The sequence below is a fragment of the Protopterus annectens genome, chromosome 16.part0, assembly GCF_019279795.1.
Source record: "Protopterus annectens isolate FY-2018-M chromosome 16.part0, PAN1.0, whole genome shotgun sequence".
NCBI classification, from domain to species: domain Eukaryota; kingdom Metazoa; phylum Chordata; order Ceratodontiformes; family Protopteridae; genus Protopterus; species Protopterus annectens.
The window spans coordinates 162,027,253-162,099,341 of record NC_056750.1 but is presented as its reverse complement, the minus strand read 5'-3'; the positions used below and the strand labels follow the sequence as shown (position 1 = coordinate 162,099,341).

General features: G+C 41.4%; 1 protein-coding gene across 3 annotated transcripts; it reads right to left on the bottom strand.

Annotated features, from left to right (window-relative positions):
• Positions 1 to 39,404: 39,404 nt before the first annotated feature.
• On the bottom strand, positions 39,405 to 58,727 carry LOC122790421 (histone H2B-like). Of its 3 annotated transcripts, none has more exons than XM_044057944.1 (3): positions 58,572 to 58,727; positions 57,243 to 57,358; positions 39,405 to 39,846 (listed from the first exon to the last, which is right to left on the bottom strand). In XM_044057944.1, exons 2-3 carry the CDS (start codon positions 57,348 to 57,350, stop codon positions 39,610 to 39,612), a joined length of 345 nt encoding a protein of 114 aa, XP_043913879.1. In that variant the 5' UTR covers positions 57,351 to 57,358; positions 58,572 to 58,727; the 3' UTR covers positions 39,405 to 39,609. The 3 variants fall into 3 exon arrangements, with proteins under 3 accessions (XP_043913879.1, XP_043913880.1, XP_043913881.1); XM_044057945.1 differs by having other exon boundaries at positions 58,628 to 58,725; XM_044057946.1 differs by lacking the exon at positions 58,572 to 58,727 and adding an exon at positions 57,948 to 57,966.
• Positions 58,728 to 72,089: the final 13,362 nt, after the last annotated feature.

The window sequence follows — 72,089 nt, the reverse complement described above, 5'->3', positions numbered from 1 at the left end:
TGACTGCTATATTTTATTTTGAATAAATTATTCAAAATGTTTTGCTAATATACAGCAATGTATCTCTAATGTAAACTGTGTGTCATGAACTCCTGTCCAATATAATAAATGTAAAGTACTTGTAAACTAATTGTAAATTACCTTTTCTGTGCGCTTCTGGTCACTTGTACATTTTGCTTGCCAGCTTTGTGCAGTAGAGGAATAAAGTCTTGACTGTATTACAATAACTCAAGACTGACTAGGAATTTGGACATTGGAGGAGCCAATAATTGAAGAAGCTTGGAGTGAGGGGCTGATGTCAACTTACTTGTCCCGGAGCTAGAGCAGTCCAATGCAATAATGACATCTGTCTGAACAGTAGGGGAATCACATGCAGTTTTATGGCTTGGGGAGGGAGTCTTTGTTGACAGTTTGAGCTGAATTTGTCAGCCATCAGATTTGTTATATCACTTTGCCCAGGGAAGGTGGTACCATTGACCATCACTTTGGTACAGTGCTGTATGCTGATTTTGAGGTTTTGAACATATGGTTGTTTTTAGCCTGTGAGGCTATCTTGTCCTTGTGATTGGCCTTGTTGAACTTAATTAGTTCTCCTACTTTCCTGTTTAGATTAGAGCTCTTACCATTATGGGAGTTGCTCTTCTGATTTTACCCATAACTTTTTTCCTTTTGTTATATATCCTTTCAAGGTTAGGATTCCACAAATGTGGTTTGTTTTGGATTTACTTCTAGTAGTTAGTGTAGCATCTATACAGACATTCATTGGGTTGTATAGGGTCTCTGTAAGCAATTCCACATAGGCTGTTGTGAAATCAAGGTTAGAAGGAGCATTGGATTTTGAAATAATTATCACTTAATAGGATGAAGTTTGCTTTGGAATAACTCCTAACTGTTACAGGGTTTGCTGGGACTACCAAGTTAATTTTTATTTTGATGAAGACAGCTTTGTGGTCACTAGTGATAATGTAACACTGGGGGTGTGTGCAGTGTTCTTCTATAGTGTTGAATACCAGGTGAAGTATGTTTGAACCTCTGGTGGGTGAGCGCATTATTTGGTCAAGGTTATTTTTGTTAATAAAGTCCAGGAATCATTGTGCCTGCAAGTCTGAGGCAGTTTGAAGCAGTGTATGTTTCCCAGGATACAGGTGGGTAGTTAAAATCTCCCATAATTCCTCCCTCTCACTTGCTAACTTCTAAAAACAAAATAAAATATATTAGATATTACCCACCTACAGTGAGAATCCTACACTACCCAACTAGACTACTCATATCAGGTGACATACACCCAAATCCTGGACCAACCTCCAACACTAGCTTACTTTCGAATACCTTCTCAACCCTGGCCACTATTCCACAAAAAAAAAAAAATCTCTTTCTACTCTATTAACACCCAAAGCATCCTTAACATAGCCAATTCCATGCATGGATATCTAACCACACCCCAGATGTTATTTCATAACAAAAACCTGGCTGAAACCTCATAACCTTGACAATGATATTCTCCCCCCTGGCTGCAATATAATATGCCTAGATCATACAAAGAAAAAGGGTGGTGGAGTTGCTATTATCTACTCCAACTGCCTCACCATCACCCATCTTACGCAATCTATCCCATCCTTCTCCCCTGCTGAAATACTGACAGTCAACCTTCTTCACAACAACTATACTACTATTACCATAGCAGCAATTTACATTCCACCAGATGATAATATCTCCCTGCTGGAAAGCATTCGGTCCTCTTTCTCTCAAAACATTCCAAATAAAACTATCATTCTTGGGGACATAAATATTAATTGGTTAACCCTTAACAACCCTATCTCCTCTCATCACATGAACCCATATGGATTTACCAAACTCATCTTTCAACCAACCCATCTGAATAACTCTCACTCATCTAGTACCCTTATTGATTGGATACTCATCTCTAATCCCTCAAAATATCACAAAACTCAAATACTTCCTCATTCCGAGTGACCACTCACCCATAACAGTTTTTAGATATACTAGCCACCTCCCTAAGACACATACATACATCTCCTGACGCAATCTCTCCAACTTTAACTCTGAAACATTTAAAACCCTTATATCTAAAGTAAATTGGAACTTCCTTACTCAGCTCCCACTCATTGAAGCTGGCCAACCTATCAACAAAACTTTCCTTGATATATTAAACTCTACAGCACCAATTAGAAAAATAAGGATAAAAGCAAATATATCCCTCGGCTATCCAAAACTACTTGTATCCTTACGAAAGCCAGAGATAGAGCCTGGAAAATATGGTTACAATCTAAAGACCACCACAGGAGCAGAAATGCAGAACCAAAATAAGCATAGCACAGCTACTGGAGAATCACAACTCATTAATACCTGGATACTCAGCTGCATTCAAATGCAACTGCCATTTCATCTTACATATATCCAGGTGTACATCCAAACATATCCCTTGTGAGTATTTCACTAATTATTGTAATACTAAAAACTTAAAAACATGGTCTTTATATTCCTTTATATGTCCACTCAAGGCCTTAGTCATTTTACCATGTTTTATATCCAAAATATGTTCTCCAATTCTTCTCTTAAAAAAACGACTTGTTTTCCCTATATAGAATATAGGACAATTTTGGCACTTTGCTATATAGACCACATTTTGACTACAACAATTAAAGTGTCCATTTATAAATGCAACTCTACCATTTAAATTAAAACAATCACCTGTTTCTAAAATATGAGGACAAGACATCCACATCCTACACTTAAAATTCCGTTTAAGCCTGTTATTGTACACATTGTTCCCCTTACTACTTGTTTCTAAAATATTTTTGAAAGATCTATCCTTTCTAAATACTATTTTGTGTACCTTAGCCACCTTGTGCCCCACATTTTGATCATAATATAAAATGTCCCAATTATTCTTAATTATTTCAGAAATTTCATTAGCATCTTGATTAAATGTAGTTATAAAACCCAACCCAAAGTTATTCATTAATCTACCCTGTCTGTTGATACAAGATATTACACTAATCTCATGTCCATTTCCTAAAATGGGTTTATATACACCTTCCATTAGTTTATGTATAACTTCCTCACTTATTTTATTTAAAAAAATCTGCTGGGTATCCTCTTGTGTTGAAAAGCTGCAATATGAACTGAACCTCATCCTGAGTACAAAACTCCTAGGTGCTATCATTGGTGACCAGCTGAAATTCGACCATCACATTAATAATCGTATCAAGAAAACTCATCAGAAATTAGGACTCATGTAGAAACAATAAAATTTCTCTTCCATGAAGATAGGATCACACATGCACACGCTTGCCTTCTACCATGCTTAACATATTGCTCCCAAATTCTTATGAATCTAAACTCTTCTCTACTATCAAAGCTTGAGTCAACATACCACAATATAGCTAGATTTGCAGCTCAACAAACTTATAAATCCCACCACTGCCTATCCCTGAAACACTTAAACTGGCTAGAACTACCCCATGTACTCCTGCTCTCACAGCTCCAAACAATACACTCAGTTTTGTATCAGCCTGCCTACTGTCCAGCCATTTCTTCTCTCATCTCACACTACTCTCCTAAAATAAATCTCAGAAGTTCATCCCTTGATCCATTAGACATTTATAAACCTAAATCCAAATCAGGTCAAAACATATACAGATACCACCCTTCTATAGCTTGGAACAAGATTTCTTTAGAAATGTGAAATCTAAAGCATCCCAAACAATTTAAATTGGCCATGAAAGAACATTACAAACAACAATGGATTTGCCATTGCTCTCATCCTCCCTGATTACATCCATCTAACTGATGCACTTATTTCCATCACTCTCTACTGTCTTCTCATCCATCTACCTCTACTTCCTTTATCTTACCCCTTCCTTCTTCCTGCCTTCTATTCATCTCTACTTCCTTTATCCTACTCCTTCCTTCTTCCTACCTTCTATTCATCTCTACTTCCTTTATCCTACTCCTTCCTTCTTCCTGCCTTCTATTCATCTCTACTTCCTTTATCCTCCTCCTTCCTTCTTCCTGCCTTCTATTCATCTCTACTTCCTTTATTCTACTCCTTCCTTCTTCCTGCCTTCTATTCATCTCTACTTCCTTTATTCTACTCCTTCCTTCTTCCTGCCTTCTATTCATCTCTACTTCCTTTTCCTACTCCTTCCTTCTTCCTGCCTTCTATTCATCTCTACTTCCTTTTCCTACTCCTTCCTTCTTCCTACCTTCTATTCATCTCTACTTCCTTTTCCTACTCCTTCCTTCTTCCTGCCTTCTATTCATCTCTACTTCCTTTATCCTCCTCCTTCCTTCTTCCTGCCTTCTATTCATCTCTACTTCTATTCTCTCCCTTCCTTCTTCCTGCCTTCTATTCATCTCTACTTCCATTTCCTACTCCTTCCTTCTTCTTGCCTTCTATTCATCACTACTTCCTTTTCCTATTCCTTCCTTCTTCCTGCTTTCTATTAATCTCTACTTCCTTTTCCTACTCCTTTCTTCTTCCTATTATCCATGCACTTCCCTTTTCCTTTCCTTTGCTGAAATTAACCTCTTTTAGACATCATTACTGTTTAAGTTCTTTAAACACTTGCTTTTCTTTTCTGTTGTCTCTTTTCTTTTCACTTTTTAATGTTTAAGTAGATAGTGACTAGTCTAGAATTACCATATTTATTTTTTCTTTTTTAAATTTGAATGTATAACTTTAACTTTAGCTTTGTTAATGTTAAAATAGCTAGTGTTTACTCTTTTATAGCTGTTTGTATAACTTTTAGCTTATTTTATTGTATTATGGAGCTTTTCTCCCCGGGACTCTGCTGAAAAAGGGCTCTGTCTCAGTCAGACATTCCCAGTCAACAAATGTAAAATAAATACATAAAATAAATAATTAAGTTATTTGGCTTAATGGTGAGTGTATCCAGTAGTACTAGGCATGAGGTATGAGATTCTTGGGACATAGAGGGAGACCTATAGCTTGCTAGGATATGGTATGGGACTTTGCCTATGGTGATTTGTATGTGAACAAACTCCAGGGTACTGTCCTGTTTAACCAATCTAGAGGTATACTTGCTGTTAATGAAGACTGAGACTCCTCCACCTTTTGTCCCTGTCTGTGCAATTGATGGCTTAAATGTGTGAAGGCATTGAAGCCTTGTACTACTAGAATACTTTCTGTGGCTTTAACCCATGTCTTAGTAACAGCACAGATGTTTACATTCTTCAGAGTGTGGAGAGCTTGTAGGGTTTGGAGTTTCCTGTTTAGGTTTCTAGCATTCTGCAGTAACACCTTTAGGTTTCTTTGTGTTTTAGTTGCTATGTGGGTAGGTTTGTCTATTTGGTAATGTCTAAGAAAGGTTCTACGGGGGTGGATAAAGCTTCAGCCAATATTTAGAAGCCTAAAAGGGACAGGTGCAGACCATACTTTGCAAAGCAACATGGTTTGTTAACCACGTCCTCCCATGCTGACAAATATTTAATCGCCCTCGAAAGATCCCAGAAATTAAGCTAATTACTGAAGTCAATCATCATTTGTTTGTACTGCAGCATTGTTCTTAGTGAAGGTAAAATGCTGCCCAGTGCAAGGCACATACCTGCCCGAGACACATATTCAGAGAAATATTACAGTTGCATACGATCTTACCATAAAAGTAGATGTCCTACTTCTCACTGTTGCAGTATTTTTCACTCTTAGGATATCCTGCTGAGGATAGCCGAATGTCTGGACAGCATACCAAAGCCTTTACACCTTCCAGGTGCTGTAGGTCTGATGCAAGTCCTACATCTGTGATGTAAGGCATTTAACTGATGTACATGTGCCTAATCCTCAGAACTGAAGTGCTGCAGAAGAACCAGAGCAACCTCACATGAGACTAATAACATCCATACAGGAAGGGATGAAGGAGTAGAGAAAGATGTGAGAAAGTTCCCTTTGTCAGAAAGAGAAACACAGGAATAACAAGGGGGTAGGACGCAAGGACAGAATACTGCAACAGTGAGAAGTAGGATGTCTACCATTATGGTAAGATCTTACACAACTATACTATGTCCTTCCTTACCACTTTTGCAGTATTTACTATTGGGAGAATACAAAGTATGGGAGGAGGAGGCCACCAAAGAGCCCTCCAAAAAGCCATAAAGGATGGTTCTAGAAAAAACAGTCCTGGCCCTAGAAATAACATCCAGTTTTGCAGTGTTTGATAAAGGTATGAACAGAAGACAAAGTGGCAGCTTCTAAAATGGATCTAGTATCCAGACCCTTGAAAAAAGCACCAGAGTAGTCCAGTGCCCTGGTAGAATGAACACCAGGAAGGAAGCTGCTTCCTATGAAAAGAATAGTAAAAGAAAATGGCCCTAGAAATCCTGGAGGAAATGGTTTTATTAGACACTACCAAACCCAATTTCTTGGCATGAATAGAAGCCTAAAGCTGCTCAGATTTCCTGATATGTTTTGTCTTGTCTAAGTGATATCTAAGCTGTCTATGTCAATCCAGTGTGTGTAGAACCCTCTCACTAGAATTATTTGGAGATGGGAAGAGGAATTGACTAATTTAATGGCAAATTGTTAACCATTTTTGGCATAATGGAAGGGTTGGTATGAAGGGATACACCGTCCTTGTAAAGAAAACAAGAAAGGAGGGACTGCCATTAGTGCTTGAAATCCAGAGACCTTCCTGGAGGAAGTAAAAGCCAACAACAATACTTTCTTTCAAGTACAATTTTAAAGGGAAGAGGAAACTGTGGGTTCAAAGGAAGACTGAGTCAGTTTCTTATGAACAAAATTAAAGCCTCAAGCAGAATAAATAGATCTTCTTGAGGGCTGAATATGAACACCTTTCAGAAATAGTTTATCAAAGGAAAAAACTTCAAAGACCAATACACGTAAGGTTTAGTTAAGGCACATTTAATAACTTGCAGCAAGGAGTGCATGCATATAGTGTATGCATATCTGAACTGCTTCTTACTGAAGTTGGTGCACCTTGTTTGCTGATTCGGCTGCTGGATCTAGCTTTGTATTGTATTTGTAACTTGATTAAAGTGTAGCTATCATTCTAAGTCTTTTGGATTAAGCACTTGGGCTTCAGACCAGTTGTTTTACATTAGGAAGGTTTGTGGCAAGCACTGTGGTGGTAGCTTTCATCCTTCTAAGTTGGGAACTGCTGATTGAGAGCCCAGTGTCCAAGTGTTAGTTCTGGTTTAGGCACTTGGGCTCAGTTATTTTACATTAAGAAGGTTCGTGGTCTGCACTCTTGTGGGAGAAGAGGCTGGACTCTGCCCTTCTGAGCTGGGAATTTCTGGTTAAAGGTTTATAGTGCCTGAATGTTTGAACTGTATCTTACTGAAATTGGTACACCTTGTTTGCTCTAGCATAGACTAGATCCAGGCCTGCTGAATCTAGCTTTGTTTATATGCTTATTGTTTGTTTGCTTGTTATTTCAATTCCACCTAAGCTTCTGTGGATCACTAGTGATATCTGCATTGCTTACTGCACTTATTTCCACTTGAAAGAAAGTTACTGTTTGTCATTTTTGCATTTAGTTACTTGTAACACATTGCACTCAAGTTACCTGGCACTTGCTCATTAAAGCAATTATATAAGTCAGCACTAAAAATTAAAAGCACTACACCCTCACCCCCACTGGCCCTCAATTATTAAGGAATTCCCAATATTATTCTAGCATGTCCAAAGGTCAGTTGTCAATCTCCGCTCCGGTCCAATCTGGGAATCTTGAGGAAATGTGATAACTGTCTGCATGTACACAGACAACCCCTCTCTCCCTCCCTCCTCACACACATAACACAAATAGAGAGAGATGCATTATTACAAGCCAAACTGAGGCTGAGCTTCTCACTCCAGGACTGGCACCCAGACAGGAGGAGAAGGCACTACACACACCACAAAACCAGCCTCACATAATGCTACCACACCACTGAATCAAACACATAAACACACAAAGACATACTTGGAGGCTAAATTTACCTAAACAGCAGAGGCCTCCAAAGCAGACACCCAAACAACTGCTACCTCAAGACACCCCACAAGCAACACATAAACCACAAAAGCAGTGTGCAAAGCAGTCACAGCCCTTAAGGCCAAATACAACACCAAACATACTTGTCATAGGTGACTCCCTAGTCAGATACACTGACGTCCCACTCACCAGGCTGAACAAGGAAGGTCACAGTAAACTGCCTATCGGGCGCTAGAATCCGCCACATAACACAAGCACTCGGGTCACTCCATGGCAAGTACAAATATGACACAGTCATTGTCCATGCTAGTGTGAACGACCTGAGACGTACCTCCCTGGACTACATGAAAAGAGACATAGAGGAGCTCTCTGATTATGTAGCCCAGGCAGGTATGACCCTGACCCTGAGCAGCATCCTTCCTTCACCAAGAATGATGCCACAATATAGAGACTAGATGATCAGCTTTAACAATTGGCTGTGTCTGGTGTGTCATCAAGGGGATCCAGTGTCTGTCTGCCTGGGATGACATGCTTGACAAGCCACGCTGCGCTTGCACCTGTCACCCGGCTCTTGCCCCATATAGTGCCTTTTTAGGCAAGGCTCAAATTCTAAACCTACCACCCTAGAAAACAAAAATGGGAAGAAACTGAGGGTAATGCTGCTCAATGCCAGAAGTCTAAATCTCAAACGAGGCCCTTCTCAGTATGGAGAACATATATGTCTGTGCTGTAACTGAAACCTGGTTCAAGGCTCCTGAGAGCACCTCTGCACTATTAGGTTTTACCTCATATCATGCAAACCTGGACCACACCACAAAAGGACGTGGTGTATCCATATTCATAAAGGATACCCACACCTCCAGGTTGGTGGCAATGCACAAAGCTTCGGAAACCATCCAGGTGCAACTAACCATAGGCAAAACTGCTCTACAAATTGTAGCATGCTACAGGCCACCCTCTCAAACTCAGGAACCCCACACAGCCTTCCTGAAGACACTGGAGGGTATAAATGTATCTCCAAACACCATCATATTGGGTGACTTCAACTACCCGAATATAGACTGGGAACATTACACAAGCCCTAACTTTCTAGCCCAATGGTTCCTGGAGTTCATAAATTCAAATGCCATGGAACAGCTAGTCACTGTTCCCATGAGAGGAGAAAATATACTAAATCTCATTATCACAAACATGGGGACAAAATGCTCCACACCGGAAGTATATCCCTTATTGGTGAGATCTGATCATAAACTAATCTCACTGGAAATCCACATCCACCCCAAACAAAAAAGACCACAGTGAAGAACTTCTCTAAAGCAAATTTCACACTACTCAAGACTGGTGTGGTATCCTTCAAGGCCCCTGAGCCAGTGGAAACCACAACCCAAGCTGTGGAAGCCCTTACAAATGCCTTCTATGAACACCTCCAGGACTGCATGGAACAGGCAATCCCAAATAAAACCAAGACTCTTTCCACAAAGGGCAAACATCCAGTCTGGTGGACCCCAGCCATTAACAAACTTTACAATAAGTGGAGAAAGCTATTACATGATAGAACAAAATCCATAAAAGGGAAGTCACCCCTGATCATTATTAGTAAAAAATATGAGCACTTTTTGAGAGAAAAATTGCCATGGATTCAAAGGACAATCATAAGACCTTTTTCAGCTATGTTAGGAACCTGGGTGGAAACTCCCAGATATGCTCAGAATTAGTCCAAAATGATACAAAAATCACTGAACCCACAGACATTGCCAACATACTGGCAGACAGGTTCAGTGCAAACTTCACCCCCCTCTCCCCCCCTAAAGGAGAGATAACTATCCCAGTGGAGTGTAGCCTCCCAGACATCTCAAATGTGCAGGTGAAGCTCTCTAGCTAAAAACACAGCATCAATGGGACGATGGTGGTGTCCCGCTGTGTGCTACACTAAATGAGGAATTAAACCCGCACATAAGGCAGCTGTTTAATCTCAGCCTTACCACAGGATACAAAGGCGATGTCTCTATGGACCCTGGTAATTCACCCCATAAGCTTAACAAGTCTAGTCTGCAAAGCTATGGAGAGGATCATAATGGAGCTCATAAACAAAGATATAGGGACTTGCAGACATTGGACCCGACCCAGTTTGGCAAGGGAAGATCATGCCTTTTGAACTTGGTCGACTTCTTCAAAACCAAGTCACCAAGGCCATTGGTGAGGGAAAGGCAGTCCATACAGTCTACCTTGACCTTGCAGACACAATACCCCACTCAGGTATTGTAGAAAAACCCATATGTCACAAGATGGGTTGCAAACTGGCTTAAGGACAGAACCCACAGGGTTAGAGTTGCTGGCGCTATGTCAGACTCGGTCACAAGTGGTGTCCCACAGGGCTCGGTCCATGGGCCCCTATTGTTCGGCACCTAGTACTCAGAAGTACAGGCCAACATGGGAGGACTTTGGCTGACAAAGTTTGCAGACGACTGCAAACTGGGCGCCATAGTGGAAAGTGCATCGGACACGGATATCCTTCAGAAGGGACTCACGGAAACAGATAGCTGGTGCCAGAGCCATAGCCTGAAGTAAAATGCCAAAATGTATAGTCATACCTTCGGGAAAAACAAGGTAACCCCAAGCTACCATATAGGTGGCAATCCACTAAGCACAGAAGAGGTTATCAGGACCTGGGGACCCAGGTTGACAGTGGCCTTTCTTTGACACTCACGTTGCTAAAGTGGTTAGAAAAACCTTCTACATTGCCCACCTGATCATGAAGGGATTCACATCCACACATAGTGAGGTCATTGTTCCCCTGTACTCTTCACTTATCAAACCAATGATAGAGTACAATGCCCCATTCGGGATGCAACTCACCCGACATTTGCAGCAATTGGAGAGACCCCAAAAGTTACTCACCAAATGATAAAGGGACTCCAAAATCTGTCATATGCTGCCAGATTGAAGAAACTCCAGCTCTATTCAGTTGCATACCATCTGCTCAGAGGTGACATGTGCCTGACATACAAGGCCATGTCCAACCCGGAATTAATGGACATGCTCCACCTCAAAAAATCCAAATCCACCAAAACCACTAGAGCAAGCGACTTAAACCTTAGCACGGATATAAATAGGACATGCTGGAGGGATAGATTTATCACTCAGAGACTCCCTATGCTATGGAATAAAATCCATGTGAGGCAGAGCACCTCGCTGGCTCTGTTCAAGAGAAATCTTGAAATGTGGATGGGAGATCATAGGTTTACCCCGGGAATCATCTCTGTGTCACTGCTGGACAGAGGCACAACAAACTAATGGGCACAGTATTTTTTCCTATAAGGGGTGGTGTAAGCCACAAAAATTTGGGCTAGGCTTATAAATGCCTTAGGGCAGATAGCCTAGTATAAACCTATGAACCTATGAGACAAAAACATGCAAATACAGGATTTTGCCTAACTAACAGGAAGTATGCTATTCTTATACTGTTTTACAAGACATGGCCTTCTATAGCTGACATAATTAAACACAACTTTCAGTATTGTTCTACAGCAGATATTACTCAGATTTTCTGCTGACTTGACTAGATTTGTGAAAAACTTTTGAGAAAAACAACCTGGCCTTGGTGGGCCCTAGCCCGTTACAAACTTCTATTGTGTAGTTCTAATGCATGTGTTACATTTCAAGGTACTTTTCTAACTCAGACACAAGCAAATGCTGATTGCAGTTCATCTTTTCAAACTGTATTTGTTCTGATTATCTATAGTTTCTGCAGCTGTGTATTTTCTCACAGCACAAGCGGAATGCCTTGTCTAAGTTTCATAACAATTATACAAGTGGTATTGTTCTGTTCATTATTTTCCTGACACAAGCAGAAATCATCTGCTTCTCAGTAAATTTCCAAGGCATAAGCAAAGATTTTAGCTGCGCATGTTTCATGACAATACAAGGTCAGAAAGCTTCTGCAATTTGTACAGATTTATGCAGTGCAAAATAGAATAAATGTGTTAACCCTTTTCAAGCTCTAAATGCACTAAGCATATTACTAATACATATTTTTCTGACATAGTTTGACCTCAAAAGAAGAAGCCAGAGGTATATTTAGAGTAAGACAAGTGGATATGGCTGAGAAATGAGTGTTAACAGATGAACATGCCATACCAGAATTTAGCAACTCACACAAATAAGAAAGGACCGTAGCAATATCCACTGAAAAAAGGTCCAGACCATGTGTGAGACACCAAATAGAAAATCTCTTCCATTTAGCCAAATAAGATTTTCAGTAGTGGGTTTTCTGACCTCATACAAAGCCTAAGCACAGCCTCAGAAAATCAGTGTCTAAAAGGAGTTAAAACTCTACCACTCAAAGAGATAAAGAGTGGACAAAAGATGGTGAATGACAGATCCCTTGTTCTGTGTGAAGACATCCATCCTAAGAGGTAATTTGTGATGATTGCCCCTGGCCAGATAAAATAGAAGGGGACCAGTGTGCCTGGACCAAAAGTGAGTTATCCTAAGAGGTAATTTGTGATGACTGCCCCTGGCCAGATAAAATAGAAGGGGACCAGTGTGCCTGGACCAAAAGGGAGTTACCAGCAAGATTTTGTGTATCTCCCACATGATCTTATGCAAGACCTTTGGTAGTATAGGATGAGGGGCAAAGACATACTGAAAATATCCCTCCAAGAAAAAGACATATGACTTAGCACTATTGAATATTGCTTGTTCAGAGGGAAAGGCAAAAATATCCATTTGAGGAGTACTTCACTGACATACAATGTCCAGGAACACCTCCATGTGAAGCATCCATTCATGAGGACTTGTCCTGGACCTGCACAAAGAGTCTGCCACAAGACGGAGCACTGAGAGAATGTAAATCGGCTGAAGAATCAATTGATGGCAGATTGAAAATTCTCAAGTTTGGAGGGCTATTCTGCAAAGAAGATAAAATTTTGCACCCCTTTGTTTGTTGATGTACCACATGACTGTGGTATTCTCTGTTAAGACATTTATAGGACCCAGAACCCAAAGAGAGTGAAGGGACTGAAGAGCTAGGATGAGGGCTTTCATCACTTTGATACTGAGATATTCTGTCAGATGTCGATGGGACCAATGACCCTGAAATTTTAGGTTGTTGGAGGAAGCTCCCTGATCTTGACTGGAAACATCCATGTGTAGCTCTTGAGAAGAAGCAAGTGGAGGGAGGGGGCTTGAAAAGCCAGACCGGGATTTAATGAAATCTGATGAATCAACCAGCAGAGCTCAAGCCTGACATAAGGCAAGGACCTAATACTGCAGAGGGTGTCAGTGCTGGGACTAAATAGTCTTAAGGTACAACTGAAACTTCCTCATGAATAGTTTTAGCAAAGGGAAGCATGGAAGTGGTGAATGCCACATACCTTAAAGCTCGAAGAAATGTTCTTGTTTGAAGGGTCAAAGAAATACTCTTGGGGGGGGGGCAGGCTATCATTGGGATAGTCTGAATCCTGCAACCCAGGAATACTTTGGTCCTGAAAATTGGTCAACACTGACTTTTTTAAATTGAGCGTGAATCCTTCACTGTATAGAAGGAGCATAGTGAGTTAATATCCTGAAGCAGGAGCTGCTTAGAGGCAACTTATATCAAGAGATTATCCAAGTAAGGCAAAATTTGGATTTCCTGAAGTACACAAAATGCTTGGAGCTGTATTGAGACCAAAACGTAAAGCAGAGAATTGATAACAAGAGAAAGAAACAGGAATATAAAAACTTTCTGAAGAAACGGTGAATAGGAATGTGGAAGTAAGTGTCCTTCACATCCACAGATGGGTAATTGGAAGTTCATCCCTGGTCTGGTACCTATGTCTCTGATGGACAGAGGCAGTCAGTAAATCACCCTTTATATAAATCAAATTTGCGGATTACATTTGGGTTGCATGGCTTGGTTTATATGGCTCTAGAGGTTGTTAGCTTAGTATACACCTATGAACTTATGAACTATGCAGACATTTACCAGTAGTGTTGTTTACGGAAAAAATGCTGTAATAAATAACCAAATGAGGCTCAAATCTGGCAGAAGTTCACAACTCTGCCACAACTGTGAATGAAACTAAAACATTAAGACTAAGACATGGATCAAAATGCAAATAGCTAGTTCTTACAAGTAAATCTGCTTCTTGAAACAGAAGTGCAATATAGTTTATAAACAATGCTAAAATCTTGCAGTAAGACACAATCCTCCCACATCTGCAAATGAAGCTACAAGATTAAGGTCCCAGAACAAATGAAAAAAAAATGCAACCAGATACCTTTTTTGGTTAAAACATGGAAAAAAGTGGAAAAGCACAAAAAAGTATTACCACACAGGTCACAATAGGTGCAACTTAAATTTTTAAGCAGAATTTAAGTGAGAGTTTTTAATCTTCCTTTTTGACGAAAAGCTTGTTTCTTACACTTTGCAACTTTCTGCACCTCTCAGACTCTTGAATAGAAGACCCTGGGTGGGTAAAACTCTGTACTAAATATAACAGACTCACTAGAGAGGGATCCAATTAAATAAAGACAATGCTGGACTTCCTATGGTTAGAATTTCATAAACTTTAGTGGGGTCTAGGACAGATGAAGAGAACATGGGGGAAACAGTAACAAAGTAAACAGAAAGGCACTGGAATGCAACTTCTAGCAGGTAAATAATATGCAGAATATAAGACTCTAGCAACAAAACTGGAACAAAACCAGCTGAAAAAATACTGAAGCACAAATCCTGAAGTAGAATTAGCAATTATGCCACTACTGCAATCCCATCACAGACTAAGGCACCAAGCTATGCAGACATTTAAGAGTGACACTGTTTATGGAAAAAATGTTGTTATAAATGAGCAAACGAGGCTCAAATCTGGTAGTAGTTCATATCTCTGTCACAACTGTGAATGAAACTACAAGATTAAGGTCCAGTCAGGGGTCAAATCAAAAACAGATAGTCCTTACAAGTAATTATTCTTCTTGACACAGAAGTGCAGTATAATACATAAACAAAGCTAAAAACTTGCAGTCTTTCCACAACTGCAAATGAAGAAACAAGACTAAGTTCCCTGAACAAACTAACTAAAAAATGAAACTGATAACGTTTTAACTAAAACATGGATAAAAGCAGAAAAGTACAAAAAAGTATCACCAAACAGGTAAGTGCAACTTAAAATACATAATCACAAGTTGAATAAAAGTTTTGTTTTCCTTTTCTTCTGATGAAAGGCTTGTTTGTCATACTTCAGGGCTTTCCGCACCTTTGCGATAGTATCTCTCCATTCAACAGCATATCATTTTTGAATGTCTGGGGCTGTTACCATGTGCCCTGGTCTGAGGACAGGCTTATTCTGGAGTGAGTGAAGCCAAACCCCTCAGATACCTGGGGCAAGGGCAACCCTGATAATCTCCATTATATTGGCATCCACTAATGTTTAAGTCATAATTCATGTTTGCCTGTAGCCATTCAACTGTAGACATCCTAATGCCAACACCCAGCTGTCTAACAGTAAACTTCCTGGAGATTAACCTCTACAGGAGAGAGACAGAGAGGTGTTTTTCCTCACAGCATAATGTGGAGTGCAGAAGATAGTGAAGTAATAAGGGAATTACTTGGATTTGGCAGAGAGGCTGAAAGAGGCATGATAGCTTGCAGATTGGCAAACTTGACTGTCAAAAGGCACTTACAAAAGCAATTGCACATATTTCCTACCCTAGTACTAAATATTGCATTGTGCTAAGACTGTCTCGTGGCCCATATCATAGATGAAAAATGTGTATCATGGATTACCCCACCTATTGGGTTAACAAACATTTAGTACATAAATAATGTCAGGCTATATGACATTGACAACATATATGAGTGAAAGAAATGGTAACCACATGAAATGTCAAGACCAGCTAGAGTTAGTCCTGAATTGTCAAAAAAAAAAACAAAGTTAAAGAGATGCCCTTTCTCAGAATATTCCACTTTCTCTGAGGTATGACAATCTCTGAGTTAATAAGTTCTGAGGGTGTGAGGGTGCAGGGGACTTGCCCCATGCAAAAAAAAAAAAAATAAGTTAAAGGAGAACAGATATTTGTGAGATTCACTCTTCTCCTGGATTTTTGGTCATTTTTTTCTGCATGTCAGCAACTGGCAATTCGAGTGCTTACATTTCAGTAGGAAGCCATGACAAAGCGTAGGAACAATAGTAAATATCAAGGAAGGAATAATAAAATGCCATGATGGAAGGAAACACTTTTATTTTAATTTTAAGGTAAGTCATCTGAGTACAAACGTACATTTTCAGGAGTGCCACATGAGCAACGTCTAGTTAAGTGACTGGCTCAGTGTCATGCAGATTGCAAATGGCAAGTGAAGGAATGAAACTTGTGAATACAAAATGAAGTTCATTGGTGGGTTATACCCTTTCCCCCTGAATTAAACTGACAGAAGGGTGGTGTTTGTGTTGAAAATGGCAAATCAGGATAACCACTATCAATGGATATCTAAAATCTAAAATCGATCAAGTAAAATGGATAAGGTTGCCAAAAAAGGAGGCTAAAGAGAAGGAGGCACAAGTAGAATGTGATTAAATGGAGGACTTCAGAATTTGAGGTGCTACAGCATTGATGATGGGTAGATAGACAATGGAAGCAATATTTGTTCACTCACAGTGGACTGACCATTAACTAACCTTAAAGGAGTCCTGTGCCATCAACCTGAATATCCAGGTTAACTTCTAAACCTGGGGTTAGAATTTTAACTGTCTATACATCATGGGACTATGAATTATCTTCAATGCATCATCATCTATGGTGTCCACGTGACCTACATTTCACCACTCTCTGCCAGTCTTTGCAGGCCATGGGACTGCAGTACTAGGGCAGAGGAAAATGTTTGTGTGCACCTGGCTCAGTTACAACATATACATACTGCTGGGCAGGCCAGTCTATGCTTCCACTGGACTGTTCAGAAGCCAGCCCCTTTTCATCCTGCAGCTGTGACTTTTGTTCTGTGGCTTCACCATTTCCCTTCCAGTGGAGAGTGTGAGCTAATACTTGTGATTCACTCCCATTCCTTCATGGCTGACTCCAGCAGCACTCTCTCAAAAACTGAACTTAGAATGAATGAGGAATACTCAAGTTTCCATCCTTTTGTGCCACAGAACCACTGCAGATAGAATCTGGAAGACTTCATGTAAAGGGAGAAACAAAATAAAAAAGACACTGGTCACAGTATTAAGCAGAGGACAAGAAACAGAAAACATGGAGACAAGGGAATCACTTGTTAATAGCCCCCATGTAAGTGCCTGGTTTGCCATCATATCAAGAGGGTAGGAGAATGAGAAGATAGCAAAGAAAGGCAAATGTATGGTAACGTGGGTGTTGTTATTCAATCTCCAGCCAACTCACAATTGCTCCAACAATTGGTGCAAGGACAAGGAGACACTAACTGATAGTAGGCATGGGTCACTGATGCCAACCTACCTGTCCTGGAGTTGGACCACTCCAATGCAATGCTGACATCTCTGTGAAGTTGGAGAATGACATGCAGATTTATGGCTTGTGGTGGGAGGCCCTCTTTGGCACATACAGATGAGTGTGCACTTATAAATGGAAAGCATTTCAGAAGCTCATGATGACATGAGGCCACACATCAGCTTATGGATGATATGGTTAGGATTTTCATAGTATCTCTCCATTCAACAGCATATCATACTTGAATGTCCTGGGCTGCTACCAAGGGCCCAGCTTGATGAGAGCTCCATCTGTAAGGAATCTATGCACTCTTGTTCATAATTATAGGTAGGTACTAGGCTATCTGCCCGAAGGCATTTATAAGCCTAGCTGGAATGTGTTGACTTTCGCTGCCCCCTTAGATTAGTTCCCTGTGCCTCTGTCCAGCAGAGCCATTAAAGTGATCCCTGGGGTAAACTTTCTGTTTCCCATCCACTCATCAAGGTTTCTCTTGAAGAGGGTTAGCGAGGAGCTCTGCTTAATGTAGATTGGAATCTTGTTCCAAAGCATGGGAAATCTCTGGGAAAGGAATCTATCCCTCCAGCACGTCCTGTTTATTGTTGTGGTGAGGTTTAGATCCCTGGAGCGTGTGGCTCAAGGGGATATGGTTTTCTTTAGGTGGAGCATGTCCATCAATTCTGGGTTGGACATGGCCTTGTATGTCAGGCAGAGATCACCTACGAGTAGGCGGTATGCAACTGAGTACAGCTGGAGTTTCTTCAGTTGAGCTGCATAGGGCATCTGCTTGCGGCCAGTGATCCTCTTGGTGAGGAACTTCTGTGGTCTTTTCAGTTGTTGCAGGTGTCTTGTAAGGTACATCCCAAATGAGGCATTGTACTCTATGATGGGTCTGATGAGTGATGCATAGGGCCCAATGACCTCTTTCAATCTGGATGCAAACCCTTTTGTGATTAGGTGGGCCACATAGAAGGATTTTCTAACCACTTTGGCAATGTGATTATCAAAGGAGAGGTTACTATCTACTTGGGTCCCCAGATCCCTTATTACATCTTCCGTGCTACCACCTATGTGGTAGTTTGTGGGTACTTTGTTTTTTCCAAAGGGGATGACTATGCACTTTTTGGCATTTAACTTGAGACCATGGATTTGACACCAGGTATCTGTTTTAGTGAGAACCTTTTGGAGGATGTCTGTGTCAGCCAGAGAGTCAATTATAGCTCCTAGATTGCAGTCCTTTGCGAACTTGGTGAGACATAGTCCTCCTGTGCTTGCCTGTACCTCTGAGAAGTATATGCCAAACAAGAGGGGTCCTAGGACTTAGCCCTGGGGAATGCCACTTGTAACTAGTTTAGAGTCAAACCTAGCTCCTGCAACTCTTACCATGTGGGTTCTGTCCGTGAGACAGTTGGCAACCCATCTCATGATGTAGAGGTTTATGTTCAGGCTGGTGAGCTTGTCTATAATACCCGAGTGGGGAATGATGTCGAAGGCCGTTGCGAGGTCTAGGTAGGCTGTGTGTATCACCTTCCCCTCATCTATAGCCTTGGTAACTGTCTCAAAGAAGTCCACCAGGTTTAGGAGGCATGATCTGCACTAAACAAAGCCAAACTGGGTTGGGTCCAGTGTTTGAAGGTTTCCAATGTCTCTGTTAATGAGATCCATGATGATGCACTCCATAGCTTTGCAGACCAAGCTAGTCAGGCTTATAGGGTGATAGTTCCCGGGGTCTGTTGTGGCTCTACCTTTGTGGAGCAGAATAACCGTTGCTGTGCGCCACTCTGTGGACACGTAGAATGTGGAGAGGCTGAGTTTAAACAGTGTGTTTAGGTAAGGGGTTAGTTCTTCTTTGAGCTCATGTAGGACGGAGCCTCGGACACTGTCCAGTCCCATTGATGCTGTGTTTTTGGCTTTGGAGAGGGCTGTTTTAACCTGAGTGTCTGTGATTTCGGGGTACTACATTCTTCTGGTATAGTTATGGGTCCTTTTGTGGGTGACAGGGGGGGTGAAGTTTGCACTAAACCTGTCTGCCAGGATGTTGGCTATATCAGTTGGTTCAGTGTATTTTGTGCCATTCTGCACTAACTCCGAGCAGATCTGAGAATTGCCACTTAGATTCTTGACATAGCTAAAGAATGCCTTGTGGTTATCTTTGGAGTCCATGGCAATTTTTCTTTTGAAGCTAGCCTTGGATGATTTTTTGAGGGAATGTAGTTTCTTGCCAATACTGATCAGGGATGTCTTCCCTTCTTGGGATTTTACTCTTTTCTGTAGTACTTTTCTCCTATTGTATAGCTTGTTTATGGCAGGGGTCCACCAGACTGGTTTCCTTTTCTTGGAGGAGTGATTCTTGGTTTTGTTTGGGATAGCATGATCCATGCATTCTTGTAGGTGCCTGTAGAGTGCATTAGTAAATGATTTTGCAGCTTGGACAGCTTTATCCTTTAGCATGGGGGCTTTGAAACTTCCCATCTCAGTTTTAAGTAACGTGAAGTTTGCTTTTAAAAAGTTTTTCACGGTGGTTTCTTTGACCAGGGGTGGTGGTGGAATGTGGATACCCAGAGTGATTAGGTTATGGTCAGATCTAACCAGTGAGGGGTTGACTTCTGGTGTGGAACACTGGTCGCCCATGTTGGTGATGACCAGGTCCAATATGTTGTCATCTCTGGTGGGGGTATTAACCAGTTGATCCAGGGTGTTTGAGTTTATAAATTCTAGGAAATGTTGGGCCAGGGAGTTCGTACTTGAGTAGTTCTCCCAGTTAATGTTTGTATAATTGAAATCACCCAATATCAGGGTGTTTGGTAGGACCTTTATGTTTCCCAGTGTTTCCAGGAATGCACAGTGTGGGTCGTGGGACATGGTGGGTGATCTGTAGCAAGCTATAATTTGAATAGCAGTTTTGCCCATTGTTACTTGCAAGTGGATGATCTCTGAAGCATCGTGCTGTGCCACTAACCTGCAGGTGTGGGTATCCTTGATGAATATGGATACTCCCCCTGCTTTTGTATTTCGGTCCAGGTATTGTGGCCGAACTGTATGGTATGAGATGTAGCCTGGTAGTGCTAGGGTGCTCTCTGGAGCATTAAATTAGGTTTCTATTACTGCACATATATCGATTTTCTCCATACTGAGGAGTGCCTCGAGTGCATGCATTTTGAGGTTTAGACTTCTGGCATTGAGCAGCATTACCCTCAGTTTTTTGTTACTTGTGCTATTTACGGTGGTGGGTTTGTCTTTTGAGCCTTGCCTAAAAAAGGCACTATGGGGGTGGCAAGAGCCTTGGCCAGTATTCGAAAGCCCAAGGGTGACAGGTGCAAGCCATCTCTAGCAAAGCAGCATGGCTTGTAGAGCATGTCATCCCAGGCTGATAGACATTGGATCTCCTTTGAATGACACCAGAAGCTTTTCCAATTGTTGAAATTGATAATTTTTTCTCTATGCAGTGGTATCATTCTTGGTGAGGGCAGGATGTTGCTCAATGTCAGGGTCATACCAGCCTCAGCTACATGATCAGAGAGCTCCCCCATGTCTCTTTTCATGTAGTCCAGGGAGGTACGGCTCAGGTCATTCACACCAACATGGACAATGACAGAGTCATATTTGTACTTGTTCTGGAGTGACCTGAGTACTTGTGCTATGCGGCAAATCCTGGCACCTGACAGGCAACTAACAGTAACCTTTTCCTTGTTCAGCCTAGTGAGTGGGATGTCAGTGTGCCTGACTATAGAGTCACCTATTACAAGTGTGTTGGGTATGTTATTTTGCCTTAAGGACTGTAATTGTGTGGCACACTGGTTTTGTGAAGTATGTGTTTTATGGTTTGTGTTGGGGGTGGAGGTTGCTTGGATGTCTGCTTTGGCGGTCTCTGTTGCTTTTGCAGGTTTTTATTTAGAGCCTCAGAGTATGTTTTTGTGCATTTATGTCTGTTTTTTGCCAGTGCTGGTTTCATAGGTCTATGTGAGACTGGTGGTGTGATGCAAGTAATTCCCTTCTCCTCTTGACTGCCTGGTCCTGTCTTGGGTTGAGAGAGCTTAGCCTCCAGTTTGGCTGTATAATTGCATCTCTCGCATGTATTAGTGTTTGGTGGTAAGAGGAGAGGGTTGTCTGTGTACATGAGGTAATTGTAACATTGCCTCAAAATGCCCAGATTCACCAGTTGGACTGGAGAGTACACCTAAAACTGCCCTTTGGACATGCCTGGATAGGTACAGTGAACTGTTTTACTGATTGGCTGGTAAGGTGGAATAGAGAGCCTTGTCCTTCTCTACACTATCGGGGGGGTCTAGTACTAAGGTTTATTAGTGCTTGTTATGAGTTTTGGGCAAATGCAGGGATGAGAAGTGAATGGGTTGAGTGCTTAAGTTGAAAGTTTGTCTAGTTCCAAGGGAAAAATTGAAGAGTAGACTTTGTGGAGCCGGGAATAGTTATACCCTAGCTAACTGGTGCTGCCCGGCATGCAAAACCGCTCAAATGAAAGAGATAGAAATTAGCCCAAAATGGCCAATAAACTACTAATTACTGGGCTGAAACCACTCCTCCAGGGACATATAGGCTGCTCAAAGCTCCCCTCTCTCACAGGTGAACAGAGAAACTTCCTTCTATCCAGGTAAGGAATGGGCAAACACAGAAACTTGTAACACAGCCCTGAATTCAGCACAAACCTGAAAACTTTACTAAACTAGCTTAGAAAGGTGGGAAAACAAGTAATTTGTTTTCTTTTGGTTTCTTTTCAGAAAATAAAAGAGCTACAATAAAAAAAAACCACTCTAAATGCACAGAAATGACTATCACACTTGAGTGTGTAGCCTATAACAGCTAAACAGGTAATTTAAACACAAAAAGGACTTTGTTAAAGTTCAGGCACTAAAATAAGTGCAATATGTAGCTGAAACAAGCATTTGAAATCACAGAAACTCTAGAAAATCGACGTTTTAGGAGAAATTAGCTAAAGGCAGCAAGAAAATGCAGAAAAATTATACTTAATCTCTCCAAAGTCTCTCTTTTGTCTCTCTGCTGCTGTGGAACTCTGCAGGTCACAAGGCAGGAGCTTGCTGAGCTGTATACTAGCACAAAAACCTTGCAAATGCAGGTTTTATAGCAGGGAAACGAAAGAGATAGAAATTAGCCCAAAATGGCAAATAAACTACTAATTTCTGGGCTGATACCACTCCTCCAGGGACAGATAGGCTGCTCAAAGCTCGCTTATCATTTATCTATCACATCTCTGTAGTAGTTCAGAAAACCTACTATCTGGTTCATTTAATTTCCAAAGGCATCTCCACTAGATTTATTTATTTACAGTTTGTTTGTCAGGATAGTCCATTGGGCCACGAGGAGCCCATTTTCAATGGAGTCCTAGGGAGAAAAGCTCCAGAAAAATAAGAATGCATAGTACACATTGCACATATTCATTACAGAGTATCTCATAGGAATACAAAGTAAATATGAAAAGAAAAGATTAACAATGATAGAATATGTCAGTATAGTACATTAAACAGCAATAAAAAAATACTATTTTTGTTTACAAAAGTAGCAGCATAGGGTAACTTAAGTAATTGGTCAAATAGTTCAATAGAGTTGTGGAACTATAGGAGGCAGTGATGGAGTATTTAGTTCTAGGAGAGTAGGATGTAGTATTAGAAGGATTAGGTAGGATGGGAACAGGAGTACTTCCATTGTGAAGTTAGGTGTGAATGCAGCAAGGTTTTAAATGAGGAAAAACTGCTGGTAATGCAGATAGGAGATGGCAGAGAATTCCAGAAGCGTGCAAGACAGAAGGACATTAGGTGATTTCCAGCTGGACATATGGGTTTGTGCAATTTAATTAGTTTTTGGGAATTAGATCTTAGAAGTCATTCTGGTTCATGCATTTCAAAGGTAGTGACTATAAGGAGGGGCAAGGACAGGGGTTGTAAATGCATTTGTGTGCTTGGATGAGTTGGGTATAAGTGAGGAGGTTAGGTAGCTCAAGCCAGTTTAGTTGGTGAAGAGAATTACAATGGTGAGAAATGGCTCTGTGACCTTCCACAATTTTTGATATCTTGTTATAGCAAGAGGAAAGTTTTGTTTTGAGGGAGGATTACAGGTTGGTGAGGATAGATGCACCATATATGAGGGATGGGATGAGAAGTATTGGTAGTATGAGCCTGGTGGAATGAGAGCTATAACGATTATGTGGTATAGCATACCAAGTTTTTTGTGGGTTTTTTGATATTTACTTGTAAATGTTTGCCAAATGTTAGTTGATCATCTATGAGTACTCTTAGTAGTTTACTGTCAGACTATTTCTAGGGGAGTATTGTTTTTTGCTGGTGATTATGAATGAGTTTTTATCTAGGGAGGAGGTTTTGGAGGCAGTGAATAACATAAGTTTAGTTTTGGTTGCATTAAGAGCCAGATGGTTGTCTATCATCCACTGCTCAGTAGAGGAGAAGGCACTTTGGGTAAGCTTATTTAGAATGGAGATAGAAGGGGAGGAACAGATAATGGTAGAATCGTTGGCATATTGGATGAGGCTGGAGTTTAGAATGGCTTGATAGAAGTCATTAATGAATATATTGAATAGTAGGGAACCTAAAATAGAACCTTGGGGGACACCTGTGGGAGTATTAAGGATGGGTTAAGTGGCTTTATTCCATCTGACTGCTTGTTGTCTGGTTGTGAGGTAGCTGGAGAACCACTTGGTACAGGAAGGGGATAGGTTTAGTTTGGAAAGTTTATTAAGAAGCAGGTTGTGGGAAATACTGTCAAACACCTTGGAGAGGTCGAGGAGAAGGGTGGACACAAAATGGCCAGAATCGCGGGCTTAGCTAATTGTTTCAAGGAAGGAGAGGAGGGCAGTGGAGGTGCTATGACCAGGTCTAAATCCATGATGTGTGGGGGTAAGAAGCTGGTTATTGATGAGATAGGGTAAGAGTTGTTGGTGGATACATTTTTCAAGAAGCTTAGAAATAGGGGATAAGATAGCAATAGCGTAGAAGTTTGGAATGTCATTATTATTGCCGCCTTTATGTAGAGGAATAATAAAGGCTTTTTTCCAGAGCTGAGGGACCTGGCTTTCCGAGATAGGGAGAGCAATGGCTTCTGCAGCTACTTTTAGGAAATAGGACGGAATTTCATCAGGGGCATTGGAACCAGGTTTTAATTTTAGGAGAAGATTTTTTATGGTGGATATAGATATGAGATTGATAGAGAAGGGTGGAGTTTGGGGCAAGGGATGTTAGGGTTGGAAGGGATGGGTGCAGGCTGAGGAGGGGTTACAGAGGTGTTGGTGAAGGATGATGTGAGCTTACTTATGGACTCTATGAAGAAAGAGTTAAATAGGGTGGCTAAGTCCATGTCAGAGGCATCTGGGTTAGGGCAAGGGTTTTCTTTTCTGGGTTGAGGAGATATGAGATTCCTTTCCAAAATAGTTTGGAAATAATAATAGATCAAAAGAAGCTTCATTAACATCTCATCAGACTCATAACTAAAAACATTAGTCACTTCAAAAATTTTCCTCGAGATTTTTGCCTAGCCTTTTGAGTCTTAAAAGCTGTGAGCATCTTAGATCTCCTATTCTTTTGCAGCAAAAAATGGTGCCTCAGATACCTGGTTAAAGGCACTAAACCATCAATAGATAAAGAGGACACATTGAGTGACAGATGCATATCCCTCTTATCTGGAACAAAACTACAATTCAGAGTAGCAACCTTTCCACCTTTAAAGTAAACAGGTAATTGGATAAGTATCTTCAAATTCTCCTCTGTCTATCTTGTTATGCCTTCCTTGAGGCTGGAGAAAATTACTGAATAGGGTGTTTTGCAAGAGATGTAATGGTCTGCAGACTATTTGCCTTGTACTTATCTATGAACCTACTGGACAACAGAATAGCGGATTTTGGGATTTTTTTAGAGTTCACAAGAGCAAAATTAGGGATGTGGAAAAAAATTAGGCAGGTTTATTCTTTTGTTTGGGAGTCCTAGTTCACACCTGATGAAGTCCCCCACCCCAGACAGGTGACAGCCCATCTGCCCATTTGTTCACATTGGGTGAGAGTGAGGGAACAGGAGTGGAGATGTTATTTGTAGTGTATTGGGAGTTTTATCTAAGCCATAGGTCCTTGTGCACAACCAGTGGGTGCTTGCTTTGAAGAACGGGTAATAACATGTGGCACTGGACAGCTGCTCACTTCTGGAAGCAGTGCAAGCTAGCTGAGGCACCTGATTCTACAGAACAGAAGCACTTACACAGTTAATGGATTTCCACCATGGAAATTGATGTAATGTGCGTGCCCCTGAATATGCACCCCCAACCCAGCCATTTGACAAAGGTAAGCAAGTTCAGCCCTTTCATTCTTCTCCCTTCCTGTGGCATCTCCAGCAGGTAACGGAGATGTTAATCAAACTTGGATCATTTGGGTAGAAATTAGGGCTTTATCCTTCATAGCTGGCTAAAAAAGTAGACTTGCTGTGCCACTCAGTTAAAAAGCAAGTCTGGGAAATCTGAAAAAAGACCCCTTACAGTAGGCAAAAGAGGTAGTAGGAATTCATGGTTTAAACAAAGAATATGCCTAACAGGAAGTGGCAAGGAGAACCTATGTTTGGGAAATAAATGGTAGCTTTCAGTAAAAACTGTGAGCAAACAAACAAGATCATGACAAAGGAGATCAGGATGGCAAAGAAGGCACAGAGGGAAATGATCAAATGATAATGAATTACTAATGTTCTTTAGTTATGTGGGGGAATTTACATACCTCTAAACTGTTCAGGTTTTCCAGGAATGTCCAGATTTTTACCTGATATTTTTGTCTGTTCAAAAAAAGAAGTAGCAGGACACTGCCAAGATAAAACCAATAAAATCACCGTTTTAGTATGTTGGGACTTCAGCATAACGTATTTATTTCTTGTTTTTGATTTTTGTTTGTTCCTCATATAATTTGTGGTTTTCTGATAAAGAATGTCACTAAATAATTTCACATATTTGAGTTTCAGACTTCATATCCTTAACAAAATGTATGCAATCATAAATCCTGTAATTGTAATAACTTTTGTAAGAGCAGTATTTAAAATGTGCCCCTATTTTGGGGCTTTTGATCCCCCATTATTTTAGGTGCTGCCCAGATTTCTTGATCAAATGGGTTGGGAACTATCGGGAGAATGAGAGGGAAAGAAAATATATTACAAAACTGAAGAAAGAAGGCACTATGTACTGAGAAGCACTTACGTAAAAATTTCAAATGAGATCTTTGCCGGGCATTCAGTTGATGGGGGTGATGACAATTTGTGAACAAGACATGGCAGAAATGGTTGCAGGTCAAGAGACATATTGATACAAAAGGATATAGTGGAGAATGAGCTGTTGAAGCTGAGGAAGTATGAGGCAGAGGGACCAGACGGTTGGCCCCTGTGGGCCTATATTAGAAGCCCGAAGATCTGTTTGAGAAAATCAGAAAAGAGCGGCACATATTGCTTGAACTACGGTAATGGAACATCCAAAACCATGAAACTCGAAATGTCGAATTGTCATGGTTGGCCCATCTGCAGTATAGCTCCGTAAGGTAAGTGTGCAATAGTTACAGACTTTAGGGTTAGGGTGCAGGTTAAGGTAAGTGCATAGATAGATAAGGTATGTAAGGGTTATTGTAGGGTTAGCAGAATGGTTTTGTTAAGTGTATGTGTGTGGCTTATTTGTTTTGTTTGGGTATATGTCTGTAGGTTGTGTGCGATAGCTACGGACCTTAGGGTTAGGGTGCGGGGTTAAGGCACGTGCATAGATAGTAATGCATATAAGGTTTAGTGTAGGGTTAGAAGTAGGGTTTGGTTAGTGTATGTATGTGTTTATTTATTATGTTTGGGTACATAGTATATAGAGCATGATGGGGTTGGCCGACTATGACGATTCGAGATTGTAAATTTCACGGTTTAGGGGGTCCTGTGTATTTGCGGTTCGGGTTATATGTGTCGCTGTTGTGGTATTCACTCAAATGCATTTTCGGTTTTATAATATAGACCCGGCCCCTGTGATACTCAAGTATTGGCAGACCCACCCTGGGCATTTTCAAGTGTCGTAGGAGTTCCAAATGACTGGGGTTGTGCCATGATGATTTCATATAGGAAGTGTTGGCAGAAAGAGAAGTTACTTTATCTAGTCTTCTGGAGTCTCATCCCTGCAGGAATTCCAAGCTACATTAAAGTCGCCAAAAACTTTATTTTCTACCACCCACTCTATTATCCAATTCCATTTGTCAGCTAGAACTTTCTCATATCATGAAAATGTACTCTTCTGGTCTTGGTTCTAAAGTAATTTGATACCATTTCCCCATAATGGCTTATCTACCCATATTAAGGCTATAACAGATTCATGGATTGTTAATAGGCTAATGATCCAGAGGGGGTGGGTGGCTTTCTAAGGCCAGCCAAGTTTTCCTGAAAGAAAAATGAGAGCCTGTATCCAAGTAGGACATTGAGGATGAGGCATTTATAAGCTACCTATGTTCATAAGGGACATGGGTGCTAGGCCCAGTGTAATTTTTTTATTCCCTGTGCACTGGTCTAGGTTACACTTAAATTGGGTAATAAATGAACTCAGCTTCAAATGGATGGGAAGCTTGTTCATTTGGGGGGGGGGGGGGCAGTTTCTGGGAAACATATTTGTCTCTCCAGCATGTTCTGTTTTAAGTCACAGACAAAATTCAGGTCCCTAGATCTTGTATCTCTGGTACTGTTTGACTTACAAATATGCAGGAGATTCATAAGTGTGAGGTTTGCAGATGCCTTGTAAGCCAGAAATACATCATCCTTCAGCAATCTATAGCAGACTGGTAAAGGAAATTGACTTTAAGTTACTATGCATAAGGCAGGTCTGTTACACCTTGTATTCTTTTTGTAAGGAACCTCTGAGGTTGGTCTAATTGCTGTATATGCCTAACCAGGGACTTACTGAATTGTACTCTATGATTGGTCCGATAAGGGCAAATTACAGTGGGATAATGACCTCTTTGGGCCTACATGCTGTGTCCAGGTTATGCAACATAAAAAGATTTCTTCACCACTGAGGCCATGTTGTGGTCGAAGACAAGGCTACTGTCTATGTGCGTACCCAAACGCCTGACCACTGGGTCAACTCTTAGTTGCATAAAATCAACATGGTAATTATCCAGGATACTTAACTTCCAAAAGGGTACACATGCCTTTCTTATCATTGAATTTGAGACCATGGCTTTTCCACCATTTGTTAGTCAGAGATAGACCTTCTTGAAGATCGTGCTAGTGTCGGCAGGGGCATCGATGATAACCTTCAGCTTGGAATCATCTGCAAATGTAGTCAGCCATAAACCTTCAGTGTTTCCACTTCAGAGAAATAGATGTCAAGAAAGGAGCTGGCCCAGTATTGAGTTTTGGCGACTCTGCTAGTAATTGGCTTCTTAGGGGAGGTGGTCTCACCCTTTTTGACCTCCTCGGTCCTAGGCTTCTTAGAGGAGGTGGTCTCACCCTTTTCGACCTCCTCAGTCCTATCAGTGAGCCAGCTGGCTACCCAGCAGGTAATAAAAAGGTGTATAGCTAATTTAGTAAGCATGTCTATAATGCCTGACTGAGGTATTGTATCAAAAGCATTGGGCCAGGTAAAGGTAAGCTGTGTGCATAATCTTGCCCTCATAGATTGCTTTGGTGACCCTCTCCAAGTCCACCAGATTTTTGAGACATGATGTTCTTTTAACAAAGGAAAACTGTGATGGGTCCAGTGTTTGCAAGTTACCTATGTTCTTATTTATCATGGCCATAATGATTCTTTTCATTCATGTTCTTACACAAGAGACTGGTCAGACTTAAGGGCCTATAGTTACATGGAATGGTGATTAGACCTCTTTTGTGCAAGGTAATTACTGTAGTGGTTTTCCATTCCTTGGACACACAACGTGATTGTGGGCTCAGGCATAAAAAGTGATTCAAGTGGCCCAGAGAGGTCATGTTTCATGCCATTTAGTAAGCAGCCCATGACCCATTAATGCAGCATCTTTGGAAGAACTATTCCCTAGGTAATGGTTGAGCAGATTATGGTTTGTGGCATTTCCTTTGGACTATGGCAGGGAAGGATACTGAGCTCAACCTGCCAGTCAAAAGGTTGGCAATGGCGGTGTGGGTAATGCCATTTACAATAGGTTCTGTATACATTTGTGCATTTCTCTCGAAATTACGGACATAGCTGTAGAAATGGTTGTCCTTTGCCCGAGAAGCTATTTTTTTCTTCAAATTAACCTTTGAAGTATTAACCCCTTTTATTTGCCTATTTAGAGTGGTCAGAGGGTTTTTAGTATGTTGGATTTTGTTCTGCCAATTCTTGGCAAAGTTTTCTTTTTTCTTTTGTTGTATAACTGATAGATACTGTGATTCTATGAGAGAGGCTTGTCTTTTGAGTTTGTCTTATTCTTAATACAAGTGGGCACAGCTCATTCTATACAGCTACCAATATGGCAGCACAGGAATTTTGTAAATAGCGGAGTATATGTTATGGTGTTTACCAGGTTTGAGGGGTCTTGAAATTTAGCCAAGGTATCACTTAGCAGAGAGAGGTTAGTTTTGTAATAGTTCCTAAAGGTTTTTGGCTTTGCTGGGTTCCTGAGTTTAATTTTTATTTCAAGCAATACTGCCATCTAGTTAGATCTGATGAGTGAGGACATAACATTGGGTGAGGAACATTCATCCCTTATGTTTGGGTCTACAAGGTCAAGGATGCTTGTATCCTTGTAGGAAAACAGACCAACTGTTCCAGTATGTTGCTATTAAAGTCTAGGAAACACTGAGCTTGTGCATTAAAAGTGTAGGATTCCCAGTCTATAGACGGGTAGTTGAGACCCCCCCCCCCCAGTGAAGACTGCATTGGGTTGAACTGTGAGGGACTCTAGTACAATGAAATAGGCAGCATGGGTTCCCTAGAACAAGGAAGGGGTCTGATAGGTTGCAAGGATATGTAATGAGACCCTGTTTATGGTGAGTTGCACATGTATGAGCTCCAGTGTGTCATACACTAAATATTCTGGATGTGATGTTTTTAATATGGACAGACTCCTCCATCTTTAGTTCCCTCCCATGCAGTAGCTGGTCTAAAGGTGTGAAAGGCATTATAACCTTGCACTGCTGGGGTACTCCCTATAATTTTAGACAATTATAACCTTGCACTGCTGGGGTACTCCCTATAATTTTAGACCATTATAACCTTGCACTGCCGGGGTACTCCCTATAATTTTAGACCATTATAACCTTGCACTGCTGGGGTACTCCCTATAATTTTAGACCATTATAACCTTGCACTGCCGGGGTACTCCCTATAATTTTAGACCATTATAACCTTGCACTGCCGGGGTACTCCCTATAATTTTAGACCATTATAACCTTGCACTGCCGGGGTACTCCCTGTAATTTTAGACCATTATAACCTTGCACTGCCGGGGTACTCCCTGTAATTTTAGACCATTATAACCTTGCACTGCCGGGGTACTCCCTGTAATTTTAGACCATGTCTCCATTACTACACAGATGTCTACACTGTCATTAAGAAGTATTGAGCTGTATCACCTTCAGATATTCCTTTGTAAGTTCAATTAGGTCAGGAGATGTATGAATATGGCATTGCCTAGAAAAGGCACTATGGGGATGGAAAATGTTTTTGCCAATATATGAAAGTCTAGAGCAGATAAGTGCAGACCAACCCTGGCAAAGCAGCATGGTCTGTCAAACATGTCCTCCCAGACGGTCAAATATTTTACCCACTTGGACCGACACCAGAAGCTAAGTGTTAAAATCAGTCGCCAGAAGCCAAGTGTTAAAATCAATCATTTTCTGTTGGCAATGTGTCATCATCCATGGAAAACATAGTATGCTGCTCAGTGCTAAGTTTGCATCTACCTGAAACAAATAATCAGTGAGCTCGATCATGTCTCACTTTATGTAGTCAAGGGAGGTATGTCTTCGGTCATTAACACTCATGGACTACCACAGTCTCATATTGGTATCTGTGGTTCAATGGCCTGAATACTTGTATGACTTGACAGATCCTAGCCCCAGAAAGGCAGCCAAGAGATCCTCTCCTTACTTAGTCTGGTGAGGAGGGCATCAGTGCAAGTACAGAATCACCAATTACCAGGAAATTCAGTTGTGCACCGATTTGCCTTAAGTGATTAGCAGTAGAGCCATTGGATACTGTGTTTCTATGTATAGCTGGAGTGTTTACGCAATGGCTGAAGACCCTTTTTTGATTGTGCTGAATAGAAGGTTTTAGTGTTTTAGGGAGGTTACCTGTAATTGCCTCAGCATAAGTAGTTTTATGGCATACTGCAAGTGTCAACGATAGCCACTATTGGATTAGTTTTGTTTGTATGAGAGTTTTGCCTCTCATGTTAAAGCATATTTATAACTCTCACATATCGGTTTTAAGAGTAAATGGGTTTTCAGTGTACATGACGCAGTTGCTGCAATGCCTCAGAATACCCATATCAACCAGACTGACCAGAGAGAGATTCAGAAAGTGCATCTACTAAGGAGGAATGAGGGACATTTAAATACTGAACAGGTCAATAATGCAAGGAAGTTGATGAGCAATGCTCAACTATGCACAAACTAGATTCTCTAGCAGTTGAAAAAAATCTGTCTAGACAGTAAGGGTATTTTATGGGACACAAAGTTTGAGAGATTGGCATCTACACAGATTGGAAGGGAGAATCATGCTGTAAGATACTGGCAAATATGCAGATCACTGTTAAGTGCTGTGGCAGGAGCAGCAGTTCTAATTAAACACTAAAAAATGTTAAAAAGTTCAGATATAGCCACACTCGATTAATGCAGCTGTGAAAAACAAATGCCAAAACAGTAGATATGGTAATCCAAGTTTTAGCCTGCTTGTAGGTTATTGTGCGACTGAGATGGTTAAACAGCAGAAGAGATTTTTTTTTTAATCAAAACACACATACAAAGCACTGTAGCTAATCAAAAACAGCATGCTCTTTTCTCCTTTACAAATTTCCAGGACAGGAAATGACTTGTGCCCCCTCTACCCACTAAAGTGGAACCAAAGGAGTTCTAACTAAAGACAGTAAAAAAAGCTCAAAAAATGTGCTGAAATTCAACACAGAAGCACTCAATGCAGCTGTGATTAAAATTATGTGAAAAACCAGTGCCAAAATATTGGATATAGTAATGCAATTCTTAGCTTTTGTAGAGTTTAGCAGAAACCAGCAACACTCTTCCTATCAAGTAGCATGGTTGCAAAACATTGCCAAGTGCCTCAGGCACTGAGATTTAAAAAAGCTAGCCCTCTAGTCAAATAAAGGCCCAATAAGACTTCCAGCTCAGAAAAAAGTAGGCTATCCTTTCCTGCCACAACAGTATAGGTTATCTTTTAATGTAAAATAACTGGCTTACAGCCAAGTGTTTCAACCAGAACAGTTTTAGAATAACAGACACAACACTTCAGCAACACTCTTCCTATCAAGTAGCATGGTTGCAAAACATTGCCAAGTGCCTCAGGCACTGAGATTTAAAAAAGCTAGCCCTCTAGTCAAATAACGGCCCAATAAGACTTCCAGCTCAGAAAAAAGTAGGCTATCCTTTCCTGCCACAACAGTATATGTTATCTTTTAATGTAAAATAACTGGCTTAGAGCCCAAGTGTTTCAACCAGAACAGTTTTAGAATAACAGACACAACACTTCAACTAGCAATTTCTAACCCAGAAGGGTGCAAGCTACCGTGTAGACAAGACATTCCTTATACAAGATAACTAGTTTGGACCTCAAGTGCTTAAATCAGAAACAAGAGGCCTAGACTAACAAAATGTAATCTGGCTACTAACAAACAGTAATAAGTACAGCAGATTAAATGCAGTTGAACACTTTAAAATTTGCACCAAAAAGCAAAGAATAATCACAAATACAGTAAAAGCAGCTGAATAAAGTGCAATTTTTATTTTCATTTTTTGTTTTAGTAAGTAGGAAACAAAGATTATTCAAGTTTGAGACTAAGTGGAGGGAGGGGGGCTTCTAAATTGAACTCTCAGTGCTCAATATAATTAGTTGCTGAGATGAGACTAGGAGGAATGCCCAAAGTCAGATTTAGAGTACAGGTCGGCAATTGAAAAGCCAAGCACAACAGGAGCAGGGAGGGTAGGTGGGAAAAAAATCAAATACAGAGATCAGCAAGTTGCTTAGTTCTATAGCTAAAGATATCTCCTCTTTTCCAGCGAAGAGGATCAGCATTCACCTTTCCACATGTACCCTGTCATTCATTTCTGTTGTGCTGCAAGTAATATTCCTAGCCACTATATCTAGCAGTAGGATTTCTTCCACATAGAGATTCCTGAAATAGACATCACCTCTGCTGGCACCTTACCAGTTGCCTAATAAAAAGGTGTATTTTCACCCATGTATCTCAGAATTCCACCTTCTACATATACTCTCCAAAATATGATTTATCTTTGTTACCCCCATTTCAATTTAAAGCCGATGGATTTATTTTATACCAGATTTTTACTTTTTTTGTTAAATCTGGCTCCTAAAGCTGTGCATTTTATTTCCAAATGCAAGATACTCTTCCTTTTATTAAACTTCCGCTTTCCTCAGACCCTCATTTAGGCTTGGCCCACATCACTATACTCCAAGTTTATATCAGCAAAGAGACATATCTAATTTTCCATGCCTTGTAAAAGGTCATCGCTGAAGACAATGCTGGTGAATCATGAATTGTCACTGTTTGAGAACTCCCATTGTTAACCCATTGTGATATAACCACTTATCTAACCTATCATAATGTATCCACACTTAACCTTCTGAAATTTAAGGATCCCGTCATGTGAGTTAGAGTCAGACCTTGCTGAAATCTGACTAGATCATATCCAGAGGGCTGGGTCTATATTAGACCATCGAACATTTAGCTGTTCGAACCACTAAAGGTTGACCTTTAGTGATCGAACAGTTTTGAAAGTCCGTAAAAAAAATAAAAATAAAATAAAAACAGAGTGTAGGCAGGGGTTAAAGCCCCCTGCATTCCCCACATCCCCCGCTACTTAAATATACCAACTGAGACAGCACTACATTAAAGTAAAAAATCTCTCCTTACGGAGATTTCCATTTACCCACTCGATGTTCTGCACTTTTGCTATTCTCGGGTTGACAATGTCAGATTCGACATTGTAGGCTTTTGAGAATTTAATATAGACCTCACAGGGCTACCTCTGTCCACCTCTCAGGTGGAGAGGTCACAGCAGAGATAAAGTTAACATGACAAGATCTGGTTGCTGTGAAAATATTCTTCCTGGGTTATTCCTTGTTCTGGCGTACCAGAGCAACATATTTCCATTCCAGGGAGATAAAACTATTCAAAAGGACCATTAATGAAGTTTTTCTGACAATCATTTCTTGTATAATGATCCTCAGAAAGAATCATATTCTGTGTCATTATCTTCCTATAGCCCTCACAGTGCCCTCTCCACCCATCTTTTTGCACTGTCTTCCTTTCTGTATCTTGTCAGGCAGTGTACAGAAAGGTCACAAAGGCATAGTTGGCTAAAAGGAGAGTTTTGAGGGAAATCAGAAACTTGCACCAAGTACCAGGTTGGGAGAAAAAGAGAAAACAAATGTAGTATGGGTGCTGAAAGTAATCAACAGGAAATGTGAGGGAAAAGAGCTGGGAAATGAAGGCCAGAGCAGTGAGGATAATGCCACACCTGCCAAGCATGCCTGTGGTTAGACAGTAAAGGGTGGTAGACAGGTAGAATGATCTCCCTAGATCAGTACAGATTAAAATGAATACCTTTGTAGTGGCATAAAATAGGTGGGGCTCGAATGGTGCCATTTAAGCAGCCGAAACAAATTGGTTGGTGCACTTGCTTTCATAATGAAATGTTTATCAAATGCACTGCATGTCCCTCTTCACTTTGAGCATTTAGTGCTGATATTACTTCACATTGGAGAAAGTCAGAGAATGCACAAACTTACAACAGATCATAAAACTTAGGTAGGCAATTCATGCTGAAGTCAGTAAAACTAAAGGCATACAAACCACTGCGATCTTGTTGCTATGTTCAGGATAAAGGAACCGAGTGCTGGGCGGAGGTGGAATTACTCAGTAGTAGTTTTAGACAATGCAAAGTAAGGGGGGGGGGGCAAAATTAGAAATGGGAGGAGTATTAGTGGAACAGCAAAGCTGGTCTGGAGTGTTACTATAAATTAAAACTTATGGAAATGCAAAAATAAATAAATCACCGCTTAAAGCTGTGCAGAAAACTCAAGGGGTAAACTGGATTAAGAAACAGGACTGACTGCCATAAGACAGAATACTGCACAATGGAAAAGAAAAAAAATAATCAAATGGCAAAGAAAGAAAATAGCTCCGAAGTGATGTGAGTAGAACACTGAAGTCTATTTTATGCCAGATACTTCTGCCATATTTTTCATAGCACAGAAGGTATACGACAGCTTTTAAAACCGTAAAATTGTTTTAAATTTTCTTCCACGGTGGCCCCAATTAATGTAAGACTAGAGCTTAATAGCATTGACAGCTGCTTAAAAACATTTAAGCATCTCTCTTACATCAGAAATATGCCGTATGCAATTGTGGTTCTTTGTGGTCTACACGAAGATTACATGAAAGCACAGAAACTTTTTTTTAAGTGCACAAGGAAATAACTAAGTTGTGCGATACAATTCAAAGACCCTGAGGTACAAAATTTCAACCCTGAGGTACAACATTTCTTTTGAGATTTAGTAACAGTCATTAGAACAGTTCTCTGGTAGTGAAAGCACATCAGCCACAACCAGCCTGTGGCTTTCTCTAGCGAGTGTTTCATAAATTGCTTCATATTCTGAAAGCATCACAGGAACGGTCTTGCAGGCAAAGACTTGGAGAAACATGACATTTCAGTCTCCTCTGCTGTGGACCATATACATGTTGTAATGCTTGCTCTAAAACAAGTTGTTTCTACTTTCCACAGCCCACAATAATCAAAGTAGTAAAATAAAAATTAATCTTGTTGCCATGTACAGTTCTGGTGGCAGGACAGTAAGAAAGTCAATCACAACAACTTTTGAGAACTTCCAAAATACCACAAGAGAAAAAGTAATTCTCTGAAGAAAAAAAAAGTGTACATTAGGAGAAAAAAAATGTCTACGTCATGGGAAACTTTGGGGGAGGGGGGGTATAGCAGAAGACTGTGGGAGTGGTTGGACACAAGTAAAGAGACTGCACTTTTCCAGACAGAAGCCCATATCTCTCACATCCAGAGTGATTTTTTTTAAATTACTGTAATTCACGCAAGTTAAAGAACATGCAGGAAAATTAAGATATGGCATGGACTGTAATCTTTGGCAATTTAACAGGAAATGGGACAAAATGAGAGACAACTGAGAGGTATAGAGCAAAACAAGAGTTGTAGGTATTTTGCACTTGACAGGACTTTCCAAAGCGATTGCCTCTTGGCATTAGATGTGCCACAAACCACTTCTGGAGTGCATTGTTAACGAGTTGGATGCCACACAGCTTCCTGAAACTTGACTGTGTATACCAAAGGTTTAGCAATGAACATATTAATTTAAGAAAACTTGAGTTTAATACTGACCAAAGATCATACTCCATAGACCAGTGAATACTGGTCTAAGATGGGTTTGGCAAGTTCATCAAGCCAGACTTCACATATCCAGTTACTAAAACTGCTGAATTAGTAAATCCATTTCCTCAAGAGGAGGCCAACTGGAAATGAATTGAGTGCACATAATCGACATCTCTACCCCAAAAACTGGGATGTTGGGGGTATATTTCAATGCTCGGTTACCGTTTAATTCAAGTTTGGCAAAATTCTGTCCGATATACAGAAGTTTGGGAAACCTACTTCAATTTAATGTCATAAGTCATGATACTTAGCTTCCCAATCCATGTGTTAGGTGTAAGGCTGGGGAGAACTTTTTTTTTTTAAGGGTGTTATTCTAGAAAAAACTAAAATTGTATGTTTACAACATGTGGACAATATCTCAAAAGATTACACTTGATGGCTAGGTGATGAAAAATGAAAGAGTTACAAGAGACGGCCACAAGAAAGGCCTTTTCTAGCTTGTCCATCTATTTTAAACCCCATACCCAAAGCAAGTGACCATACTGACTAAACTGATAGTTAAAAGGAGAACTCCATTTCATGCCATCAGTCATGCAGTGCCATACAGATGCCTTTAGATAGGCATTTGGATACATAATTTTGAAGATTCGTCTCTCCATAACAGGTTAGAGGGATGCTACTTTGTCATGACAACTAGGATGACAAAACATACAGAGATGGCAAGATTATGGCACCTTTGTACCCACTTCCTCAAAATAGTCACAGGAGCACCATTGAGAAGACACCTAAAAAACATGTTAGACTTTAAGTAAAAGGTAGTAGACATGTAGAATGATATCTTTAGATCAGTGCAGATTAAAATGGATACCTTTGTACAGGCAAACGAGATTCACATAGAAATGCAAAAGTAAAAGGATGACAGACATGGCAGTGATAAAACAAGAGACAGTCTATCCTACTGAAGTACTTATGGGATGAGAAGTACTTATGGGATGAGACCATCTATCCTACTGAAGTACTTATGGGATGAGACCATCTATCCTACTGAAGTACTTATGGGGTGAGAAAGACTACTACATGTCCACCAACTAGTTTCACAGTTCCATGGATCATTTCCCCTGTGAGGTGGTCAAAACTGGCTGTATGCTTCCTACAGTCATCACTTTCTCTCACCAGATTTATGGAGCCAAACTCAGACTCCTGTAAAGGAAGCAAGACTCAGACAAGTTGAAAGGAATCATAAGCATAGATATCTGCACCCCCTCCCTCTCTGAGAGGAGACTGGGGAAGGAGTTACACAAGTAGGACATTATTAATTTTACATGTACATTCAAGTCTCCATGCTTGTGTGTGAATCATACATAAAAATGAGCAAGTGATCTAAAGGTGAAGTTTATTTGAACTCTCATAGGCTGGTCAAAATAAAATAATTCAAGAATCAGACTTTGAAAACAATACTTACTAAGAAAATGCTGGTTTGCAGAAAAATCAGACCATTTTGAGACTCATCGACTTGGAGGAATAGTATGGGGCCAAGAAGGAACTAGGAGAAATTTGTACATCTAAACTAGGTGACAGTTTGAATGTTTAGACAAGGAGCCAAATAAGTTGAAGAGTGAGACAGGGATGACCAAACGAACAGATACAGTCTTTATGACACATTCACAGCTCCCGTTCATTGCTAAAGAAATCTGTGATTAAAGCGCAGATGTTAATCTTCACAGAATGGTGTCTGACTACTGACTCAAGTCAGCTACATGACCTGCAGGGATTGCTTTCTGGGTTTAATGCTAGAAGTATTACATACTGCTGTACTAGAGTATGTCAGCAGTACCAAAGGAGATTACATATTCTAGCTATTATAAAGGAACTTGTTATACCAAGTGTTTCTGCATAATGATGTCACAGACAGAGTAAATAAAGGCATTTTAATATCAGAAGAGGCCCTAAAGTAAGGAGGATGAACCAAAACAAATTCAATATTTTTTCTCTTGCAACATTTAGTGTGTAGTTTGGAGAATGACCAGCAGAGTTTCTCTCAAGTCAAGTTTGTAGGATTTATATAGCTTGTATCATTTAAAGTACCTGATTCTGCCTTAATGTATCTGGTACATCTAACAACTTGTTAATAGAGTGCCCCCCTTATTTTAAACAGAGTACATCACTGCACTAGGAGAGATCAGTATAATAATTCAGATGGAAGATAGCCTTCAAGTAAATACAGACATTCATGTCCATCTTAGCACATTCTTTCATACCTATCAACAGGACTGCTAGAAACAATTTATTGAACAGTGTAGAACACCTCAAGTGTTGATCTTACTTCCAGGCTATGAAATGAAATTAACACCAACTATATACACTCTGCATCATTAACTGAGTTTTCATTACAATAAAGATTCCCTTTGTGTAGTCCACAGTGAATAAGTCAGGAAAAATTTATTGTACAGGATTTATTTTTTCATGAGTGATACCAGTTCTACGGCCATTGGATAGAACAGGTTCTGCATTATTCAATTACAATGTTCATAAGGGATTTTCCTTCACAGATGCATGAACTTAAGTATGTAGTTAAGTATCAGCTATTGCGGCATTTCTTAGCTGCCAGCAAACTTGAATGTACTTTACCGGCCACCATAATTTTTAACAGATTTTACTCCAGGAGGAGGAACTGCAGGCTTTAGTGGATCCCCTGGAAAAAGCTTTTGGATTGCCAGCTGTACTTCCTTGCTGGTGACGATGCAACACCTGCCAAGTAATGCCAGTCGACATGCTTCTCTAGCAATAATGTGAAAGATTGTCTTCATCAAGTGACATAGTAAGTTAGTTGCCTTCCTCGATATTGTAGTGTCTGGATGAGCCTGCAGGAGAAAAACATAAGTGAGCAGTATCATAAAACAGCAGCTAACTTTCTGGCTACCAAAAATACAGAGGTTTCAGACAAAGTCAGAAATTACAGAACTCAAAGTTCATACAATGGAAAATGAAATGCATTAGAATATTATATTTTCATGTTCAATATCACGATCGTTGTTAAACTAACATGAAACAGTACAATGACAAGAATACATGCAGTTAATGGGTAGTTACAGATCTAAATTCTCATTCTTACCCCCCCTCCCAGGATTTTTGTGCACCTCTCCATTGTTGCTCCTTATACTTAAGGAATGTACACCATTTCATTTGTTACGTTTTAATAATCATAAATACTTTTAGAAGACCTGTTAAAGCTGTGCAGAGCATGTGCTAAGGACTTGAGAGATGCAAAATTGGAAGTTGTGGACTCTCCAGCCAAGACCAGATGCTAGCTCGTCAAGAGAAGGGTCAACACCTCCACCACACCACATGGAACACATAGCCCTCCAGAGAACCCACCATCACAGCTCTACATAAACACAAACCACACACCCACCTTCGGAGGCTCTCAACAGAAATTTTACCCAAACAGCAGAGACCACCAAGACAAACACACTTGATCACCACAACATAGAACAAACCACTGGACAGATCAGCTTACCTCCCCAGTGTGCTCCTCAACTTAAGCCCCTAAGGCTAAACACCTTGTCCAATACAGTAATCATAGGTGACTCAATAGTGAGGCACACAGATGTCACACTCACTACGCTGAATAAGGAGAAGTGACACTCGGCTATCCATCAGGTGCCAGAATCTTACACAACACACTCCACAACAAGGACAAGTATGACTCTTAGGTGAATGACATGAGACATCTCCCTGGACTACATGAAAAGAGACATAGTTGAGCTCTCTGATTATGTGGCCCAGGCAGGTATGACCCTAGCCCAGAGCAGTATCCTACCATCACCCAGAATATAACAGTACAAACAAAAAACGGATTTCCAACAATTGGTAAGTTTCCGGTGTCATTCTAAGAGGATCCAGTATCTGTCTGCTTGGGATGACATGACTGACAGACCTCAATGCTTTGCCAGAGATGGCCTACATCCGTCACCCCTGGGTTTCCGGGTACTGGCTAAGGTTCTTGCCACTCCTATACTGCCTTTTTTCAGGTGGTGTTCCAAAGACCAAATTACCACTGTAACAGATATAAATAAATGCAATCTGAGGATCATGCTGCTCAATGCTAGAAGTCTAACTCTCAAGATGCAGTCGCTCTAAGCTCTCATTAAAATGGAGAACATCGACATTTGTACTGTAATGGAGACTTGGTTTAAAGCAGTAGAAAGCACCCATGTGCTACCAGGCTATAACTCATTCCACATCTTTCAGCCCTGAAACATGAAGCAAAGCTCCAAAGGTGATGTATCCATATTCATAAAGGATATGCACACCCCCAGACTAGTAGCCCAACATAACGCATCTGAGATACTTCAGGTACAACTAACACTGGGTAAGACGGCAATCCAGGTGATATCCTGCTATAGGTCCCCAACCATGTCCCTAGACTCTCACTCCATGTTCCTAAGCACCATAGAATCTATCAAGGTCCAGAACAACTCATACTAGGAGACTTCAACCACCTCTCCATCAACCAGGAAAACTACTCAAGCACCAATACACTGGCCCAACACTTCCTGGAATTCATCAATTTCAATGCCCTGGACCAGCTCATTCTGACCCCCACTGGAGGAAGCAGCATCCTTGACCTGGTCATTACTAACATGGGTGACTGTTGCTCTACACCAATAGTCAATCTGTCCCTGGTCAGATCAGACCATAAACTAATCACCATGGAAATCCACATCTCAACCCCCACCCTGCAAAGGTAACCACCTCAAAAAACTTTTCCAAAGCTGACTTTGGGCTACTAAAAACAGAGGTGATTAACTTCACGGCACCCATGCCAATGGAAAATAGCTGCATGACTACTGAAATTACACCAATGCACTGTACGAACATGTACATAAATGCATGGAACTAGCCATACGCAAAAGAACAAAGACACTCTTCCCCAAAAAAAGGAAGCCAGTCTGGTGGTCCCCTGCCATTAATAAATTCTACAACAAAAGGAAGAAACTGTTGCAGAAAAAGGTGAAGTCCCAAGACTGGAAAAACTCCCTTATAAGCCTCAGCAAAAAAGGAGATCCCTCATCAAATCCTCAAAAGGCAGCAATGAAGGCAGAATTGCAGCAGACACTAAAATCACAAAGCCTTCTATAGTTATATCAAGATCTTTCACGACAATACCCAGATTTTCTCAGAGTTACTGCACAATGGTACCTCCTATACTGAGCCAACAGATATTGCCAACATACTGGCCAACAGATTTAGTGCCAACTTTACCCCTCTTTCCCCATCTAAAGGGCCAATCACAATACCTGAAGAATGCCTGGCACCCAGCATTAACTGCCCACGGCCAAGAATACAGCTTCCATTGGACTCATTAATATCCCTGGCTGTGTTCTACATGAATTACAAAGTTAATTGGCACCACATCTGTGCGCCCTGTTCAGTCACAGCCTCACCTCAGGCTTTGTCCCTACCAAATGGCATACTGCTACAGTCACCCCTCTCCATAAAGGGGGACCAATTACAGACCCTGGGAATTATTGCCCCATTAGTCTGACAAGTCTGATATGTAAAGCTATGGAGAGCATCATCATGGACCTGATTAACAAAGATATAGGAAGCCTCCAAACTCTAGACCCCATGCAATTTGGCTTTGTGAAAGGGAGATCATGCCTGCTCAACCTGGTTTACTTCTGAGTCATTCACCAGGGCTGTGGATGAAGGTAAGGCAGTGCATACAGCCTACCTCAATCTGGCAAAGGCCTTTGATACCATTCCTCACTCAGGGAATTATTGATAAACTCACCAAACTAGATTAGGCATCAACCCCTCAATCTGGCAAAGGCCTTGGATACCATTCCTCACTCGAGAATTATTGATAAACTCACCAAACTAGGCATCAATCCCTATATATCATAAGGTGGGATGCAAATTGGCTCACAGATCACACAGTGTGAAAGTAGCAGACTCCAAGTCAGACTACCGACCAGTCATGAGCAGAGTCTCACAGGGATCAGTCCTGGGTCCTCTCCTTTTCAGAATCTACTTCCAGAAGTCCAGGCCAACACAAAGGGACTCTAGCAACTGCAAGCTGGGAACCATTATTAACTCCACAACTGATGCAGACATCCTACAGAAAGGACTCTGAGACCAATGACTGATGTCGAAACCATGACCTTAAGCTTAATGCCAAAAAATTACCATGTCGATAGGAGCCCACTGAACACTGAAGGTGTTGTAAAATAAATCTGGGGATGCAGGTTGACAGCAACCTCTCCTTTGACCACATTGCCACTGTGGTCAGAAAGTCCTTCTATGTAGTACATCTCATTACGAAGGGATTTGCATCCAGGAAGAGGTCATAGTCTCTCTCTACTTTTTCCGTATTAGACCAAATAGAGTACAATGTCGGCATGTACCTCACTAGACACCTGCAACAGCTGGAGAGGCCACAGAAGTACCTCACAAAGACGATCCTAGGCATGAAAACACATGTCCTACATGGATTAGACCAAAAAGAGTATAATGTCGGTATGTACCTCACTAGACACCTGCAACAGCTGGAGAGGCCACAGAAGTACCTCACAAAGACGATCCTAGGCATGAAAACACATGTCCTACATGGACAGACTCAAAACTGTCTCATATTGCCTACTTGGAGGCAATTTCTGCTTGACTTGCAAACTCATGTCTGACCCAGTGGTGTTAGAAATGCTACAGTTAAAGAAATCCCAATCCCTCCACACCACACACTCCAGAGATCTCAACCTCATTACCACAATCAACAAAACATGCTGGAGGTATAGGTTCCTCACCCAGACTGCCCATGCTCCAAAATACACTTCCCATACATGTCAAGCAGAGAACCTCACTATCACTCTTCATCAGAACTCTTGATGAGTGGATGGGTAGTAGAAAGTTCACCGTGGGGATCACTCCAGTGGCTCTATTTGATAGAGGCACTGGTAACAGACGTTGGGCAGCATGATGCCAGGCACTTGGCTTGTAAAGGCTCCAGGGCTATTAGCCTAGTACCCACCTATGAACCAAATTTCAAAGATGATCAAGACACAATTAGGTAAGAGAGGAGCATGACTGGCTACACCAATATTATTTTTAATATAATGCACCATGTTCTGAAGCACAACTAGATCTGCACACAGCGATGCTCTACATGCATTCATTCCAAGGCACAGATTTGAACCATGAACCAATACATTCTAAAGTGAAAAACAATGCATTGCCTTGAGATCAGAGATTGTATCTTAGTCTGACTACATAGCCCCAGCCTCTCTGTACCACCTTTCATAATCTTTGGTTTATTTCTCAAATAGTATACTTTGAGTATGATGTGTGCATGTTCTCTGTGTGGGTTTTCACTGTTGCTATTTTGCCCAAAACTGCCACAGGGGAGCTGGCAGTCAGCCATTAGTGCACTTCCTAAAATGGGGTGTCACCTGAAATCAGGCAAAGTTTCTCTGCCTTGTTCTCACCAAGTGAGAGAAGTCAAAAGCTACATACTCCTTGAAGTGAATTAAGCAAGCAACTAGAGAACACATCATCCCACTCGCCCCATTACCTACTGTCCATCACACCTTCCATACCGGAGCTGGCCCACCCCTTCCTCGTGGATAAGAAGGCACCTTAGTTATCATACGGGAAGCCATTTTGTCTTACCCACTGAGCCAGTATGAGACACTGTGTATATCCAAGGATGTCATTGTACCCCTATACTCCTCCCTCATCAGACCCATGATTGAGTACAATGCCCCATTTGGTATGTACCTCACCCGGCATTTGCAACAGCTGGAGAGACCACAAAAGTACCTCACCAATAGGATCAAGGGTCTCCAACATATGTCTTATTCTGCCAGACTAAAGATACTTCAGCTCTATTCAGTAGCATACCGCCTGCTCAGAGGTGATCTCTGCCTGACGTACAAGGCCATGTCCAATCAGGATCTGATGGACATGCTCCACCTCAAAAAATCCAAATCCATCAGGACCATGAGAGCTAAAGACTTAAAACCTCGGCACAAGTATGAATAGGACATGCTGGAGGGATAGATTCATAACCCAGAGGCTTCCCATGCTTTGGAACAAGATCCCAGTTCGTATTAGGCAGAGCCCCTCACTGACTCTCTTCAAGAGAAATCTTGAGTGGATGGGAGATCGTAAGTTTACCCCAGGGGTCACATCTGTGTCACTGCTAGATAGGGGCACAGTAAACTAATTCTATTATATAAGGGGACCTTCATTGTGTCACTACTAGACAGAGGCACAGTACTCTAAATTTATTCTGTACATTTTTGTACCATTTCATGGGGTGGCAAAAGCCACATCACTATGGCTAGGCTTACAAATTCCCCAGGGCAGATAGCCTAGTACTAAACTATGAAACTATAAGACCATTACAACTTTTCTGTTGGAGTGTGCTTGTGTGTGATCTGCCTTCCTCTGTGATTGCATACTTCTATGTACCCATGCCGAAGGCTACTGCTAAAGACCTGATGAGCTGAATCCACACTCAGGGTGCACAACATCTGTAACATCCTCCAATATACTGTTTCAATTGTGTGACTTGCCCCCTCACCAGAAAAATACACCCATCTTCACCATACAAGTTCCAGACATAGGAGACCAAACCTATGAACTTTCACTGCCGGCTCAGTGTCAGGGCTTTATCCAGTTATGCCGACTCAGTGTCAGGGCTTTATCCAGTTATGCCAACACAGATGGTAAGTAATGAGAATGAATTAAAAACATTTGACCTTTTTCACATTTGAAACAGGACTTTAGAACTACATCTGCTTCAGAAATTTGCCATCACTCACTAGTAAGGAGTTGTCCAATGCATATTTAAAATTTTATTTTCTGCTCACAGCTACATAGGTTTGCTTTAAAAGTATAGCATATTCTGAACTTCTATACTGTAGGCATTCACAAACATAGCTGCACCCCTTGATCTCAAGCTACCATGACAGTTTGGCACTTCAGCAGTACCACCCTTCTACCACTGGTAGCTAGCAATTTCTTTCACTTTCAGTAGAGGGCAGATTTCACTTCCTGTGCACGACTTCTAGACTGTCACCTATATACCACTCTACAGCCACCCATTATCCTCCTCAAGCATGTCTAATCTTACTTCAAAAATAAATTGACCCGCCTTTGGCCCGACTCATTATCTTTCCCCGAGTTTGGCCCGGCTCATTATCGTTCCCTGAGTTTGGCCCGGCTCATTATCATTCCCTGAGTTTGGCCCGGCTCATTATCGTTCCCTGAGTTTGGCCCGGCTCATTATCGTTCCCTGAGTTTGGCCCGGCTCATTATCGTTCCCCGAGCGGTATAAGAGATTCTACTGGTATTCACGCAAGTAATGCAGTTGTGGAATCCATTCTCTAGAAAAAAATGCAAAGTGCTTGGGAGGTGTAGCTAAACTCTTATTACTAAGAAGAGAACCAAGCAAAAGGAGGTGTATATGTTGCAATCCTATACATTCATATTTCATACAGCATGGATTAAAAAGTCACCAGGCATGGCTGCAAAAACAAGGAGACAAGGTGGCATGGGTATTCAGGAGGTGGTTGCAGAGTTTCCTCAGTAAAGTAGGATGAACAGAGTTCACCCTGAAAATGGATGAAATGAGAGCTCTTATTGGGACCAACAAGAAGCACATGATTTGGTTCATATGGGTGGGTCAGCCAACAGGAATCAGAGGCCATTCTAGAGTTCTAGAAAACATGTTAAGAGTGGCCTGATTGGTGAACCATGTATTAACTATCTTTAACCCAAGAGAGCCGATCACATACAAAAAATTGATCAATTTGCAACTCTCAAGCTTCCTTTTAGTAAAGGACATTGGAGTCACAGACATTGTAAAGTGCTCCCCAATGAAGCAGTCAGCCACCAGTATAAAAGACTGAGCCACAGTCAGCTGCAAGCAGAGGTTACAGATGTCCAAGGCTAAATCTGAAGTCAGAACAAAAGCTCAAGAAGTTATCAAAAGGAGTGCAAAATGAGGGCAATCACCAACAGGCAATACTGGTTAGCTAACAGGGGAGTCATAATGGCAAAGAAGGCATCAGAAAACTCCAAAAGTGACTCAGATGTCAAAAAGCACAATTGGCAGATTAATGGATGGTAGCAGGAGATCTGATCTCCAGTCTAAACGACATTGTAGGTAGATGAAAGGAGTTCTTGATGTTTCTAAATGAAAAATCCCACAAAAGTTGTACTGCCATGTGTGCAAACAACAGTGAAAGAGAAAGAGAACTCACCTTAGAAACAGTACAAAGTGCACTAACAAAATTAAGTCCACGAATGGTTGTACAATCAGATGACAGGACATATAAAGATACTGGCTACTTTAGGAGAGAAATAGCTCCAGAGAGCAGTATGGATCGATCCAATATGACTGGAAATAGCTCCAGAGAGCAGTATGGATCGATCCAATATGACTGGAAATAGCTCCAGAGAGCAGTATGGATCGATCCAATATGACTGGAAATAGCTCCAGAGAGCAGTATGGATCGATCCAATATGACTGGAAATAGCTCCAGAGAGCAGTATGGATCGATCCAATATGACTGGAAATAGCTCCAGAGAGCAGTATGGATCGATCCAATATGACTGGAAATAGCTCCAGAGAGCAGTATGGATCGATCCAATATGACTGGAAATAGCTCCAGAGAGCAGTATGGATCGATCCAATATGACTGGAAATAGCTCCAGAGAGCAGTATGGATAGATCCAATATGACTGGAAATAGCTCCAGAGAGCAGTATGGATAGATCCAATATGACTGGAAATAGCTCCAGAGAGCAGTATGGATAGATCCAATATGACTGGATAATAAGCATTCAAGTACCAGTGTACAAGAAATAAAGGGGGTGTTCACAACTGTCACAGAAGGTACCAGTGACCAAGAAATAAAGGGGGTGTTCACAACTGTCACAGAAGGTACCAGTGACCAAGAAATAAAGGGGATGTTCGCTGTCACAGAAGTGCAGGAGTAGTGCTGGAGTGGGCGATACACAGTAGTAGAAAGCAAAAGGGGAGGAAGCAGTTCAGATTCAGATCAAGACTTGGTACAATTCGACTCAATGTTTTCAGTGATGAAGTAAAGCAGCAGCTAGAGATGAAGAGACCAAGTGAACATTTCCAGACCGAGAAGTACATGACAAGATCTTAATTCAGCTTATCTGGGCAAGCCTGTGATGGTCTGAAGTCCAGCTAGAATTTTTCCAGAGAATGCATGAGGCCAAAGTACACACTGTTTTAAACTCACAGAAGGGTGGGTGTGCATTTGCTCCAAAACCATACCTGTTCATATTGATAATGGATTTTCAGCAGATGGAGGGGATAGAAAAAATACTGCATGCAGCAGATGGCACTACAAGCAGACTGAAAAAGGAGCTTCATTTTTGCATTCAAGTTTCCTATCATATGTTGAAGGCATACAAGGATGAAAGGCTACAGGAAACGCGTTAGTCACAGCAGCAAATGGAGGAAATTAAGAGCTTGAAAATTTTATGAAAGAGATGACAATATGTATATGTGTTATTACATACAAAGTGAATACAAGAATTAGCTTGAAGGAAGTGTATGCCTAAAATCAAGGCCTCTGATTTAAGGATGGCCATCATACATTGCAGCAGTGCACTGCTTACCTGCTACAATTCTACATGTAGTGAATATGCATTAAGGCTGACCTTCAGAAGGCATCTCTAGGCTAATCAAGTCATAAGTATCAGGGTATAACAGAATCATGGTACAGTTCATAAACACTTCACCTGCACATTCACACAACATTCTTAGCCCCAGAAACATTTTACCATGAAACAGATTGATAGTTTGTAGCAGCCGTCCTAACAGGATGGCAAGGTAGCACCAGTCATGTCACCCCTACACAGCCTGTTTACTATCCCCAGATTATTATAATGTACTCTATAATTGTACTGCCACTATTCGATACTGTTGGAAAACAGTTCATGCTAGCAGTGTGGCTGCTGCCACTTTCAGTTCATATGGGATGCACATTGAGCAGGTTGTGAGAGACTGTATGTGCAGCCCTTGCCTTCACCAAGAAGCTTCCCCACAGTTTTGATGTAGAGGGAGCCTATGTAAACCTAGAGAAACATCTGTATGTTAAGCTAGGGACAAAACCCTTTGTGCCTGGGAATATTTGAGGGCTCAAACCAGAAATGCACTTTCAGAAAGGAAACTGCTGTTGACTGTCTTATTTGCACCACATAATTTTTCAGAAAGCATGACAGTGCCTATATTTTTTAGTCCCACAAAAATCTCAACTCCCATGAAAGATGAAACATTTAAATGTGAAGAACAGCTGCAGAATTCGGGGGGGGGGGGCAGTGACACCGAGATGAATGTCATGGAGGGATGGTGTAAGATGAATGTCATGGGGGAATGCATGCTGCAATGATTCTTTACAATATTTAACACAAACACAAACTGAAGAATTTGGAGAATGCTCACCTGTACTGATTCAAATCATTGAAAAATACTGTGATATTCTGTCTCAGTTTCCTTCAACTTGAAGTACTAATTTATTTGAAACAAGAAGCCTAAGCTTGTATACCTAAAGCATTTACATGAGCTTTAATATTCTGCCCTTAACAGTTTTTTGGCGATGTTACAGTAGCAACTGCACTACAGTGCACATGTTTATGTTCACCCTTTTAAGGGAGTCAAGAGCCTATATTTCAGTTTAAACTACTGATCCTTCTGTGGTGTAGGTAGGACTAATAAAGCAATAAGTTAAGTTTATCTGCCCATTCCAATGGAGGCTTTTAACAATGTCCCACAGGGGTGAGACTGACTGTAATGAAGTGGAAGTGGGTATTTAGTTATTTGTCTGTTTGAGAAAGTCCGACTGGGTAATATCCATTTTCAGCAAAGGCCCCAGGAGAAAAGCTCCATTTGCTTGCATTGCATTATATTAAATATGCCAATTGGTTAAAGCGGGTAGCTACTAAATTAAACAGAAGCTGCTGAAATTCAAGACAATGAGAATACTTAACCTGTTGCAATAATGACTATACCTACAATACGAGCAAACACAGCATCATGAGATTTGGGAAAAAAGATGAAAAATTGCACACAAGAAAACTGGACTGAACCCTATTTACATAACAGGGCAGATTCACTGTTACACAGCTAGTTCAGAATTCAGACTACACTTGAATTGGAGGCTTTATTATTAGATGAGGTCTTTCTGGTGCCTTGCCACTTGTTTATCAAGACAGGCTGAGGAATACAATCCCCCCTACAAACTGGACCATCTTGTATTCATTTTTGAAAATGGGGACCACTGTGCCAATCCTGAGGTAGCATTCCAGATTTTCATAAAGCACTGAAAAAGGTATCGCCATCATCACCAATCACCCCCCCCCCCCATTTTCTACACGGCAGTCAAGGAACAATGTTGACTGTTGCCATCTCTCTATTTGACATCACTCTATCGTCAACACTCATGCCTGACTGTCACAGATCTTCTCACAATCCGTCCACCTCTTTGCTAGACACCCTTATTTCCTCTCGCCGCCTTCTTATAGGTCTCAAATCTTTTCCACCAGATTGTCTTCTGCTTTTCTGAACATGTGCTAGAACCACTGTAATCTCTTCTTTGAGGTTTTCTGCAATTGTAGCTACTTTGGCTTCAGCTCTTATGTTTGCATTTCTTGGTCTTATGGTATGTCATTGCTGTAGTAACCTCTTTGTTAAAGTGCAAACATTTGCAACATTTCTGGCATGGTTTGCTACACTGGAACTAGTGCCTAAAAATGTTCCACTTCAGCTTTCTTTACCCACAATGACAACAGCCTGGGCAGAATACCACCACCCCACACACACAAAGTCACAAAATGGGATGCCAGAACTTCAGGGGTCATCCAAAAGTACTTCTTCATAACCTCAAGCTTCTCCCATGCTAAGTCCTTTGTTTTTTTTTTCAGTGACTGCTACAGCTACTGCCTTCCTGATGCTTTGGTTCCCATCAACTCACCAACACTTGGAGGGCTCTAAAGCCTATAGCTTAGACCACTATTGGTGTCCATTAGGTTCTACGATCACTTCCATAATTGGCAACCAACTGTTAACTATAGCTCTTTGCTGCCACCTCGACCCCTGAAGGTCGTGAAAATGGTCCAGTCAGACTCCATACCCCTGCCCTCCTCATATCTGGGATAAGGTCTTCTAGAGACGGTAACCTACCTCACCTAATATAGAAACACTGAGGCATTAACAGGCAACTTCACTATGTGTTTGGCTTTTCTAGATCTGTCTAGTCTCTACTGTGGTCATTTAAATTCAGACTGCCAGCGGATGGTGACACATTGACTATCTGCTCACAGCTGAATGTTCTTCTGTGCATTCCAGTGCAAGACACTCAAAATGCACAGTTATAGGAGACATACATACAGACTGATGTAGGAGGATACAACCACCAATTCATGGGGTGCCAGTAAGCTTGCCTCCTTCAAATGTAGCAAGTGATTGGTATTTGAGCAGATGGTGCTCTATTTAGTATAGGTTCATAGGTCGGTACTAGGCTATAGGCCCTAGGGCCTATACAAGCCTAGCCATAACAATTCCCTGGCTATTTCTTCCCACACTATTTACTTCCCTGGAACCCTGTCTAGCAGGGCGACTGATGTGATCCCCGAGGTGATTCTCCCATCCAGTCATCAAGGTTCCTTTTGAAGCAGGCCACAGAAGCGCTCTGCTTGATATGTATGGGCAGTCTATTCCAGAGTCTGGGGAGTCCCTGAGGTCAGGAACCTATCCCTCCAGCATGTTTTGTTTATTGTGATGACAAGTGGCTCGGGATTGGGATAAGTGTAGCATGTCCAACAGCTCTGGGTTTGACATGGCCTTGTATGTTAAGCAGAGATCGCCTCGGAGTAGACTATATGCGACAGAGTATAGCTGGAGTTTAAGGTGGTCAGCATAGGGCATCTGCTTTAGGCCTGTGATTCTTTTAGTGAGGTATTTCTGTGGCCTTTCCATTTGTTGCAGATGTCTTGAGAGGTACATACCAAATGGGGCTTGGTATTCTATAACGGGTCTAATGAGGGATGAGTACAGTGGGACAATGACCTTTTTCTGGATGAAAAGCCCTTAGTGATGAGGTGTGCCACATAGGATTTCCTGACTGTTGTGGCAATGTGGTTATTGAAGGTGAGACCACTGTCCACCTGTGTCCCTATCACACTTTCAGCGTTTAGTGTACTGCCACCTATGTGGCAATTCATGGGTACATGTTTTTTCCCAAAGGGGATAACTATACATTTCTTAGCATTGAGCTTGAGCCCATGGCTCTGGCACCAAGCATCGGTTTCTGTAAGGCTCTTAATGTATCCACATCATTTGGATTCAATAATGGCTTACAGTCATCTGCAAACTTTGTTAGCCAGAGTCCCTTACTGTCGGCCTGTACTTCAGAGAAGTGGATGCCAAACAAGAGGTCCCAGGACTGAACCCTGAGGTACTCCACTTGCCTGGAGCTGGATTTGGAGTCTTCTACTTTTACAGTGTGGGTTATGTCAGTAAGCCAGTTGGCAACCCATCGAGTGACGTAGGGATTAATGCCCAGCTTAGTAAGTTTATCTATGACTGCAGAGTGGGGGATGGTGTCAAAGGCCTTGGTGAGGTCCAGCTAGACTGTGTGGACTGCCTTACCCTTGTCCATGGCTCTGGAGACTTGATTCGAAGAAGTCAATCAGGTTCATAAGACAAGAGTGGCCCTTCATGAACCCAAACTGGGTGGGGTCCAGTGTTTTAAGGTTGCCAATGTCTTTGTTTACAAGTTTCCATGATAATACATTCCATGGCTTTGCAGATCAGGCTCGTCAGACTGATGGGGCGGTAGTTCCCGGGATCCAAGGTGGATCCCCCCTTGTGGAGTGGGATAACTGTAGCTGTGTGTCCCTCAGTGGACACAAAGCCTGAGGGGAGGGTATGATTAAACATAACACTTAGGTGAGGTGCCAGTTCATTTTGTAGTTCATGTAGTACACAGCCCGGGATGTCATCTGGTCTCATGGATGCTGTATTCTTAGCTTTGGAGAGCGCATTATTTACCTGTGTGGCCGTTATTACCGGAATTTGGCAATCTTCCAGTATTGAGATGGGCCATTTAGGAGGTGAGAGGAGGGTGAAGTTGGCACTGAATCGATCTGCCAGGATATTGGCAATATCCTTGGGATCAGTATATTTAATGCTATTCTGTTGTAGCTTAGAGCAGATCTGAGCATTGCCATTTAGATTCTTGACATAGTAATAGAATGCCTTGTGGTTGTCTTTGGAATCTTTGGCAATTTTATTTTCGTAACTAGCTTTAGAGGATTTTATGAGGGATCTCAGCTTCTTACTGAGGCTGGTAAGGGAGTTTTTTGCATCCTGGGATTTTCCTCTTTCTGCAACAGTTTCTTCCTTTGGTTGTAAAGTTTATGGCAGGGGACGACCAGATTGGCTTCCTTTTTCTGGAGGAGAGCATCTTGGTTCTATTTGGGATGGCACGATTCATGCATGAGTGGATGTGCTCGCACAGTGCCTTAGTGTAGGACTCAGCAGTCGAACTTTCAGTTCCAATCTGCATGCGTGTCATGAAGTTTGTGACTTATGACTTGAGTAGCATGAAGTTGGCTGTGGAGAAGTTTTTTTATGGAGGTTTCCTTACTGGGGGTGGGATGTGGATGTTAAGTGTGATTAGCTTACAGTCTGACCTGACCAACGAGGGGGTGACCATAGGTGTGGAGCATCGATTTCCCATGTTGGTAATGACCAGGTCTAGGATACTGGAGCCCCTGGTGGGACTATGGATTAGTTGATCCAGGTCATTAGAATTTAGGAATTCCAAGAATCGCTGGGCAAAGGTGTTGGTACACAAATAGCTTTCCCAGGTAATGGCAGGGTAGTTGAAATCACCCAGTATTAGGGCGTTTGGTTGTATCTTAATGTTTTTCAGTATGTTTAAAAAGGTGTAGTGAGAATCTTGGGGCATGGTGGGGTATCTGTAGCAAGCTACAATTTGGATTGCAGTCTTACCTAGTGTTAGTTGCAACTGGAGAATTTCAGATGCATTGTGTTGGGCAACTAACCTGGTGGTGCGAATATCCTTGGTGAATATGGACACTCCTCCACTTTTAGTGTTTTAATCCTGGTTTGGTGGCCGAAAAGTGTGGCAAGAGTTGTAGCCTGGTATTGCAGGGGTGCTCTCTGGAGCCTTGAACCAGGTGTCAGTTACTGCACAGATATCAATGTTCTCCATTTTTAGGAGTGCCTCGAGATAGTGCATTTTGAAGTTTAGACTTCTAGCATTGAGTAGCATTACCTTCAGATTTTGCATGCTTGTACATGTATAGCAAATTAATCCACATATCTTATTATGCATGTCCAAATATGGCCCCAGGTCAGATGAAATGTCAAAATGGTCTGGCTTTCCATGCCATTAGGGACCTAGCGCTCATTGATCTCCCATCTCTGCAAGACCACAAATACTAGAACCAATGACACAATTTAATATATTTTATATAATATATAAACTTAAAGCTGTCTCTCCAGTAAGTTATTACATAATATTTACCACATATCTGGAATAAGTTACTCCTACAGATCATCCAAAGATATATCGCTGTATCCTTCAAATGCAAATAGGATAGCTGGATGGGTATAAGATGCATCTCTGTGCAGAACTCCTTTTCAATTCAAGACATGGGATGCAACTGAAGGGTGGACATTGGCAATGCACAAATGGTCTCTAGATTCACTTGCCTTGTAATTCCTATGATCATTGACCTCTCTACCTTCTCTACCCTGCAAGGAGGGGGTAGCAAGAAGACTTATGAGCATTCCTGTGTTATCTGTTGTGCTTGTTGTGGACAATCCACAAGTAATCAAAATCACCACTTGATAAGCTGATTTCCCAGTCATACCTCACCCCTCCAAATATCCCCATCATTTCACACACAGTCTCTCAGGAGAGAGATCAAGCATTGTACTTGGGTCTAACAATGCTAACTAGCTGCTACATGCTTATATAAATCATTTTTTTCCTCTTCTGAAACAAATTTACCTTCTCTTTTTGTGGTAAAAAGACTGAATACCAAACAGCTAGGGACTGGATTCCATACCATGCAAGATCTCTCAGGAGGACTCCCAGAGCAGAAAATAACACAGACACGTGCTTCAGAGGTGTGGCTCTGGAACTAGTACTATGCAATTATAATGCTAACTACAAATCTATCACCCACTTTTGAACCTTGTGCACAAGCTTCCGTTCCTTCCTCAGTGGTACTAAGAGTCAGTTTCCACTTCAAGGAAAGACATCCTTCTGCCACTTGAATGACATACCACTACATTTCTACCCTTCACTTTGATGGAGAATGGGCCTCAAATGGATGTTGTGGTTTGAGCCTGGCTAGATTATTTTGATCCCCTGGCTACCAGGCTGTCAGTGGCAAATCAGAAGGCCTGGCTCCAGGACTGAGTAATATCTTCTCCCAAAGGAGGTTCCTTTAAAATTAAATGACCAAAAGTGAAGCAACATTAGACATTAGAAGGGCTCATACTCCTCAGCTTATAATTTTCTAGAGAGGGACTGTTTTACTTTGATATTTAACTTTTTACAACAGAAATGCTGCCCTACTAAAATTCAAACCTAAAGCCACAGCCCTTCAATGATATTGGTCTCCAATAATTTACTGGGGGATGTCCAACTGGGCCAGTGGCCCTTTTTTACCAGAGGGCTGGGAAGAAAACCTGCATTGCAAAAACACATTACAAACAATACAAGAAATCAATATCAAGAATACATAACTTTGGTAAACATAGGTAGTACATAGTTTATACAGGAGAGTAATATAAAGTGGAAAAAAAGAAAGCTAATAAATAAACTAGCAAGAAAGGGCATGTGCCATCATAGATAAAGGGCTGATCAGTAGATCAATATCATGGTTTTGGTGGTAGATATATGTGTATGGTATATGAACAAGAATATGGCTGGTTGTTGCTATGGTAGTGCTAGTGTTACTTGTTTAAAACAGGGATAGCTAAGAAAATATTGAGGTGAAGTACAAGGACAGAATATAATGAAAATGTTAGAAGCCTGAGATAAGTAGAATCCTATCACCACAAAAAAATTCATGTAAAATAAAAGAGCAAGGGAACCTAGGGCACAAATGAGTGGCCATCCACACCCAGACCTGCTACAACTGAGTGGCTGCACACACACAGACTGGCTACAACTGACAATCGAGTGGCCGCACATACCCAGACTGGCTACAACCGAGTGGCCGCACATACCCAGACCTGCTACAACTGAGTGGCCGCCCACACCCAGACCGGCTACAACCAAGTGGCCACACACACCCAGACCGGCTACAACCAAGTGGCCACACACACCCAGACCGGCTGCAAGAACCGAGTAGCCGTACAGACCCAGACCGGCTACAACCGAGTAGCCGTACACACCCAGAACAGCTGCAACCGAGTGGCCGCACACACCCAGACCGGCTACAACTGGCTGTACACACCTAGACTGGCTACAGTACATGTACACTACTTGACAAATGAACTTCTGCACCTTTTAATCTATACAGAAGGCAATGCTCAGCTTCCCAAAATATAGGAGTCTTTCTACCACCAGACCAAATGGTTGAGGTTACATTGTTTGTACTCCTCTATGGTGGTTTCTACTCCTCTATGGTGGTTAGTTAAAATGTCATTCTACCATACTGCCACTTCCAGAGAATATCCTTCAAGACTGGTATAGACACAAATTGAAGATTTAGGTGTGGATTCTTCCCCTCATAATCAGAGTGATGAGAATATAAACTTTAAGAAGTGTACATCTGCAGTGAGGTCACATCAGACACTGTTCATTGGGCTGTTTTACAAGATGGCCACCATATTACATGTTAAGTACCACTGTATCTTTCTTGCACTGGCAGCACCCTTCCTCAAACACTTTCAAGCTGCAGAACTATACAAATGGCAGCATTACATTACACTAGAATATTCAGTGCTTAAGGGATAATATCAGGAGCAAGGAATCAGGAGTAAGGAATCAGGAGCAACAAACCAGTGACTACCAGCAGTGAATTTCTATTTTTGTGCAGCCATTTAAAGCAGCGGGTTAAAAGTTCACATTGCAGCATCTCAGAATCCCAATAATGGACTAGCTTATAAAACAGACAACTTGGAGACAAGCAGAACATGAAACCATTATTTTAAGTTAGAATATTACCTGCTTGACCACTTTAAAGATATAGGTAGAATAGGACTCCCTCCATTTGGTCTTTTTCTTGGACAAACTTTTCTGCCAAAGATTCGTTGATCTCCTATAGTTGTTCATTTTCTACACTACATTAGCAGAAAAAAAAATGTCACTCCTGGATGCCAAGTAACATAGCTGAACAAGTTAATGTAAAGACAGTCCATTTTATTCACATGGATGCCAAACGTACTAGAAGAAATGCTACCTGATTACGGTTTATTTGTGCTTCAAACCTACCTAGTGGACTTAACACACGAGAAATACAGGGCATGACAACCAAAGAATAATCCAAGATTAGCAAGTACATGCACTTACACAGTAATACAAGATTTACTTTTAGAAAGTTTTTTTTTTAATACTCAAGATAAGTTTCAAAAGTAATTTGCTTTCATTCCTGCTCTACAAATATGTGAAAACATGGCATGTGCTTGCTTTCACAAATATCTTCTTGCTTAGCATGTTCTTTGGACAGGCTTACAAAGCAGAGCCTCTTTTATCTGACATGTTTTACCATATAATGCTAGCCCCAACATGTTTGCTGTAGGGTATTCTTTTCACTTTCCCTGTCCATGTAGTTTATCCCATATGTCCCTGTTTCCTGCAGGCTATTCTGTCCTGTTCACTTTTCTTTTCTGTGCAGCTTGTTTGGAGATTTTAGATTGCTTTTAAACTTACTTTAATGCACCAGCTTTGGAAAGCTGTAAAAAAAATATATACTACTAGACTTTCTTAATAAAGTGAAAGAAAGTAAACATATAAAAAATTACTACTAGACTTTCTTAATAAGTGAAGCAAAGTAAACATCAGAAAGTAGTTATACGACCAGAGAAACCAATCAGACCCCCATATATATATATATATATATATATATATATACATACATACCTCCCTCATACATATACATACATACATACATACCAGACAACCCCTCCAGAGAAGACACCCCCATGTATACATAAATATACAATTACATACACTTTTAAGACCTACCAATAAATCACAGCCAAGTGTGCCTGTATGCCTTTCTTCACCCACTCCTCAAACACCATCATTGGGTGAAAAGTAGCTTTAGCATTAAATTTTTAAGTACACATTTGCATTTTGAATTCTGTAAACTGTTATAATCAACATGTTGCACTCATGGACTTTTGTTCCCAAATGTTATACTTCATTCATTGGTTAAAAACATTTCTCCTGCAACTACACATAATATTGTCATACCAGTTAATCTGCACATCCCTTACTTGTTTAGAAAGGCCCACATTAAAAGACATCTTAACAAAACATAGCTATACTCACCAAAAAAAAAATGATAATAATAATTTGCCAGCAGATTAAATATTTCGTAGTTCTACCTTTATTGAGAACTGCTCCTTTTTCTGCTGCTGCACCTTTTATGCTCTGTGGAAAAGGAACCTCTCTGCTGTCATCAAGTGGCTGAAGTTAACCAATCAAAGGTTAAAGGGCTCAAAGTACTATCAGAACACCTTGGAAATGGGGAAATTAACTGACACAGTGCACTAATGATTCATTGAAGGGGCTCTCTTTTCATGTTGTCTTAAAGCATTAGCAACCTGCTCTCTTTCTAGCTAATAATACCTGCATTTTCCCTTTTTCCCTTCCCCTCCTCTGTTAAAAAAAGGAAAAACATGCCTCAAAGCATTAATAACCAGCTCTCTTTCTAGTTAATAATGCCTGTGCCTGCATTTCCTTTCCTTTTCTCTCCTCTCTTCTGTGAGTGATAGAGAAATGACCCAGCTACAGCAGATAGATCTAGGCACAGAGAGGACCATTTTAAGGTAGGTATAGAGAAGTGAAACATTTAGTTGTGCAACATCTTACCATAACAGTAGATGTCTTTCTCTTTATTGTTGCAGTATTCATTAAAGAAGGGATGTCACACCCTGGGCAGCCCATCACTCGGCCACTATAAATAAGCTTAAAAGAGATCTTGCTTGAGATGTACATAGGTTCATAGGTAGGTGCTAGGCTATCTGCCCGAAGGCATTTATAAGCCTAACCAGAATGTGTTGGCTTTTGACGTCCCCTTAGATTAGTTCGCTGTGCCTCTGTCCAGCAGAGCCACTGAAGTGATCCCCGGGGTAAACTTTCTGTTTCCCATCCATTTGTCAAGGTTTCTTTTGAAGAGTGTTAGTGAGGAGCACTGCCTAATGTAGATTGGAATCTTGTTCCAAAGCATGGGAAGTCTCTGGGACAGGACTCTATCCCTCCAGCGTGTCCTATTTATTGTTGTGGTGAGATTTAGATCCCTAGAGCATGTTGCTCGAGGGGATAAGGTTTTCTTTAAGTGGAGCATGTCCATCAATTCTGGGTTGAACATGGCTTTGTGTGTCAGGCAGATATCACCTCTGAGTAGGCGGTATGTAACCGAGTACAGCTGGAGTTTCTTCCATCTAATTGCATAGGGCACCTGTTTGAGGCCAGTGATCCTCTTGGTGAGGTACTTCTGTGGTCTTTCCAGCTTTTGCAGGTGTCTTGTAAGGTACATCCCAAATAGGGCTTTGTACTCTATGATGGGTCTAATGAGTGATGAGTAGAGGGGCACAATTAACTCTTCTGATCTGGATGCGAACACTTTTATGATTAGTTGGGCCACGTAGAAGGATTTTCTAACCACTTTGGCAATGTGATTATCAAAGGTGAGATTACTATCTACTTGGGTCTTCAGATCCCTTATTACATCTTCCATATTTAGGGGACTACCACCTATGTGGTAGTTTGTGGGTACTTTGTTTTTACCAAAGGGGATGACTATGCACTTTTTGGCATTTAGCTTGAGGCCATGATTTTGACACCAGGTATCAGTCTCAGTAAGACCCTTTTGGAGGATGTGTGTGTCAGCCAGAGAGTCAATTATAGCCCCTAGTTTGCAGTCATCTGCAAACTTGGTCAGCCATAGTCCTCTTGTGCTTGGCTATACCTCTGAGAAGTATATGCTGAACAGGAGGGGTCCTAGGACTGAGCCCTGGGGAACACCACTTGTAACCGGTTTAGAGTCGGACCTAGCTCCCACAACTTTCACCATGTGGGTTCTGTCCATGAGCCAGTTGGCAACCCATCTTATGACATAGGGGTTTATGTTCAGGCTGCTGAACTTGTCTATAATACCAGAATGGGGAATGGTGTTGAAGGCCTTTGCAAGGTCTATGTAGGCTGTGTGTACCACCTTTCCCTCGTCTATATCCTTGGTAACTGTCTCAAAGAAGTCCACCGGGTTTAGGAGGCATGATCTGCTCTTATCAAAGCCGAACTGGGTAGGGTCCAGTGTTTGGAGGATCCCAATGTCTCTCTTAATGAGTTCCATGATGATGCGCTCCATAGCCTTGAAGACCAACCTAATCAGGCTTATAGGGTGATGGTTCCCAGGGTCTGATGTGGCTCCACCTTTTGTGGAGCGGAATAACTGTTGCTGTGCGCCACTCTATGGGTACATAGCCTATGGAGAGGCTGAGTTTGAACAGTGTGTTTAGGTGAGGGGTTAGTTCGTCTTTGAGCTCATGTAGGACACAGCCTGGGACACTGTCCAGTCCCATTGATGCTGTATTTTTGGCTTTGGAGAGGGCTGTTTTAACCTGAGTGTCTGTGATTTCAGGGACTCTACATTCTTCTGGTATGGTTATGGGCCCTTTTGAGGGTGAGGGGGTGAAGTTTGCTCTGAACCTGTCTGCCAGGATGTTGGCGATATCAGTCGGTTCAGTGTATTTTGTGCCATTCTGCACTAACTCCGAGCAGATCAGAGCATTGCCACTTAGATTCTTGACATAGCTAAAGAATGCCTTGCGATTATCTTTGGAGTCCTTGGCAATTTTTCTTGAACAGTGTGTTTAGGTGAGGGGTTAGTTCGTATTTGAGCTCATGTAGGACACAGCCCAGGACACCATCCAGTCCCATTGATGCTGTATTTTTGGCTTTGGAGAGGGCTGTTTTAACCTGAGTGTCTGTGATTTCAGGGACTTTACATTATTCTGGTATGGTTATGGGCCCTTTTGGGGGTGAGAGGGGGTGAAGTTTGCTCTGAACCTGTCTGCCAGGATGTTGGCGATATCGGTCAGTTCAGTGTATTTTGTGCCATTCTGCACTAACTCTGAGCAGATCTGAGCATTGCCACTTAGATTCTTGACATAGCTAAAGAATGCCTTGTGATTATCTTTGGAGTCCTTGGCAATTTTTCTTTCAAATCTCACCTTGGATGATTTTATGAGGGATCATAGTTTCTTGCTGATACTGATCAGGGATGTCTTCTTTTCTTGGGATTTGACTCTTTTCTGTACTAGTTTCCTCCTTCTATTGTATAGCTTGTTTATGGCAGGAGTCCACCAGGCTGGTTTCCTTTTCTTGGAGGAGTGAGTCTTGGTTTTGCTTGGGATGGCACGATCCATGCATTCTTGTAGGTACCCGTAGAATGCATTAGTAAAGGATTTTGCAGCTTGGACAGCATTATCCTTCAGCATGGAGGCTTTGAAACTTTCCACCTCGGTCTTAAGTAATGTGAAGTTTGCTTTTGAAAAGTTTTTCACGGTGGTTTCCTTGTCCAGGGGTGAGGGCAGAATGTGGATATCCAAAGTGACTTGTTTATGGTCAGATCTAACCAGTAAGGGGTTGACCTCCGGTGTGGAACACTGGTCACCCATGTTGGTGATTACCAGGTCCAATATGTTGTCACCTCTGGTGGGAGTGTTGACCAGCTGAACCAGGGCATTTGAGTTTATAAATTCTAGGAAATGTTAGGCAAGGGAGTTAGTACTTGAGTCATTCTCCCAGTTAATGTTTGGGTAATTGAAATCACCCAATATTAGGGTGCTTGGTAGGACCTTTATGTTTCCCAGTGTTTCCAGAAACGTGGAATGGGGGTCCTAGGACATGGTGCATGATCTGTAGCAAGCTACAATTTGAATTGCAGTTTTGCCCATTGTTAGTTGCAATTGGATGATCTCTGAATCATCGTGCTGTGCCACTAACCTGGAGGTGTGGGTATCCTTGATGAATATGGATACGCCCCCGCCTTTTGTATTTTGGTTTGGGTTCTGTGACCGAAATGTATGGTATGAGTTGTAGCCTGGTAGTGCTGGGGTGCTCTCTAAAGTCTTAAACCAGGTTTCTGTTACTGCACATATATCGATTTTCTCCATACTGAGAAGTGCCTCAAGTGCATGCATTTTGAGGTTTAGACTTCTGGCATTGAGTAGCATTACCCTCAGATTTTTGTTACTTGTGCTATTTACGGCATCATAAAGGGACTTACAGACACAACTACATAGAAGTGAATTGCCATAGAAGAGAACAGTCGCCACAGGACAAAGGAGTTCCTGCACATCCAGAAGGTAAAAATGTAGAAGAGAAAAGAGGGGGTTGGAGGGAGGGAGCAAATACTGCAACACTGAAGTGTAGGCCATCTACTGTTATGGTAAGATGTTAAACAACTGTACTATGTCCTTCTATATCACTGTTGCAGTATTTGTTAAAGAAGGGAAAGTAAAAAAGCTCAAGAAACAGAATGGAAGGTGAAAGGCTGAGAAGAGCCCTCAACAAACCCAAATAAAATGGTTTCAGCAAAACCTGGTCTGACCCTAGAAACCATATCCAACTTATAATGCTTAGTAAAGCTATGCACTGAAGACCAAGTAGCAGCTTCAATGATGGAATTGGTGTTTAACCCCTTGAAGAAGACACCAGAAGAGGTAACAGTCCTAGTGGAATGAGCTCTAACAGAAGCAGACAAAGACTTGCCATGAAAAGAGAAACACAATGAAATGGCCTTAGATATCCAGGAGGAGATAGTTTGCTTAGAAACAGCCAAACCAAAAGACCTGGGATGAAAGGAAACAAAAAGCTGATCAGACTTACGAATAGTTCTAGTTTTATCCAAATACTACCTGAGCTGTCTGTACAAATCCAAAGTATGCAGGACTCTCTCAGTAGTAGACTGAGGAGAAGGGAAAAAGGGAGCTGTATCGACTGATTTAAGGAGAACTCATTTACCACCTTGGGCATAAAAGAAGGATTAGTATGTAGGGACACCCTGTCCCTGTGAAAAAACAAATAAGGAGGAATGGCCATAAGGGCTTGGAGCTCAGAAACCCTCTGAGCAGAAGTAAGAGCCAGTACCAAAACAGTCTTCCAGTACAGTGTTGCAAAGAAGCAGAATCTGCAGGCTCAAAAGGAATCTGAGACAATTTTTCCAAAACAAAATTAAGGTCCCAAAGAGACTCAGGGTTAATAGATTCCTCTTCATCAGAACCATAAGCCAAATGTGAAGGCATCTTTGAAGAATAAGACAAAGAACCCTCAACAGACAGGGAACCCTCATCTAAAGATTCTGGTTCCCTACGCCATTTAGAAGGGGTAGAGGTTCAAGGAGGAGCAAGTCCTAAAACCCCTTGAGGAGGCTTTAGGGTCATTAAGACAGAGAATGAGCCTGGAGTAAACTCTTAGTATTGCCTTACAAGATCCATAGGACAGACCAAAACATGCTTCAGTTTTTGTCTTTTCTTAGAAGAGAAATCAGCCCTAACAAATACTGGAGGTTCCAACCCATGTTGAGATTCAAGAAGAGAACTCAAAACTTCCTCCCTGACCAATATCTGCAGAACCCCTTTAGGATTGCCCGAGACAATCAACTGCAGTTTGTCCTGTTCGTCTGGAGCAGATACCTGCAAAGCCTCAGATTATGTGTGAAAAGACGGATCCATGCTGGCCTCTAGTGGGGTCATGGCAGAGGAGTCTGACCTAAACACTGAAATACCTACAGAGGTACTACCTGCTTCTAAAGGGTCATCTGGTGGAAGCTGGACAGCTAAACAATCCGTCCAAGACTTCTTGACCATCTTCTTACCTAGCGGAAGTATCTCAGGGTTAAAGTATTCTGCCATGGTATCCTGGGCTAACTGTCTAAGCTGTTGGTTTTCAAGATAAATGGCCAGGGAAGATAAATGGCTTCTGAGTGTCCTAGGCACAAAAGCCTTACAGATAATACAAGAGGTATGGTAGTGTGAAGCACCCAAACAAAAAAGATACTCTGTTCATGACAATCCTTATGGGGAATCCATCTCTCACACTAACATTTTCCTTTCTTATATGACACGAACTCCAGGTAGTGATATAAAAATACAGGATCAAGAAAGTAAAATAAAAAATAAATAAATAAAATAACCACAACTAGACACTTCTCTGGTGTTGCTAAATATTCAGTGCATCAACAAAGCATTCAAAAGAACTGGCAAAAATGGCATTCAAACTAGCAGCAAAAGAAGTTCTAGGTAGTTGTGTCACTATGTCCCTTTTATGCCCTATGTTCTGTGCGGGGAGCATAAATATGACATACGGTGCAAACAAGATCTCTTTTGAACTTATTTATACTGGCCGAGTGACAGGCTGCCCAGGGTGGGACATCCCTTCTTTAGTGAATACAGCAACTGTGATATAGAAGGGCATCTATATTTTTGTGTGTGTGTGTGTGTGTGTGTGTGTGTGTGTGTGTGTGTGTGTGTGTGTGTGTGTGTGTTTTGTCATAGAATTCTTGTGGCTTGTTAGACCGAGGGAGAGACTTGTGAAAAGCAATCAGTAGCAGAGCAACAAAATACTCACTAGGTAGTCGATCCAGTGGGGAGATACTGACTGTATTCAGAATCACACCATATTATACAGATATTTTTACAACGTAAGAACACACAGAGCAGTAGGAAGACGAGAGTAGCATTAGAGCAGTAAATGGTAGCATGGACAACGGATGTGCAACATTACAGAATGAGGAAAAAGTTACATGGGAGAAAGGAGAGGCAGATGCAACATGGAACAGAGATGAACTGCCAGGATGGGAGGAGGACAGATGAAGACGAATGAAATTGAATGGGAGGAGGAAGAAGTGACGTTCCAGATGAGGAGGAATAGATAGCATAGATGGAAGTGGAATCAGTGAGATAACAGGAGGAGGAGAAAGGAGCAGCACAAGATGAGCTTTTAAACATTGCATCTGTATCAGTGCTCTACATCAGCTGGCAAATGATGCATAAATAAATAGAAGGATTTGAAGCATGGGAGAAAGAGGAGGATGACACAGAAGGAGGAGAAATAATCATCAGCATGAAAGGAACAGGAGGAAGGGACAACATGGGAGAAAGGGAGATCATCACCATGGCAGGAAAGAAAATCATCAACATGAGAAGAGAACAGTGGGATAGCGTCAAGGTCATAGAAAGGGGATGCAAGATGGAAAGGGGTAAGCATTGACAAATGAAGAATAGGCAATATGTGACAAGTATGGGGCAGCAAGGAAGAAAGGGGGTACGACTGCACAGCAGGATGAAAAAGTTACATGGGAGAAGGAAGGGTCAGAATGAGTGAAGAGAATTACAGAATTAGGAGAAGAATACAGTGGCAATAAGAGAGGGAGATGAGGAAACAGTATGGGTGGAAGAGGAAGATGCAGCATGGGGGGAAGAGAAAGAGGAATGGAAATATGTGAGGAGGAACGACAGGAAGAGGAATTGACAGCATTAGAAGACTGAGGACAGTATGAGCAATGGAGGAGAAAAAGAGCAGGATGACAGAATGAAAGAAATATGCAGATGAGACAGAGGAGAGGCAAAGTTATTCAAAAGGGCAGAGGCTGAAAAAGAGGAGGAAGACACCATAGGAGAAGTAAGAACCACAATTAAAGGAAGGAGAAACAGCACTGAAGGTGGTAGGGATAACATGGGTGGAGAAGAAGGACAGCATGGATGGTGGATGTATGGACAGCAAATAAGGAGAAATGAACAATACGGGATGAAGAGCCAGCATCAATCAAAGAGGAATGTGGGACGTAGGAGGAAGAGTATGAGGGGACAGGGGCAGCATGAGTGGAGGATGAAGGAGCAGAATAACAAGGTGATGTAGCCATGTGGTAAGAAGACAGAGTGGCATGAGACAAAGAGGAGAAGGAGCAGGGAAGCGTGGTAGAAACCTGGTGAGTGAAGGCACTCCAAGATGAGCTGGATGATGCAAACAGTTGGTGCAAACACAATGGCCTCAAACTAAATGCCAAATAATTGCAGTTTAGTCCACTTTGGTAAAATAAATAATTTCTCATCATATTGCATAGATGATAGATCTGTTAAAATGCCACCACCATTAGAGACCTAGTCACCTTTGTGAGTGACGCCTTGCCATTTAGTCATCATGTCGCCACTGAACTTAGAACATCCTTCTACGTGGTCAAACCAGTAGCCAGAGTATCTCATCCAGGACAAACCAAATCTTGCTTCCACTTTACTCATCTTATTTTCACAGCATTACAGAATAAAAAGCCAGTTTTGGTATGTTACTGGAAAGGTCTCAGAGGTTCATAATCAAAAGAAGTTACAGGCCTCAAGTAACTTAATTATCTAGACCAAATGGCTACCCTTTTTCTGTATTTTATTTTCTATAGATTCCTCCACGGTGATCTATGTCTGTCCTTTTGGGTCATAAAGGACTCCACCCTTTAGACTTATTACGTCTTCATAGGTACCCAAGCACACTTACAAAGGACCTCAATCTTTATCAACAAATTAATACGATATGGTGTCACAAAAGGTTCTTACTGCAGTGTCTTCCCTACCTATGGAATAAACTATCTCTGAGTTTTAAGCAGAGTTGTACTGTAGCTACATTCAAGACTAGATGGGCATTCACAAATTCTCCTCGACCCTATTTTCTATAACCCTTCTTGAGGCAAGAAGTAACTTTTGATTTTGTATTATCTGCTAGGCTGTTAATGGCCTTATGGCTGATTCCCTGTTATTTACCTATGAATCCATCATAGCATCATAGCAGAATACTATGCTATTGATCGAATGGGCCTTTTTAAGCCTGGCCACATTTCCCCATAACATTTGATAGGTATATCTGTTCCCAAGGGTTTTGTGGTGAGGGAGACTTATACTTGGACATCGGTGGCCGAGAATTTACAAGCTTCCTCTCTCTAATAGAGACATAGGCGCCATACCAGAGGTATATTTATGGTTCTCTGTCCACTGATTCAATTTTTGTTTCAATGAGTGCAGCGATGAACTCTGTCTCACGTGGATGGGAAGCCTGTTCCAATGAACGGGGAGTCTTTGAGACACATGCATGTCCTATTTATGTTGCATACAAGGTTTATGCCCCTGGATTGGGTATTCCTGATGATATTTGATTTATGGATGGGCAACAGGTCCATTAGAACTGGATTGGAGAACGCTTTGCAGGCCAGGCATAGGTCACCTCTCAGAAGCCTATGGAAAACAGCATATAAGGATAAGGCTTTGAGACAGTCCTCATATGACTTATTTTCCACACCATGTGTTCTTTTTGTGAGGAACCTCTGGTGATGCTCTAGTTGTTGTATATGCCTAACCAGGCACATACTGCAAGGGGCATTGTACTCAATGATTGGTCTTATAAAAGAAGAATGCAATGACACAATGTCATGCCTGGATCTAGATGCCATACCACTGCTTATATGTTGTGCAACATAGAATAATTTCTTCACTGCAGTTGACATATGATGGTCAAATGCCAAATCACTATCTATGTTCTTTCCGAAATTTCTGAATACAGAATCTATTCATATAGGTGTACTGACAATATAGGGTTCCCCTATGTCCCTCTTAGACAGGAGTGATTGGTGTTGATTGTGGAAATAAGTGTAAAACTTGGCTAGGCTTGTAAGGGCCCTAGGGTCATTAGCCTAGTAACCTCCTATGATCCTATGTTGAGGTGGCTGTCTTTTTGAATGATACTATGATGCACTTTTTGGCACTGAGCTTTAAACCATGCGTTTGGCACTAGTTACTAGTCTGTGTTAGGCCTTCCTGAAGGGTACTTGTGTCTTGCCATAAAGTTACAACATGAACATTTGAAGAAGCATAGCAAGATGAACGAACAGCACAGGCGGAGAAAGGGGCATCATGGGAGGAGGAGAATGCATCAGCATGGGAAGAAGAAGTAGTTATAGGCAAGATAGGAAGATAGGGAAGCATGAAAGGAAGTGATGAGGGATAAGGTGGCATGACGGAAAGACAGGGAAGTATGAGAAGAGGAGGAAAAAGACAATGTTAGCATGGAAGATGGGAAGTAAAATGTGTAAAGTGGAAGAGGCCTACTAGGATGGAAAAACAACACAGGAGGTAAAAGAGGCAGAATGGGAAGAAGTGGAGGATGGAATCAGCATAAGAAGATGAGACACAGCATGTCAGGGGGAGAAAGAGGTTTTATGTCAGCATGGGATAAGGAAATCAGCAAGCAAGGATAATGGAAGGGGAGCAAAGGAGGAAGCAAAGTGAACATTGCAAGATGAAACACAAGCTTGGGAAGGCAATGATGGGTGATATGGCAAAAAGAAGTATAAGCAGCATGTGTGGGTGAAATACTGACATTACAGTGGGAGGTGCAGCATGGCAGGAAGACAGAGAAGTACTGCCTGATGAAACGGTGGTATGGTAGGAAGACTGGCAGAAATGGGAAGTGGACAGGTGTTACTGGGCAACTGTTTAACACATGAAGAAGGATGAAGGGGAAGCACATGAGATAGGAAAGGGCATCTTGGCAAGAAAGGATTCCATGGAAAGAGGAACGATTAATATATAAAGGAGGAAAAAGAGAAGCACAGATTGAGGATGAAGAGGCAACAGCCAGGATTCATACATGGTCAGTGCATTGCACAGCATAAATGAGTGCATGTAGCAGCAATCTACAGGATATGGGCAATGTTAAAGCACTGATAGCACTGTTGACCCAGGAGCAAACTAGCACAATATTCAGCACATGCTAACGAGTGCATAATGACACTGAAATGTGGAACTCCATGCAAATTAGCTGTCAGGTCTATGCAAATGATGACACCCAGAGTACCGATTCAGGAATGTCTAAAATGGGTGCTGCATGTTGCAACACATACCCATTTTTTTACACCTGGAATCATGGTATCCATGAGAAGAATGATGCTAGAATAAGCAACAACAGTAGCTCAGCAGAATATATTATCAGCTGCCATTGTAACAAGTGTACCTAGTATTCTGCACCATGTCCATACCCACAGTGGTCTCGATTTAGACAGCACCTGACGTACCACCAGCTCACAGACCTGGAGACTCTGAACAGTTTGAGTGGGCTGGGAGTCTGTAAGGGATATTGTTAAACTGATTCATCCATAAGTGCAATTGAGAGAGCTGTGTGATATGTCCACTTCTATGGATACTTAGGTATTTGACTTTTTAATGATCTTAGTTACTGGGAATGTTCAGTGTCTTACTGAGCATGTCAGGGGTATCACAGGCATCATTCTCACAAATCTTGAGCCAATTTCTTGACATTATGCTATAGCATATGGAGGAGCATATTTTGTTCCCCAGGACTGCAGGGTGGAGATCTACCACAATGTGGGTATTTTATTATATATCTCATTCCCCTGCGGTCTTGGTGCCATGCATTACACCTACATATTGCTTTTAACTGTCCACATGATTTAAAATAACTATGTTATATCAACAAGAATGGTTTCTACTCTAATTGCTAGGTGATCTCAAATGTTTGGGGCATTATTATAAAGTGTGACTTAAATCAACAGGTCTTGTGGCGGAGATTTTCTACAGCCTCATCTGGTTGGTAGGCATGCACACATGCTAGATAGACAGGTTGATGCATGCAGGTCCCATTTAAGTAGGAAGCAGGCCACATATAATATGATGTTTGTTGTGTATTGCATATAGTGATACCACTGCCTTAGAGCCCTGGTTGATGGCTCATATCTGCATTCTCCAGTCCATGTAGGAAATGGCCTATAACACAGAACATGCAGAATTACAAGATATAGTAAAGTGTGTGCTCAGCCTACTAAAGATATGTTTCTGCTGTCTAGACACAAGAGGACAGCAACATCTTTTTTACATGTGTGTTGGCCATGTGAACAACATGGCATTGTGCAGACAGAGCAGCAGGTGAGCATTTCTGAGGGACCTTGCATACCAGTTATTTCAACAGGAGAAGGGCAGTGGGGAGAGACAAGGGAGGAACATGCATCAGCAACAGTACCAAAGCCAAGACAGAAGTATATGTAATATACTGCAGACCTAGCAAAGAGGTAGTATGAGGTCCACAACTATGGCCCAGGATGATGCCAGCAACACGGAAGGAAATGATGCATTAGCAGTGCATAGACTGGTCATTCCGTACATCAGACATCATCATCATACCCACACATGTTAGGGGGTGGGCAGGCACAGTCATCATCACTGTGGTACATCACAGGCATTCTCTAGTTTCCCTTTATTTATACTGTATATGTGCTCATATACCCTTTCTTTTAGCTTTCTGTCAGTTTTCCTAACATAATAAGTGGGACAGTTTTGGCACTGGGCAAGATATATCACCGATCTTGTATTGCAATGAAACCTTCCATCAATCCTAAAAGAATGTTGTTTACTTCAAACAAAGCTCCTGAGGCCATGTATTTACAATAATTACAATTCACATATAAACATACCTGGAGTCTTGTGGGCCTTCCGTCTGTTCCCTTCCAGTATGGCTTTCATATTTCTATCCCTTTTAAAAATTAGGGTTGGTCTATCCCCTAACTACTCCACAAATTCACTATCAGTTAACAAGAGTTTCCAGTTCCTCAATAGAATTTCTTTAATTCCAAATGAATATATACTGTAAGGTGTAATAAATCTCACCACATAATTACTTTCTTGTCTCTGAGCCCCATCCTCTATTGTCTCTACACCCAGCGTATGGACATCTAGTCCTACATGTGTTCCTAACATATTGTCCATCTGGCATTTACTGAAAATAGTATCCATCCTAGCTATCTATCAAAAAAAAGTTGGTTGTAAAATGCCACTTAGTATGAGCAGCTAGGATGGTTACTGATGATGAGGCATTTGTAACAGAATGTGAAGTTTTAAAGAAGATGTTTTTATTCAGAGGCTTATCTGAAACATTAATTCATGAATTGACCCAAGAAGTACAATACAAGAAAAGAACTGGTGTGTATTATCCTATTTTAAGTAAAGTTTAGGGTGGATAGTGAGTGAAGGAGTTTTGAGTGGTTAACCATGTAGAATGCTTTAGATAGGTCTAAGAAAATGGCAGATACATACAGTCCATTATTTATGTGATTATTGATTATGTTAGTGAATGCTGTGAGTGGAGTGGTGGTGCTGTAGAATGGTCTAAAGCCATGCTGTTGTGGTGATAATAGTTTATTTTCTAGGAGGTATTGCAGAAGTTGCTTGTGTATTACCCTCTCTAGAATTTTTGATAAAGGCGGTAGTATGGCTATGGGGCTGTAGTTGTTAAGTTCTCGAGAGCTGCCCCCTTTGTGTAGTGGGATGATGTATGAAATTTTCCATAGCTGAGGTACTGTACACTCAGAGATGGATCTGTTTATTAGGATGGAGATGGGGTATGCTATTGCTTCTGTGGCTAGTTGTAGGTATTCAGCTGGTGATTTGTCAGCAGCTAGAGTGGTAGGTTTGAGTTTTAGGAGTAGTTTTTCAATGGATTTAGTAGGTACTGGGTGGAAGTTAAAGTTGGGACAGTTGTTTGCAGTTTCAGGTGGAGGTGGTAGTAGTAGGGGTGGGGTGGTTGGCATAGGGTTGGTTGTTTGCTAGGGTTTTGATGGTGTCTGTGAAAAAGTGGTTAAATTGTGTGAGGATATTGTCTAAGTTATTTCCAGTTTTTGCGGTAGGGGGTAATTGTTTTCCCTGGTTGTAGAACAGAGTTAATTGCTGTCCAGAATTTTTGTCAGTTTTTCCTATGTTTGTCCTGTATTTTTTGGTAGTACGAAGTTTTATC

What these genes read in the sequence shown, in the direction of transcription:
- LOC122790421 (XM_044057944.1), bottom strand. Translation starts at nt 57,350, where the DNA reads ATGAACAACTATAGGAGATCAACGAATCTTTGGCAGAAAAGTTTGTCC. An exon ending in TCTTTAAAGTGGTCAAGCAG is followed by an intron (nt 39,847 to 57,242) that starts GTAATATTCTAA and finishes TTTCTCCTGCAG; the next exon opens with GCTCATCCAGACACTACAAT.